Source organism: Vicia villosa, linkage group LG3, assembly GCF_029867415.1.
Source record: "Vicia villosa cultivar HV-30 ecotype Madison, WI linkage group LG3, Vvil1.0, whole genome shotgun sequence".
In the NCBI taxonomy this organism is placed as follows: domain Eukaryota; kingdom Viridiplantae; phylum Streptophyta; class Magnoliopsida; order Fabales; family Fabaceae; genus Vicia; species Vicia villosa.
Window position 1 is genome coordinate 18,822,552 of NC_081182.1, and position 72,089 is coordinate 18,894,640.

Consider the following 72,089-nt stretch of genomic DNA (forward strand, 5'->3'; position numbering starts at 1 on the left):
TTGTCTTTAAATGAGACATTTGAAATGAAACTGAACAATAACAATGAGTATGGGTGTTCTTGTCTTCTTCCCGACGATGTCAATGGCGTTGGTGTTAGAGTTTGCTTCTTTTTTCAGTAGAAAATGGATACTTAGTGTTTAACATATATAAAGAAGCGTCAGTGTGTAACAACGAGTTTATAAAGGAGCCGTAGTGATATACCTATTATTTTTTAAGTAAATATAAATAAAATTGAATAGGCGCGCATTAACGTAAAATGTATTAACTATTTGAGGAACTTGAGAATCAAACCCGAGAAAGTTGGGTTATATCACCACGGTTAGGTAATCAACCGTAATTATAACCTTAAAATTTTTAATAACTAAAATTAAAAAAACAATTGTTAGCGCATGAGTTTAGAAGTGTCACCACAGTTTTGGGGAGGACCGTGGTGACTTTGGCGTTGTTGTTTACGCGTTTTTTAGTAGTGAAATCTCCACTTAAATATGAATTAATCTCCATCCAGCTTTCAAATAGATCACCTAATCATATTGTTAAATCAATAACAATAAAATATTAAACAAATCTTCTCCAAAACATTCTTCAAAATGGAGCATTATGGCCTGTTGAGCAAAGGCCTAGATGTCGTATCACATTATGAGATATTGTGTCCAGCATTTGTCCCTTCTGCAGTTCCATACAGCTTAAGCAAGCTACATCAATCTTGAAAACTTTCAACACTTGTCCATGTTGTTGTTTTGTAAAATACAATCAATCTAAAGGACCAATTCACAAAGAACTTCGAACAAGAATGCACCCAGAAAATAACGATAAAGGAAACATAAATACTCTCTTTTTGCAGGTCAACAACAACAAGAAAGGTAAAATGACGCTCCGAAAGTCCTTTATACCCTACTCGATCGTTGAGAATCATACGATCACCACGCACTATCAACAACTAAGATCTCAAAAATGGTTCAGAAGACACTTGAGTATTCTAAGGAAAGAAAAACATCATTAGAGTCTAGCATAGGTATCATGTCAGTCAATCCCAACGAAACATTACCCCATACAAGAAAGACATTAAATGCATTTAATTCCAAGAGTGGCAGTGTAACACCCCAATTCTACCCAACGAATATTTGGTAATTATAATGAAAATTAGAGTTATAAAAAACTTTCTTCATACTGAGATGTCACATTTCGTCATTTAAATAATTTATGGCATACAAGCCTTCACATAGATACATAGCACATAAAACCAAAATGGAAAACTATAATAATTAATTCAGTTCTTAAGAATCACTTCATCAAATAATATTTAATCTTGCAGCAGAATTCACAAATTTCCAAAAATTCAGGTTAGCATCATATCATCTTCGCAACACAACTTAAAATTACAACTGAATTGTAAAACGTCATAAAATTCAGCAAAGCAAACATAAACTAAAAACGCACTTTTGTCCCCCTGAGTGCTATGTATCAGAGCGACACTAACTCGACTCACAACGTCTAAATCTTCATCACTGCAATCACCTGCACGTTACCAGTATAAAGGTAACGGCGAAACAAATGAAAGAGTGAGATATCAAACCATATAAACAGAGTTATGATCAACAGTATATATCCAGGTTCAAGTTATAATAATCATCACTTTGTGGTATAATCGTTTCCGTCTAATTCACTTCGTTATTTCAACCAAAGCGACACACGTCACAATATCACACATAAACTCATATTCAGATCCCAACAATTCACGTAAGTTCACACATCAAATCACATAAACTCATAATCATATAAAACAAAATGTGACTCTAACAAATGCACATGCATGTGGTACCCAGGGCTTCATCCCCCATCACCAATTTCTTGTTATTAGAGGCATCAAAACAAGCATGAGCCTTCGTCACTGTTTGCCAATCCAGACCATCACAAAATGCAATTCACGCGACTCAATGAATGCATCATCACAAACAAATCGCTACAACATCGTCACGAGGCATACGCCTATATCATAAATAATTATCAATAATTAGAGGTAATTTCATTGTCACTTTAAATCTTGCACTTTGCAATAATCACAAAATAATAGCATCGCATTGTCACTAGACATATGCTTACAACTTAATATCACCACATCACAACAGCAAGTCAACAGCAATGCATACACAACAAGCCAACAACTATAATAAATAACAACAAAAAATCGTCACGAATAATACAACGACAATTCACATATTTTCAACCATACACCACGTCACAACATCCTAAACATCACAAGACTACGATTATCGAATCATTCTCGGACACTCCTATTCTACTCTGCTAAATATTTCTGTTTGCTATTTATTTTACTCTATCACTGTTATAACATTGAAGTGCGGTTCTGCTAATTACTTGTTCCTGTCAAAATTACTGATACTACTAGTTTACACTATCTTTATTCATTTGATTCACTGTTACAAAAATATTTCCTGCTACTAACCAAACTGCTACTGAATCCACTTTTATTAAATTAGTGAAATTAACATTGATATACTTATATTTTCATTACTACTCATATTTAATAGTTATGTCAAATAATACTACTATTTGTTATTTCTACTGTGCATCCATTTATTTATCTTCTAATTCAACCCAGTTTCATTACATTGATCCATGGCTAAGAGTATAATCCTACAAGTTACCTATTTATCTCTACTGGTTTATAGTTTAGGAGTACTAAAATTGTACTAAAAGAATATACAGAGTGCAAGTGCTACATAAAAAAATATGAACTAAGGCCCCCCATCCCTAAGCTCGTCACCCGTCCGGACAACCAAAAGCCCATGAAGGGCGCCCTCCCCTCCTTGTAGGGTTACCCGTCCCACTTCCTCTAAGTTAGGGACGTCCGTCCCTTTTACAAGGCCCCCGTCCCCACTTGTTTTCTCTATCTTCCAGACTTATATTTTTTTCGTTCTCCTAATTAAATTCACCCAGAAACATTCTAAATTTTTCCAATAATTTTCAATCCAGCATCACAGTTATCTCAACACAAACAATTCACCATTACAGTCCATTGATTCATATATCAGAATCATGTCATTCACTCAATTTCACAACAATACAGTTAAATCAATAATCCAAATAACATCACTTCCACAAGAAAATTTCAACACAGTAAACAGTAAAATTATACCAAAAGACAAAGATAACCTTATCACCCTAAACCCCACATACGGTCCATCATATCTCCATTTATAGAGCAAGAACCCCACCCTTACCTTGCATTAGGAGTCCGCTCTACAACTTCCGGTCGAGATTCCCAACTGCCGGCTTCAAATAATTCTTCAATTTCCTGCTTCTGAAAAAACTCACGTATCACCACCAATACCTTGTGCCTCCATGCTTTCTTCTGTATTTCCTCTTTTCTTTCTTCTTTTCTGTCACAACATCCTAAAAACCTAACTTTTTTCATATTTCTTATTTTTCCTCATGATACATTATAATTTCACTTATCAATTGTATTAGTCACATTGGAATTACTCTTGGCACACCTCCAAATTTACTAATTCCTACACACAACCAAACCAATTTAATTAAATAACTATTCCAATTAATAATAATATTTCTAAATATTATTTCTCCAATTAAACCGATTAATTAATCCGACTTTATACTTAACAACTCCAATCGATATATTAATCCAATTGCGCCTCTTAAAATCATACCGATAAATCTCAACTTCAACAATATCCAATAATTAAATCTTTAATTAATTTAATTGACCAATTAATTAAATTCGGGGTGTTACAGGCAACGTCCCGTCATATGACCTTCACGTCCAGAGATCATGCGACTGAGTAAAGATACGTGTTGTAAACCCTCACTCTACAAAGAGGAAACAAGGGCTTATGGGGCAACTGTTTCAGACCGCTCACAAGGCCCAATAATGACATGAGGCAACATTTCGTAATCACTCATGCAAAGGGATCCTCCAACCGTCTAGATCAATATGACGGTTGACTGCATCCCACGCTTAGCCACACACGTTCAGTTACCAACCACTTCTCTTATTTAAAGAGGAATGTGCGTCATTCCTCAGTTATACAAATAATTTCTTAGTCAAACTTCATTTTTTACTCCCTTATTGACTTGAGTATTGGAGTGCTAAACTTGCACGCCAGTCCCATTTCTTCCCATCAAAAGCTCCGAATCACCACAATAAACTCTAAATTCTTATTTCCCGATCAACTCTAGTTCTCGCGCAAAATATAATTTATTTATTATAATCAATTAATAAAAACATTAAATTCTAATATTAAATAAATAAGATAAGAATAATTCATCAATATATTAATGTTGCATACAAGAGTACAAAGTTATGTCTTAAGATTAAGAACACATCCTTAATAATTGAGTATTCAGTTACTCATAATCCACTTAAACATGAAATAAGATTCGATGAAATATTCCATGAATCATATAACAAACAAATGTCTTCATTGGTGAATTGAGATTCATTTGACTCCTTGACAACTTTGAAAATACTCCTCTCTAATCAAAATTACAACCTCTAATTATTTTCGCATAAGTTTAACATATCTATACTAGGTTTTTCATCGCACAATTGCATTGCGATAGTGCTCAGTTACATTGTGATCAATCATTAAAAAATTGATCTAATCATAACACTATTTTTAATCGATTTAATGAACATTTTTGTTATTAATAAAAGAAAAGAAAAACGAAGGTTTTATACTCTTTTTAGTTTTTAATATTAATTTTGAAATTTATTTTGGTTTTTTTCTTTAAAACGTATCATTGACAAAAAATCATATGAATCAGTTATTAAATTCGTCGCTAATAGACGAAAAAGACTAATACTATATTTAATGAAAAAATATTTGTGTTGTTTGTGTCATATTTTGTGGATCTAAAGTGTCACATTATATCTAAAAAATTATAAACAATTTTTTTCAATTTTAATTATAAATAAACAATCTAAATTTGACTGACTAATTTATATTTATTTATTTATATTAAAATGAAAATAATTTTTTATAAAAAATACTTCATTTTTTCATAAAAAATAATATTTTATGATAAATACTATATTCTTGTGATTGTTTATTTGAATTATTTCTCATTTTCAAATAATTTTGAATGTCAATTAAACAAACTTTATTAACAAATTAAAATAAAAAACTTAGTTTATGATTGAGTAATCAATAAGATGTTAACATAGGGGTGACAAAAAGTCTATCTGTCTGCTTCGCCTTAAACCCACAAAAAGAAAAAAAAATGAACAAATCTGTCAATGAATATAAAAATTAAACTCGCCTTGTTAATATGGCGGACAACATGTCGGTTTTTTTTAATAGATTTATTTTAAATTAAAATTTTCATTTAGAACAATTTTTTACAAAACATTTTTAAAATAAATTTTACTTAAAAAATATTACATATATGCAAGAATAAATGTATAAAATTACATCATCAAGAATTGAAATTACTACAATTAATTAAAACAGAAGAGTTTAAGGCGGGACGGACTGAACAAATAGGCGGGACGAGTTTTGTCAAACAATAGATTTATCAGAGGCAGAATTTAGTGGACGAAATTTCAACTTAATCCATTATTTTTGGAGGATGCACGGACTGGTCTTAGGCCCGTTTTGTCAATCCTTGCTCAGGTAGCATAATATATTTTGAAAAGTTAAAGGTATAATCTTTTTAAAAATAAAGAATTAAAATAAACTCTAAAAAGCCATTAAACCAAAACTAAATTGAAATCTGATTTTAATAAATAAAAATTTGTTATTAACAAAAGAAAAGAAAAATGAAATGAAATCTAACTTCACAAAAAGTAAATGTAGTAAACAAGGAAACACAAAGTTGATCTATCATAAAGGAAACATGCATAAGGATAACTGGATAAGAATGAGATGAGAGTAAGACACCCCATGATGATGAACAATGTAAACAGATTTTATCTGGTCTACCTTCTTGCCACGTCATTCCAAACGTGTCAAACCACCCTTCTGTCTCTCTCCCTCATCTACCCTCACCTCATCGTTCCTATTTTCCCATTATTAATTTTTTTTTTTTTTTAGTATTTATCCCTATCATATTTTTTTATTCATAAATAATTTTATATAATCATTCTTCTTTCACTCACAACACAAACACACTTCATTTCTTTCTTTCTTTCTTTCTTAATGGTAATGGTTTCAGAAGAATTTAATAGTTCATTGATTGTGTTGAGTTAGTTACATATTGTTAGTGTTTTTTATTCTTCTTGAATTTTGATGACAAATAACCCTTTTACTCATAAGCCCAAAACAAAGAAAAGAAGAACCGGCCAAGGGTAATCCAATTCTTATTCTCAGTTTCTTTTTAAAAAAATAGTTTTCTTTTTTGGGTTAAAATGGAGATTTTAGTGGGTCCCACTTTCACCATCGACGTTCCTTCATCTCCGCCGCCTTCCGATCAAACCGAAGAACGCCGCCGCCTCTTCATGAATGAAGTTGAAGCTCCGACGTCGTTCCGGATCTCGGGATCGTCGAAGTTCTTCGGCGGCGGTTCGCCGGAGAGTTCGTCGTCGATTGGGACTCCCGATGAGAGTGACAACGATGAGGAAGTGCAGAGTCAGATGAAGACAAGAAGTGGATTGGGTTCGTTGGATTCTTTGGAAGACTCTCTCCCTATCAAGTTTGTTACTTTCTCTCTCTATTTTCTCTCTCTATACTCTTGATTAATTTTCTAACTTTTGATTAATCTTGGATTAGGAGGGGATTATCAAGTCATTTTGAAGGAAAATCAAAGTCATTTACGGATCTATCACAAGTAAGCGATTTAACTGAATTGCGAAAGCAAGAGAGTCCTTTTAACAAGAGAAGAAGGGTTTTAATTGCTTCTAAATTTTCGAGAAAATCGTCTTTCTATTCATGGTCAAACCCTAAATCCATGCCTCTTTTGCCTGTGAATGAGGATCATGATGATGATTATGGTGATGGTTATTATGATTATGAAGAAGAGGAAAAGACTAGAAAAGTTTCATCTTCTTCGTCTTCATCTTCTTTGGGAGAGGAGAAGAAACAAGAGGATCAAGTTCAGGTTGGGGATGGTAGAATGCATGAATCTCATGCTGCTGGAATGAGGCTTAGACTTAGAAGCTTTAAGTCAAGGAGTTTTTCTCTTGCAGATCTACAAGAACATGACGATGAGGAAGATGATGAAGATGATTAATTAATTAATTAACTTTAACATAAAGTTTTTTCTTTTATTCTTTTGTTGTTAAGTAAACTTCTACTAAGTTAATGAATTGAATAACTTTATCTATCTCTTTTATATTTTGGCGACCATTATAAACTCACACACAACCTCGTTCGAGTACTAGTAGTACTCGAATCTAGTACTCACAATTGACTTTGGTGTTGACGTTCTATCTAACAAAATTTTAGGCAGGGGTACTCACAATCGTTTGTACTAATACTAACAACAATATTTTAGGCAGGGGGTACTCATAACAAAATTTTAGGCAGGGGTACTCACAATCGTTTGTACTAATACTAACAACAATATTTTAGGCAGGGGGTACTCACAATCGTTTGTACTAATACTAACAGTCGTATCGACTCTGATGTTGACGTGACATTTTATCTAACAATATTTTAGTGAGGGGGTTTGAGTACTAGTACTCACAATCGACTCTGGTGCTGGTGTTTGACGTGACATTTTATCTAACAATATTTTAGTGAGGGGGTTTGAGTCACGAGTACTAGTACTCACAATCGACCCTGGTGCTGGTGTTGACGTTCTATCTAACAATATTTTAGTCAGGGTGTTAAGTCCTATCTAACAATATTTTGCAAGGATTTATCGACTAAAATATGAATTTTGTTAAAGGATATTCTTTGCATATCCAATTGTGGGTCTACCAAAGTAATGAAAGCTTCATAATCATCAACAATTTTTTGTTTCTTCTTTTGATGATGTTTTGTTTCTTTGTATTCCACAAAATGGATATGGATATAATTATTGGAATTACATTAATGCTATAGAAAAATATAAACAACAAAAGTTTGGATAGATGAGTGGTGATTATGAAAGTATGGTTACTTGTGATTAGTATGGTTGGAACGTATCTTGAACAAATCTTATCTTATCCTTTGTTTAGAGTATTGATAAGGATGCTAGAAAAAGAAGGGCTTTAATTTTACGTCTTTATTAAGGTTCTATTATGATAGGGCAAGTTGTGGTCCCTTTGTCTGTACTTGAAATTAAACTTGAATTAGAATAAGATTTCAAGTGTATTAGTATAATGTTAAACTAGTTTGGTTGGAAATTGCTATTTGGGTTGTTTATCTATAATATAAGAAAATTAATGGTTGTGGAAAAGTCAAAAATACCCTTATTTGATTATTTGACACCACATTAAAATTGTGGTTTTTTGGTCTTTGCGCCAAAAAGTTCTTAATTTTATTATTAAAATAATACAACTCTTATATTTTATCAAACTTATCAAATCTCTCTCAATTTTTTTTTCTATTTCATCACTTTCTCACTTATTTCTTCCACAAAAAAATATTATTATTGATATATATTTTTTATATACGAAAAATGATATTTTGACCGAAATTTTTATTAATAAAAAATGATATACAGTGAATATTTATTCAAAAAAATCTATTATTGATATAAATATTTTTATATACAAAAATTTAATATTGATCCAAATATTTTTGTAAAGGATACAAAATAAAAATAATATTTGTATACGAAAAAAATCTATTATTAACGAAAAATGGTATTTATGATTCAAATATTTTTTATTCAAAAATGATATAAGGAAAAAAATCTACTATTGATCTAATATTTTTATATACAAAATTTACTACTGATCCAAATATTTTTGAAAATGATACCTAAACAAAAATGAAGTTTGTATACAAGAAAAAAATCTATTATTGATCTAAATATTTTTATATACGAAAAATGTTATTTATGATCCAAATACTTTTTATTCAAAAGTGGAATAGGCCAAAAAATCTATTATTGTTCTAAATATTTTTATATACAAAAATTTGATATTTATCCAAATATTTTTGTAAATGACACCTAAAAAAATAATATTTGTATATGGAAAAAATCTATTCTTTACGAAAAATTGTATTTATGATCCAAATATTTTTATTCCAAAATGATATACGGGAAAATAATCTACTATTGATCTAAATATTTTTATATACGAAATTTATTATTAATCCAAATATTTTTGTAAATGATACCTAAACAAAAATGAGGTACGAAAAAAAATTTTATCATTGATCTAAATATTTTTATATACGAGAAATGATATTTATGATCAAATATTTTTTATCCAAAAATGATATACGGAAAAAAATCTATTATTGATCTAAATATTTTTTTATACGAAAATTTAATATTGATCCAAATATTTTTGTAAATAATACCTAATTAAAAATAATATTTGTATTATTATTTACGAAAAATGTTATGTATCATCCAAATATTTTTTATTAAAAAATGGTATACAGGAAAAAAACTACTATTGATGTAAATATTTTTATATACAAAATTTACTATTGATCCAAATAATTTGGTAAATGATACCTAAACAAAAATGTAGTCTGTATATGGGGAAAATCTATTATTAATCTAAATATTTTAATATACGAGAAATGGTATTTATGATCAAATATTTTTGATCCAAAAATGGTATACAGGAAAAAAAATATATTATTGATCTAAATATTTTAATATACGAAAATTTAATGTTGATCCAAATAATTTTGTAAATGATATCTAAACAAAAATAATATTTGTATACGGAAAAAAAATCTATTGTTTACGAAAAAAATGGTATTTATGACCCAAATATTTTTTATTAAAAAATGGTATACGGGAGAAAATTTATTATTGATCTAAATATTTTTATGTACGAAATTTACTATTGATCCAAACATTTGTAAATCATACCTAAACAAAAATGAAGTCTATAAATGGTATTTATGATTAAATATTTTTAATCCAAAAATGGTATACGAGAAAAAATCTATTATTGATATAAACATTTTTATACACGAAATAATCAATTATTTATCTAAATGAAGTTACTGATCCCAAAGTTGAATATTAACGGGAACCAAAAGTTACTGATTAAAATATTGAATATTAACGGAAACATGAAGTTACTAATCAAAATATTTTGAAATTAACGGGAACGAAGTTACTGAGCAAAATATTAAATATTAACGGGAACATGAAATTACTGATCAAAATATTGATTATTAACGGGAACGGGAAATTACAAAAGGTTATTTAGACACAATTTAATTTTGGTGATTTCAATTTTGTTCCTAATTTTCTTCAGACACAATTTAATGTTAATTGTTCTTTTTTTCCCACAAAATATTAATTACTTTTAATATAATTTTTTTCTATTAAAAAATATACATTTTAAACAAATGCGCGTCCCGTACCAGAACCCGTGCGAACGCACGGGTTTGTTACTAGTTTGTAGTTGGTATTAAGCTATAATATCTTGACTAATTGCCTTTACGGATAACATGGGTCATGCTGACTTTTCAACGTATCCTGTAGATTTTTAACAAGATTCATTTCTATTCCTACAATAGTTTTGGTCCTCTATTTCATTTTGAGATTAATTTTTTTTGATGCATTAGTATTTAGACTAATAAATTTAATAATTATTTTTCAAATAAATAAAGAAATTTAATATTTATATTATATTATATTTTATGGATAATACGTTTCTATATCATTTTAAAATAGGGTGAGAGTTCAAATTATTGAGAAATTAAATTTGGAGTTTTTGTTTTGCTCTTGAAGTGTATGAAAATTGGAGTAGTTGAATTCTCTGTGAGTTATTGTGGTTCAAAGTTATTGTGGTTCAAAGTTTTTGATTCGATAGAAATGGACTAATATGCAAGGTTTTGTGGTGCTTTTGACTCGATAGAAAGGGGCTGATATATAAGGTTAGAATTTTAACACTTAAAGTCAATAAGAAAAGTAAGAAACAAAATTTGAACGAGTGAATGATATTTAGAGAAATCCGCATTTTCTCTTTTAAATAAGGTAGATGGGGTAATTGCATATGCGTGGGATGCATCTGATTCGTAGACTGATCTTTGAAGATTGTAAGGGATATTTTGAAATGTGGAGGGAAAATGAGGTTATGTACCCTTATGATCTATTTCGCTATTGAGTTTTGTTTATTAGGCTTTGTGGTCAATCTAGAATAGTTGTCTTCCAAGCTCTTGTCTCTACTTAGCATGGCGGTGATTTAAGGCATGCTTTACTATCTGGCTGATGAGCTCGCAGATACAAGCGTCTTGAATTATCTGTTGATCGCCCCCTCATGGTTGCACTCCATATGTCATGCATTCATCAAAATCTTTCAATATTGGTGCGAGTATAAAGGAGGTAAGTCTATTGTGACATTATTCTTTCATTTTTTAAGATTTAAAATAGTTTCAATTATGTAAATGGTTATGGTTCGTTCTTCCTGAGACAATTCTCATGATACTCTAGGGCTTGTTTTGAAAGCTTAGAAGATGTTGACGATTGTTTTCATTTGGTCACCCTCTAATTAAGGACGAGCACACAAGAATTTTTTGTTTAAGGCCCAATTTTCTCTATGATTGCTTAGATATTTTTCATAAGTATTGGACTTAGAGTCATTGTCTAAAGGGATCTGATTCATATACTTAAAAGGAAGACTTGTCTCTAGAGAAATTGTATGTGAAAAGTTAGTTGGTGGCTTTTTGCAAAGAATCAAACTATTCTGAACGACGCTTCTATACATCGTTGGAAGAAGTGCATACTATCAATGTAATCAGACTCTTTATAGGGCACAATGTTTTCTCTTCATTCCCATATTTTCAAAGAGAAATTAGTATATAATATTGCAAAAATTTCAACCATTGATTAGTATCCTGGATACGTTAAAGTTAGAGATCGCAAGTGTGATTAATAGAGGGAAGATTTTGTCGAAGACTTCTCTAACTTCTCATTCTAAGAACTTTGGGATAAGTCTCTTAGTGCTTTTGGTGGAGGTATTCCTTTTTTTTTTCTAACGACCATTATCTCCACAATATTTATTTTCATTATACTCTTAAACTAATTGCTTGATTTGGGGTGCCTCCCGTTATGCGAGCAATGTACTAACACTTCCCCTAGTGTCTGTCCTTTTCTCCACTGTTTGCTTCCTTTCCTTTTCTCTTAGACACGACTTCAACAAATTTCTTATAAGGTTGTTTCCTTTTGTGGGACTCCTCCCGACCCTTTTTTTCGTCCTTGGTGTACTCTGACAGTTGTCCCTTTTGATCAATTCTTCGATTTTATCTGTCAGTTGGATGCAATAATTGGTGTTCTGACTCTGTCTCTTATGGAAACAATAATGTATTAATTTATTTGAATGCAATAATTGGTGTTGTGACTGTGTCTCTTATGAAAACAATAATGTTTTAATTTATTTGACTGTGAGGATTACCTGATAAGATATTGTCACTACACAAAAAATACCCAACGTCTAACTCAAAATAGATACAGAGTTGCCATCGAATTTTATTTATTCATAAGGAAAGGGAAAATAACGATAAAACCCTAAGAAAGAAGGATAAGATGATCATCGCAATAAAATATGGCCTCGTGAATTGGTTATGCGAGAGAAATGTATTAGCACCCCACACATCTATTATACTCAACAGGAACCGTTCAATTAACTAGGTTTGAATGTGTGCCTACAATATGAATAACTCAATATATTTAAAGCATTTAATTTAAATAATATTGTATACAATTCAATAAGATAAATAAATTCCATTCAAGAATTCAAATAACATAGCTATAATATGTGTCTATTAGGCTCTGATATCAATTGTTTGATTTAATTAAATTGGATATATACAAACTATAGAATATTATTATATTAAAGAATAGTTAACAATGATAATAAATGTGTACCTTGTAAGATTGATGAGATTATCGTCGAAGATAGTAAGTATGAGAGAATTACTACCTTCATTGTCGCTTAGGACTTTTACTGTATATTAATCGTTATGGAACAACGCTTAAATAAATAAATGGTTGAGAGTAAGAATCTCTCATTGGAATTAACTGAATGGTCCAACCCTTCACAGTCCTTTTAGAGACAAAAATCCAATAAAATCTTAATAACAATGGACCATAATTTATATTAATAATAGTTTTTAATAATTAATTATTATTAATCATAATTAATTAACAAATACTCGCTCCGTTCCTTTTTAAGTGTCGTTTTAGAAGAATCTTTTTGTTCCTATTTAAGTGTCGTTTTATAATTTAATGTTATAATTTGTCATTTATACCCTTATTTTTTCAATAACTCCACCTTAAATTTTTCAATTAGTCATTGGAAAAAGAGAGTGTATGATTGAATTTATTTGGAAAGAGCAAAATAAATAAGAGTATAATAGAAAAATTAACTCTAATAATCCACTATCTTGGTTGAAGAGCTTTTTGCTAAAACGACACTTAAAAAGGAACGGAGGGAGTACTTTATAAAAAAAATATTGATATGAGATATTAAACCATGAATAAACAATTTATACCATCTAAAATTAAAATATGTGTAATAAGTATGGGGTCAACGAGCATTTTACATTTGGGACATACTTTGTGAGAGACACATCACTTGTTTACTTAAAATTTTAAGGTAATAGGTGTGTGGATTCTCTCACTTATAAAGTGTTCATGGACTCCCACTTCTTCCTCACACTTGATTCTCAACACTTCCCCTCAAGTGTGAGTCTATACACTATGCTCCCCCTCATGTGAAAGCTCCCTCTTCCACATACACTTGTATCCGTTGAATTTCTTAAACTACAAGTAAGTCGGTCCATTTTTCGAACCAAAGGTTCTGATACCACAGTTGGAGGCAACACGGGAGTTAACGAGGGAACATTTTACACTTTGGACACACTTTGTGAGAGATACACCACTTGTCCAACTAAAATCTTAATGTGATACGTGTGTGGGTTCTCTCACAGATAAAGTGTTCATGGACTCCCACTTGAATCTCCATAATTTCAATGTTTTAAAAATTGAATTGGGGATCGAACCGGTGAAACATCCGGTTTAAAATTTAATTAGTTCAATCGGTTAAACATACGGTCTAACAGTTTATTAAATAAACTAATAATATGAAATTAAATTTTATAGATATATCACACAATCATATATTCACAACTTCATAAAATAAATATTTCAAAAATTCATTGCAAACTTAATATAACAATATCGATAGTACATGTAACAATACAACATTTGTTTAAATAACATTAGATATATAGAAAAAGAGAAAGATTACAAAAGTAAGGGAAACTAAACCAATACCCTTTCAATGAGAAAAGAACCTAAAGAAAGGCAAATCGAACTTATTCTTTACAAAATATGCCATAAAAAATAGATATCGAGTCAAAGTAAATTGAATCTATAATCATAAGGCCTAAGTTAGCAAGAGAATCAGCACAACTATTTACTTTTCTAAAAATGTGAGAAACAACAAAAGACATATTCGATGTTATATTCACATAGTTGATTCATCTAGTGCGAATTTACCAAGACACCAAAAATGGAGGCTTGAACGCTTGAATCACAACATAGTTAAACACTTAATTTCAGCCTTCATTCAAAAATAATTTGAACAAATTAAAAAATTACAATAAAATAAGTTAAATTAAGTCAAACCAAAATTAAAATAATAGAACATAATAACTAAAATAAAATTTAAATCATTAAAAATACTTAAATTAAATAAGATAGAATTACCAAAAATAAACAATACAACATACTTAACTGAACAACAAATAGCAAATTCGAGTTTAATTACTACAAACAAGTCATAATTGACAATGACAAATAATATTGACATGAACGGCAATCAATATTGAGTTGGACGACATGACTATGTTTGAAAGAGACGACGTGATGATGATGGAGTGTGGTTGAAAGAAAAACTATAACCGAGTAATAGAACTTATAAATTTGTAGGGATGTAGAAAAAATAAGAACTTTTTTTTGTGATTGATGACGAGAATCTCACTTCTAAAAACAAATAAGTAATATGATGTTGATTCAAATTCGTACTCTACAATTAAACGTCTCTGCAATTAAATGTCTCTACAACAAATAATTTAGTTGACTTAAAAGATTATTAGTTTTACTAACCAATAATAATATTTAAACTACAATACCAAAATTATAAATTTGGTATCTAGCTGTCTTAATGATTAAATCTAAAAATAGAAGTGTGTTTTCAAATTTTTTTATTTAATCTTTTTTATTTGTCAAAAGTATATTGTTACAAATAATATTATAGTTTTATTTAATCTTTTTTCTAGCTGTCAAAATTTTTTTATTCAAATTTGGTATCAAGAGCCTAACAGATGATCCAATAATAAATATAAGTTTAATTGTTACAAATAATATTATAGTTTTATTTAATCACAATTTTTTTTTGAAAAGGTATTTAATCACAATTTAATCATGGTAAATTTTGATTGTTTGCTCCATTTCACATTGAACATCTTTAATTTACTATACATTATTGTTTTGGATATTTATAAATCAACGTTGCACATCTTTAAAGACAACCATTAAACACAACCATTGATATACTCTAGACAATTGTACAAATTTTTTTAGTTTTTTATCAAGAAAAGTTTTTTTTTTTTGTTATTTTTTCATCATCAGTAATTTTAGTTTTTATATTTAGTGTTTTGAGTAATTACAAATGAACAATACCCAAACTCTCTTAAATTTATTAAATATTTTATTATTTATTAATTTTCTTTTTCTACTGTATCACCCCCTCTATATTTTTTTTCTTTTAAGGTGTAAATTGAACACAAATATTTATAAGACTTTTTTTTTTCTGAACTCGTCCGTTTCTTTACAAAAAAAATTAGAAACATGAGTAAAAACTCCTTATTAAAAATAAGTCAAACTTAAATATTCTAGTACTTGATTTTATAAAGGTGAAAAAGTATTGAATGCAAAAGTCGAAAAGACAAATAAAAACATGGAACCAAGTTTCTGTTTCCATATTCCCATCCCATACTCATATTATTGATTGAAAGAATGGATAAGATCATAAGAAATTGACATGATTTTGGTGGAGGGGGGCTGCATCTTGTTTTTCAGCCTAGTGGTTGCTGCTGCTACCATGGATTTTGATTTGTCTCTCCCATCAAATAATTGTTTGTCGTACAACAATAAGTTCTATAGCGCAAGGTTTCAAAATTTTAAAAGATTCCATTTTTAAGGTTAGATCAAATGACATCTAAGTATCAAACTTAATAATATGACACATCCGAAAACTCTTTGTCGCCAGGGCCGGTCCTTCGAATTTTGGTGCCTTGGGCGAATCAAAAAAGTAGTGCCCCTATAATTTTTTAAAACAATAAATACATAAAGATAAAAGAAATAATTACATAAAAAACACATTTTCATTTGACATTGTCCAAAAAGAATAGAAATATGGATCTTTGACTCAATATTTATACTACATCAAAATATAAACCACAATAAAGAGACATATTCTTCTTCTTCTTCTTGATCCGGTCTTTTTTTCCTATAAAAAAATTGACCAAGCCTTTAAAATTATTTAAATATCATCCTCTTAGCATTTTTTGTTGCAAAATCGTTAATAATTTGTTCATAATCAAAGTTCTTCAAAATATTATTTTCAATTGAAATTAACACATAACTATTTAATCTATCTTGTGACATAGTAGATCTCAAATAATATTTTAATAATTTTAATTTAGAAAAACTTCTTTCAGCAGATGCAACACTGACAGGAGTAGTCAATATTCCTCTATAATATATGCATGCATTAGGAAAGCAATTAAAAGTCTTCAAAGAACTCAATATTATATAGCTTAATTTTGATTCAACTGTTAACACTTCTCAAATAAGTTTCGGTTCTTCAAACAAAATTGTTAATGATCTAAGCCTTTCAATACTAATCAAAAATCCAAAAATTTTTTTTCACATGTGCTATACTGCTTAAATCTTCTATCAAGTGAGCATATTGTTTGATCTACAATATATAAGAAATCATGATTTCGTAAAGACTCTTCAGCAGACTCAAGATTCAGCTACCAAATAATCACAGCTACTAAAAATTCAAAGTTTCTAATTCCATGAGTTGCTAAAGATTCGGCTTCACTCTTAATTTTGAGATCATTATCTTGTTCAACTAGTTGAAGTAGTGCTTCACTCTTAATTTGGGGATCAATAATATAAAGTATTTTTTATATCATTATTTTAATTTTAGTGCCTCAATCAAACTTTGTAGTTGCTAAAATTATAGATAAATTAATTGATATTATTTTAGAAGAATTAATTGATTTTATTCTTCTTTATATTTTATTTATGAGACATTACATTCTTTTATTAATGTTAACTTTGTAGTGCCCCTATAATTTTGTTAATCAGTACTTTTTTTTAAAAAAAAATATCTAGCAAAGTATTTTTATAATAGAAAATTCTCTTTAATATATATAGGGGTAAGAAAAAAATTTGGTGCCCCTAAAATTATGGGGCCCTGGGCTCCCGCCCCACGAGCCCATGCTCAGGGCCACCCCTGTTTGCCGCATATTCATATAACAATATAACAAAATTCACTGTTGAATTGAAAATTATTATCATATAGATCATGTCTATAAAATTTAACATAAATTAGAAATCATTTGACATGTCAATGATATGCATACAAACTAACGTCTTATGAAATTTCATCAAAACAGTTAATTTTGATCAATTTCTTTAACATATCAAATGATTTTTGAATGATGTTAAATTTTATAGATATGATATATATGATTATACATTTAAGTTCATCGGTGAATTTTATTATACAGATATAGAATAAAGAGTTATCAGATGTGTCATAATAATATTAAATTTGACACCTTAGTGTCACTTGATCCACAATGGCAACTAACTTAAGCTCTACTCGGATCAGTCCACCAATCCCCCCTCTTATGAGAAGAAGAATGACGCCTGAGATTCACCAGGAACATTTCAGAGTTTGATACTTGATTTTACCCATTATATTCCAATTAATCAACAAACCATTTTAAAAAGGAGTGTTATTTCCACAACCCTACAATGTCTAACATGTTATAGACCAAAAGAAACTGCATGGTTTTTCCTTGAATTTTCTTGCAATGCTGTCACAAAATTGAGCAAATGGTCCTATATACTCTAACTTTTGACCATTTCAATGTCTAGCAAATAAATCACCCTTGACTAAACATCTTTGTTGACCGGACAATCAAAGAAAAGGTGGAACTCATCTTCTTCTGCAGAGAAACTCAATGGACAAACATAATTGTGTGGTCCTGATAAAATTCCTTTCGAAACCGATTTCTACCTGGTTAAAAATTGTTGCAGCATGAGTCTCCAACGAAAGGTCTGGATTTTACTCGGAAGCTTGGAATTCCATATTTGATTTAAGCCTTTAAGAATTGAACTAGATGACATTGAGAAGTTCCTTTCCTAAACAGAGACTATAGAATAATTGTTTTTGTTGTAAAAATTTGGCCACCACTATAACTCGATCACATCTTCTCACCATCACAAATGTTAATCCTGCAAAATATAATACGTTAATTAAACCTGAGGCGTGTGTGAACACTGTCCTTAAGGATTTATCCGCCTCATAAACGCAAATCCCCCAGGATTCAACAGGTTCTTCCCAGATTCTCATTATCAATCTGAGGTATCAGAAACAACAAGAAATACTCTTTTAGATGACTGGAAGATGTAACCAGAAAATTAAAAGAAAAGGAAGTATAAAGAGATTTTTCCAATTAACACGTTAAGTGTTTTTATTTTTTCTACTATATCCAAAAGTAAAAGAGTAGGTATATATAAGAGAGGGAGAAAAATAGTGTTTAATGACTTGGACTAAATCAAATCATCAATATAATAAATTCATTATTGACCACATTAATTTTAATAAAAATAATATTAAAATTTTCTTTGAAAATATATTTTCATATTTGTCACTTAAAATTTGAGATAAAATTTATTTAAAACTTTTGAAATATTATCAAAATATACAACAATCCCCCACATATTTCAAAAGTTTAAAAGAAGTGTAAAAAAAATTTCTGGTAACATCATGAATGTGATGCATCAAACTAGTGTAGCAAGCTATATGAACTAGTCCTAGAATGATAATACTTAACATACAGTGAAATTGGTGTAGCAAGCTATATGAACCAAGATCACTTAGCGTATGTTAGAGGTCTATCACTCACATCACACCCCCACAATTCTTGTTGTTGACGCTGTGGTGCGCTAATAGGCCGTGCGTGTGCCTGGTTATTTCATGAGTGCTCTAGAGATTTTGCCAAGATCTCATACAAGCGGCCCCACTCGACACTTATATAGGTGATTTCATCAAGTGTATGCTGCAAATCATACACCTCCAATAAGGATATGAAATTCATTAAAAGCTACTTAAGCTTATCCTCTCAGTAATGCAGTGTCTAGCACTTTCTCATCTACACCATAGGAAAAGGACGCAAGCAAAAATTAATCAAATAATTTTTGGTGCTAGCAGAACTAACAAGTGACTTGTTCTTACCCATATGAACCTTTTTCATAGGATCTCCAATCACAAAGGTTGGGTTCCCATCACTTGTTAATTTCAATTGGCTAAGTCCAATTCCCCTCGATGTGTCACAAATAAATTTCTTCCTAGGGATTTTGTCAGAGGATTAACTGGAATCATTTTGATTTAACTTCACATAAATTGACGATATTATCTCATCGTTTAGTAGCTACTTTTATACACAAATGAGGAAGTCACTATTTTCCTTCCTAAAAACTATTGACTAAGACGTCTCTAAGTCAATGAATCTCAAATATTGCTCAAGTTTTAATATTAAACTTGGTCTCCATGATTAAATTTATACATGTCTGCCTATATGATTTATAAGCGACATCATTATTTCTCAATAAAAATAAATATAAATATATTTAAGATTTTAGTATAAAGGTGTGTTTGAATGCTTTTCAAAAAACAACACCCCCACAATGAGAAATAGCTTCACATTTAGTTTTATCTTTATTTGAATCATATATTAACATCAATGTATTATTGTAACACATTGGATCATCCACTATAAAAGAGTATCACAATTTAAATCATTACTCAAAATATATCATGTGATTAAACTCATCATATTTTTCAATTACTCAATAAATAATAAATAATTTTTCAATAATTCGTAAATTTTTTTCTCACATTGAAAATAATATCATCTCAAATTTCTCTACTTATTATATCTTGTAGACTTCCCAAATTCATTTTCTCATTCATATCATATATTCAAAAATGATATAATATATCAATAAAATAATTAAATAATATTTGATAATGAAACAAAATATCTCAAATAAAAGTCTCATAATATTATATACCCCAAAATAAAATATATTTTAGACAAAATCAAAAGTACACATATTTTATACTCATAAATGCTCGAGTCATAACAAAGTATATCTCAATTCTACACTTTTAACTCAATTAATTATTGAGATTAAATAATATTAATTTATATTTAACTAATATCAATTAGAATTAAAAAATAAATTCAAAATCACTAAAATGCATTAAGTGAATAAGTATATCATCATTAGCATCTAAATTATTTTTAATATCACAAATAATTCTTTATAAAATAAACCTAGTAAAAAAACTCCACATAAATAGATAGTTCATATCCACTCAATCACAATAGAAAAACATGCTTAAAAAATTTATGAGATGTACCACTTTTGACATATAATCAACACATGAGCATTATAATATAATTATAAAAATCATAGAGTCACTGACTATCACGGCTCTATGCAGTTTAATTTTAATTTAGATATGTAATTCTAAACAATAATAATTCTTATAAATAATATAAAGAAGAAACTAAATCTACATTTCATAATCTTCATTTATTTATTAATAATTGTCTTTCTATTATCACAAAATAAATCTATTAAATATTAATCATAACACATTTATTTTTCTTTTAACACTTCATTCACAATCAATACGTAATTAATGTGAGAAATAATTATAATAATATCTTACAATATATTTTTAACGGTCTGATTCTAACATTAATGATACGTTAGTCAAAGAGAACCTATTTATTTGATTTTATTATATAAAAAAAATATTTTTATTTATAATAGTATACTATTAATACAATAATGAATATAATAATAATCTACATTAATATCTAACAAATAATATCCAAAATTTTAGATAAGAAATACTTCTCAACAACTACAATAAAATAAAATCTTAATAATACATTAATATTTCTTTCTTTCTCAATAAAGATAACATTGTATAACAATGAATATAAAAGTAAAATAAACAATTATATATAATTTATTTCAATGATATTAATATGACAAAGATTAAGGAAAAAATATTAATCTAAACTAAAAAAGTTTTCTTCTTCTATTTAAAGAAAATTTCTTTAATCAGAATTTTAATATTTTTTATAATTTGTCTAGCAAAATATGAAAGAATACAAATAGTAGCATAATTTCACGTAAAACAAAAATGTCAAATAATAGCTTAAAGAGTATTATTCAACCTAAAATGCATTATATACTATTTTCACATACTATATTACTAGTGAAAAATAATATTAAAATCTTTAGAATCACAATTACAAGCATGAGATAGAAATCATTGGAAAAAATCTTAACAATATAATATGAGTTTAAAAATATATAACCTGGAATGATTTATCAACAAGAACCATGACAAAGAATAGATCCTTAAGATTGTTGTAAAAATTTGGCCACCACTATAACTAGATCACATCTTCTCACCATCACAAATGTTAATCCTGCAAAATATAATACGTTAATTAAACCTGAGGCGTATATGAACACTGTCCTTAAGGATTTATCCGCCTCATAAACGCAAATCCCCCAGGATTCAACAGGTTTTTCCAGATTCTCATTATCAATCTAAGGTATCAGAAACAACAAGAAATACTCTTTTAGATGACTGGAAGATGTAACCAGAAAATTAAAAGAAAAGGAAGTATAAAGAGATTTTTCCAATTAACACGTTAAGTGTTTTTATTTTTTCTACTATATCCAAAAGTAAGAGAGTAGGTATATATAAGAGAGGGAGAAAAATAGTGTTTAATGACTTGGACTAAATCAAATCATCATTATAATAAATTCATTATTGACCACATTAATTTTAATAAAAATAATATTAATAATTTTCTTTGAAAATATATTTTCATATTTGTCACTTAAAATTTGAGATAAAATTTATTTAAAACTTTTGAAATATTATCAAAATATACAACATTTTTCACATTGCAGCCTTCATTACCTTTCCACCGCTTAAAATGATCCTCAACTCCTATTGTCGGGCGTATTTGAACCAATGATGCATGGCCTCCACCCGTGCTTGATCATGATTTAGACTCTCCATGTTTGACTTTAAGTTCCGGACCCACTCATCTCCTTGTTACCTTCCCATATCACATACACTTGCTTCTTGCCTATTAGATATTTCGAACACAAGTAGAAATTGGGACAAGAGAGTGACGTGCCCTAGCCACTTTGATTTCTAAAAACTGATTAAATTGATTTGAATTTGCAAGAAAGAAGTAATTAGGTTATTTTTCAGGCGATTGGTGTGAAGAAGATGTTAATCATCACTCATAACTTGGTTTTGATGAAGACAAAAGGCTAGAAGAAAGATCAAAGAAGAAAAAAATTGGAATCAAAGTTTCAAGTTTGCATAAATTTTTGGATTTCATTAGAATTGGATCATAGACCAAGGTACAATGTACAATTTATGGTTATAAACTTTAAGTGCTCACGAACTTTCATCTAAACTCTTCTAAGTTTTCCAAAACATTGTTGCATGAATATTCAATTTTTTTTTAACATTTTCAAAATTTCATGTTTTTGCTTAGGTAAATTGATTTACCTATAGAGGTAAGTCTATTTACCTTATCTCTGCCAAAACAAATTTTCTGAAAAGGAACAAGCTAAATTTGTTTCCCTATTTGGTAAACCTATTTACCTGGTGTAAATCTTCAATTTTTTTGAATGTTGGGGAGAGGTAAACTTGTTTATCTCCTAGGTAAACCTGTTTATCTTTGTAGCTTTTGGGAAATTTTGAAACTTTGTGACACCTTTTCATTGCTTCTTTTCATAGCATCCATTCATAAATCATTACAAAGTATTTCTAATTATTTTTAAGCATTGAAAGTCTTAAAACGGGTGTTTTGTGATTTATAAATAGAATACTTTTTCATCATTCAAAACACCTTCTTCATGAATAATTGTTATCTGTTTTCAAATGTCGTTAATATTTAACATATAAAATTTTTTCTGCATAATTTTCATTCATTTTAAAAAAAATTTAGTGAAACACTTGAGCACATAAATATTTATATAATATTAATTTGTTCATTGAAGGAGAAGATTGAATTTTCAATATATCAAAAAAGCAGCAGAACTCTCAAGTATTATCAAGTCTGCTGCAAAATTTATTTGTACTCTTTTTTATCAATTTGCTATACTATTCACCAAGTGTGTAGTGATTTTATCTATAAGGAAAGTGGTTCTACTTTCTACAGGTATTTGAAAATAGGAAGGGTTGTCGTTCTATTTGTTTGAAAAGGCCTTTTGAATCAGGGTGATTCAAAGTCCACCATAGTTGTTGGTGTTTTTGTGAAACTAAGAAAGTGATGTGCTTCTTTGTTGTTGTTAGAAGATTGTAGGAGAATTTTTGGTGTGCAGCTTGTATAAAGATCTAACAATAGTGAAAATATCTAAAGGAGTGTGAGGGGGCTATATGTACCCTTGGTTGATAAGGGGAACTAGAATACATCTTTGTGTTCTTTATTTTTTTGCATTTAAGTTCTACACCTTACTTCATAAGTTCATCAACATATTTCTGGAAAAATAAGAACTTAAAAACATCTATAAAATAGCCGAAAAAGTATTGAAATCTAATTCGCCCTTCTTATATTTCACTTTCATACTTACAAGTTGGGTGCCATAGCTTATAGTATTGGCATAATATGGAGATGCATGATGAGAATTCCCATAGACCTTTATTCTCCGGGATCTATGTTCAAAGAAGAGTGGAAGAATATAGAGAAGTTTTGAAGAGTAATGTTGTTGTTGCTCGTGGAGATAAATTTATGGTTATGGTTAGATGGAAGCCACTAGAAGAAAATTAGGTTAAGTTATACAAATGAAGCTTGTTTTGAAGGAAGAACTTCAAGTTGTAGAGGTATTATCCGAGATATGCATGGTGATGGTAATGGCGGTTTCTTAAAACATAATGTGGAATGCAATTCTCTTAGGGCGGGATTATGAGGAATATATGAAGGGCTATCCCTCACGAAGAACTTAGGATTTCAAAAAGTACATCTAAATATTTACTATTCAACCATTAGAATGCTTGAAATGGGAAAAGCAATAATTATGGATGGAGCCTTGATGTTCAATCGGATTTTACTCCTCATGGAAAGGCATTATGAAGTGAAGGTGACTCATTCCTATAAGGAAGCGAACAAGTGTGCAAACGCGCTTATAAAAGTTGGTGTTGAGAGTGGAGAAGATCTAGAATTTAGAGATCAAATTTCAAATTTTATTAAGTATTTCATTGCGTCTGATGTAACATAATTCTTCATCCCGAGATTGGTTTTGTTACAATTTCTTATTCTCTTTGAGCTTTGACCCTCTTTAATACAAAAAAAGAATGTAAATGGAATAAAATGAACAGGGGTTAAGCCTTAAAAAACTACACATAGATATCAGAAACCATTACGTTTACCGTCTACGTGTCAGAATATCAATGGCTTACACCCTTCCATCTCTTCGTCTCTTCAACCCCTCCGATTTGCACCTCGCCTTCTAAAGCACAAAATTTTGCGTCATTTTACATGCGTCCTATTTCTAGAACTAGACGTATCGACTTACCTCTAACTCAATGAGTCAACCCGCCACCACAAATTCTAGCACTCTATTGACACTTGAAGTTGCTCCGTCACTGCCATATAATGCTGATGTTGTGGTCATGTACGTGGTGCTCCAGTGAGACCTAATTGATACTTGGCCATTAGGAAGTGTGGTCACTAAAGGGTGCCACACTTCTGTTTCTGCTGTTTGGTCAAACAAAGATGATCTTATCACAATCGGCTACTGTAGCCCCGATAAATTTGATTCTTTGCACAAAGTAAGGTTTTTATTTTCCCTTTTTTTCTTTTCTTAATCAATATGGGCTTCTAGGTCATGAGTTATGTTTAACTTAAGGGTTTCTAGTTTAACACATTAAGAATAATTGATATAGTTCATTTGTGATCATAGTAATGATACTTGGTGCAAAAGCTTTATGTTAGATCGTTAGAAATAAGGTTAATTTGTGATGGTAGTGAATGTCTCCAATTTTGTTTCAACATCTTTTTGCTTGATTTTGTATGCACAGTTTATGTCATGGAAAAACAAAATGGATTCATCATTGTTTGAATATGTGATTTGTAGTTAGATTTGCAATGGTCCATTTTGCATGGGGTTGCTATAGTCTATTCAAAGGTAAATGTTGTAGAGCATTTGAAGAAAGGTAATATCTAATGGCAAGTCTGAGCTCTTCATCTATCTGAAGGAACAAAATTCCCAACTTCGTTACATAACAATCTTTACTCAGTTCTACTGAAGTTTGTGGTAGAGAAAAATTCTTTCTTTTTAATCCTGGTGGATTGTCAATTATTAGCAATTGCACACAATACAAACATGGAAATGCAACACAAGAACATCCCATACATTAAGAGTGAATGAACCTTTTCTATGATAGATATCACACTTCCTAAGAATTAAGACAACCAATTCTTGATAATATTGCTAGAGGTTAAAGATGAATTCATATGCAATCGAACATTGTGAATAGGTATATTTGGAAAGCTAACAAAATTATGTTTTGAAAAATTCTCAAAGTTATGTTGTTCTGATCATATCATCTGATGGAAAAATGATACAAATGATTTATATATGTCTTTGAGATAGAACACTAAAAATGAGTAAAATACCCATTTGATTTGAGTCAAGTACAATGGGTATGATTCAATTGAAAGGAGAAAATGATTTTAATCAAGAACTTAAAATCCGCAATTTTCCCATTTGATTCGAATAAGTGATTCGAGTTAGTGATTTGATTCAAAGAATCTTGTGAATCGAATCATGATGACAAAACCAAAATCCAAGATTTGAAATGAATTTTTGATTCGGATTAGCCTTATGTTTGATTCGAATCTAGCTTTCTTCTAATTTAAGTTAGAGAAGCTTATGATTTAAATCACACTAGGAATGGAAAAATATGAATTTCACATTCATTTATTGATTCAAATCATGCATCATATCTTTGCTTCAAATCACACTTCAAAATAAGGTTAGAATGATAGTCTTTGATTGAATATAAGGTTAGAATGATAGGAATCGTGAATTCCTGCATTTCTTGAGTCAAATAATCGATTAATTTGAATTGAAATATTTTGAAAATATTTTTCATCTCATGATTCAATTTAATGCAAAAACATGATTTAAATGCATTGCACTAAATTCTAATATATGTGTAAAACCTGACTTAGAGGAGACTCTGTAATAAAAAACAATAAAAGTAGTAAACAAGACAAACAACAAAATCAAAACCTTATAGGGAAGAACAACTTCAGTGAGCCTAAGCCGAATGAGCATCATTGTCAAACCGCAAGGCGGCGTCTGCTAGTAGGTGGTAGGACATTTATGTGCATATTAGATGCATGGAGATAAATCAACGACCCATGATGACTACGCCTTCCCTAGACAAATTTCATCATACATGGGCATTAATTGTTACATGTGCTTCCCCAAACAACATTTGAGGGACATTCCCCCAAGCAACACTTATTGGATTCGCCGCAAAAAACGCTTGAGGGATTTGCTCCAAGCTCCATTTGTTGGACTTGCCCTAAGCCGCGCTTAAGGAATTCGCAGTCTCGGCTACACTTGAGGAACTCGCCCTCTATGTAATGCTTGAGGGACTCACCCTTTAAGCTACTATTGAGCCAAACACTCTCTAAGATACGCTTGAGGGACTCTCCCCTTAAGCTTCATCTAATAGATGCGCTTCTCTAGAAAGAGATCAATGTCTCACAGACTTAAATTATTCTGCTCTTCTCAGGTCTCGTGCTCGAGGGACTGTAGGATGGGATAAATTTGATTAGGTCCTAGAAGATTATGGCCCATAAATCAGTTGTCCCAAAAAGCATCACAAAGGGACAACATGCTTATGGCGGGCTTGACTTAACGGTTTATGGGTCGTCCGTTTCGACTAGGGGTGTTCGCGATGCGGTTTGGACGGTTTTGACGAAAAAATCATCTGAACCGCAAGAGAAAAAAATTTGCGGTTTGGTTTGGTTCGGTTGGCTTTTAAAAAAAATCCGAACCAAACCAAATCAAACTAATGCAGTTTGGTTTGGTTCGGTTGATTCGATTTTTTTACAAATATTTTATTGAGTCATACATACACATATAGAAGACAACATACCTTTGTATTTAGACATTCATACAATATTAAATAACAACAAAACTCGTCACATTTTGACAACAACTTTTCATTTAATATGTAAAAATAAATTAGACAAAAGTGGAATAATAAACATAAAATAATAGCATAAAATAATATAACAATTATTATAATGAAACCAAAAAAATAGAAGAGACGAGCGATTAGTAAAGGTGAAAAAGAAAAAACAAAAGAATTGAGAGATTAGAGAAGAAGATGTGCGATAATACGAAACTGAAATAGAGAACATTTGCATAAAAATGAGAAGGTGAAAAAGAAAGAATATAAGAGAGTAGAGATTATAAAAGAAGAAGAAGGAAGATGTATATGACAAAGAAGACACGATAATGCTATTAGAGATTTGAGAAATTCGGGACTGAAATCACATGTATAAGGATGGGAAAATTATTCGTAATCATAAGACTAAGGTATAATATGTTTAATTTTGGGTTGAATGTGGGTTAAGTAAAATTTATGTTGTAACATAATGCGGTTTGATTCGGTTTGCTTCGGTTTACAAAATACAAACCGCAAACAGAACCGAACCGTGCGGTTTTGTTAAAAGATGACCCAAACTAATCCGAACCAAATGCGATTTTTTGCAGTTTCGGTTTGGTTTGGTTTGGTTTGCGGTTTTCTATTGGGTTGGTTTGGTTTTGAACACCCCTAGTTTCGACCCATTGCACCCATGAAGCAGACCACCCACTCATTTACATATCTATTCAAAGATAACTGGATGTTTACATGCCAATCTTCTAATGAAAAGACTACCCACTCATTTACATATCTATTCAAAGATAACTGGATGTTTACATGCCAATCTTCTAATGAAAAACCCGCTTCTCGTTGTTAACGTGGAAAACGAGTTTTTGATTCCTATCAATGGAGAGAACCGATCTCCATATTCCTATGCTTTAGTAAAGAAATTGGGAGAGAATTAGTTCCTCGCCCATTAGTTTGATCTATTAGCCAGACCTATAAATATCTCAACCTAAATATTAGGATATTCATTCACCTTTCACATATTCAACACATTTAAATCCTTTTGTGATCATCTTAGTATGCAAAACCCTCTTATTGGAATTTTGGAAGAGAATTTTGTAATGCAACTAGTAACAAACCCGTGCATACGCACGGGTTCTAGTTTGGTACGCGCATTTGTTTACATAATATATTTAATTTAAATAAAATGTTAAAAGAGAAAAAAAAACTATTTAAATTAATAATATATTTTTTCGTATATAAATATTTAAATAAATAATAATTTTTTTCTGTATATCATTTTTTGGATCATAAATATCATCTTTCGTATACAAAAATATTTAAATTAATAATAATTTTTTTCCCGTATACAAATATTATTTATGCTTATGTATCATTTAGAAAAATATCGGGATTAATAGTAAATTTTCTTATGTAAAAATATTTAAATCAATAAATAAATTTTTTTCCATATACCATTTTTTAATCAAAACTTTTTGGATCACAAACCATTTTTCATATATAAAAATATTTCGATTATTCATAGATTATTTTCCTTATACAAATATTATTTATGTTTATGTATCGTTTACAAATATATCTGAATCAATTGTAAATTTTCGTATAAAAAATATTTAAATTAATAATAGATTTTTTTCCGTATACAAATATTTTTTATGTTTAGGTATTATTTAGAAAAATATCTGGATCAATAGTAAATTTTCGTATAGAAAAATATTTAAATCAATAATAATTTTTTTTCCCATATATCATTTTTGAATCAAATTTATTTGGATCGCAAATACCATTTTTCATATATAAAAATATTTAGATCATTAATAGATTTTTCCCATATATAAATATTACTTATGTTTAGGTATCATTGACAAAAATGTTTGAATCAATTGTAAATTTTCGTATATAAATTTTTTTAGATCAATAATATTTTTTTTCCCGTATACCTTTTTTGAATAAAATATTTTTAAATCACAAATACCATTTTTCTTATATAAAAATATTTAAATCATTAATAAATTTTTTTATCGTATACCTACCTATCCAAAGAATTTAACTCTCTTTCAAATGACAAAATAGCCTCACCTTTACGGGACATTTTATTTAGCTACAATTGTTTTCTTAAATACAGGTTTAATGAAACACTACCATCATTGACTTATAAACATGAATCATCACATGTCATTTGTTATTGACCACAATTTACATGATTCTTTTAAATGATTGGCTTGCCTTCACTCAATTTATTTAGATTAGAGGCAAAGTGGTTTAAATTTAAGAATCATGTATATAACATTACAATCTAATTCTCTTACCACTTGTCTAATTCGAGTTACTCAAATTTCTCTCCACTCTTCACCATTAAAAAATAGAATATAACATTCATTCTCAATACATTTAATAAATAAACTAAATCATTTTTTCAGGTTATTATTTTATTTATTACTCTTATTTCCTTTTCTTTTTGAAAATGGTCAAGGATGCTTTTTGATATTGCTTCATGATTTGCAATCCTGCTCATATTATGCCTCTTTTGGAGATTATTCGGACAAATATGGATGCTTTTTGATAACACTTGATTATTACCCTTCAAACAAAAAACATTACATTAAAAAATTTGTGAAGATTCACTTTTTCAAAAGTAACATCAATATCACACTTCTAGTTATAATACTATGATAAGGATTAAAAATAAACAATTAACTTAAACATTGGTTTCTATCAGTACATAGGTATTCATCAATTAAACATTGCAGAATTTTATCAAACCATTTTTCATCAACATTAAGTCCTGCATCAAAAGCAATGACCAACCTCTGCCAAAAATGCTAATCAGCATAAATACAAAATCAGTCAACTGCTAGCCACCTTCATGCCTTCAAAAACAATCCCAATCTTACATAATGAGAAGTTGCAGCATTAATATATTTGAGAAGTTGCAGCATTAATATATTTGAGAAGTTGCAGCCTTAATACTTCAACCCGCATAGATATTTTAATGTATTATGAAACTGTCAACCATAAAGCCATTATCATCTCGTCATTCTAAGCATTCTATTTCATCAATTTAACTCAATTATACGCAGTTTCATAACCACCGTAGCAGTTACGATGAAATTACAACAGAGAAGTCTTGTTTGCAGCCAATGGCATTTACCATGAAATCATCATGTTTCACCCAACATGCTAAAATTAATCATTTTCACCCGTAATCGAAGACTTAGCGAAACTCTATAATAATTTTTAAAACCGAACAAATTAACAAAATCAAAAATGAAATTCAGTGTTTAGAAGATTTTAGTAACGTTACGACAAACTCTAAGAACCCCTTCACAAAACCAGTAAGATGAAACAATGGAACTATAAGTATAAGGAGTTTGCAATCTAAACATGATTTTCGGCCAATGTGCTGTTATTCTTAGATGAAAAGATAAAAAAATACTAAAAAAATTTAACACCTAATTGTAATAGAAAGAACTGCATAACCTCACCTCTGGTCTTCTATTTTCTTTTAGGGTATGTGACACAACAGAAAGTCTTCAGTTGTTGCTCTTTCCTTGGCAATGATGGCTTCAGTGTCACTTGCAAAATAATGGATCTAATAGTAAGGTTTTGAAGATATCAAGCAGAAGTGACAGTATCGTAATGGATCTAATTGTAAGGTTTTGATGGCAATGATGCGGTATGTTGAAGCACCTTTATAGCATATCATAAATCATTCTCCGACTCTCGAAGCTCGGAATACTTTTTCTTCATCTGCTCAAAAAATCAAAACAGAACATGCATTTTGTATATATGAGAACGAAAAATCAAAAGTGCAACCAAAACAGAATATAAATTTTGTATATAAGCAGTCACAACTATTTATATCAACTACAACCATGATGATCAGTAAAATGACCATCTAGAATTGACGGGAAACACAACTGCACAAAAGTTGCTAATGTATGTTAAACATTAACCATTACCTTTTTCTTGAGCATGTCTTTGCATTGTACCTGGTGAATCTTGTGACGAAGTGCATGAAGCTTTTCCTCAAGCAAACCTACGTTTCCTCACCATTTAGGTTTTTCTAAAATACGTTTCATTAAGCATCATCGATTTGTGCGAGGCTTCAGTTGTGCTTTATTTGAAGTAGCACCCACCCATAAAAGAGACCTTTCTCACCACCTTAAGAAGCTGCTATCTGTTAACATCAGTTGCATCAACTTTAAATTGAATATTAATGATTGATTGATTCTAGAGAAAGCCTAAATTATTACATAATTCACCATATTCAGATGGTATGAAAAGTAGTAGACACAACCAGAATACAATATCCAAGGCAGGATGCACCATAACATTTCATAAATGCACATTCATCATATATTACAAATTATTGGTACAGAGAGAAACGACGAGTAGTAACAGTGGGTTAGCAAAGTAATAACATTGGATTAATTATGAACATAAAAATCATTTAGTTCAAAATGGATCTGAATAGAAATAAATTTGTTACTCATGAATATCTAAAAATCAATCAATTTACTTCATGTGACTCTTGAATAGTTCCAAAGTAAATTACATGTTTAGAATGAAAATTTCAGTGAGAAAATTTCACCTTTGAAACCAAGTTACTTGATGGATTTCTCACCTTGACTATATTCTAACAACAGTGGTTTTCCCCGGCAACCGTGGCTGGCCAACACTCACTTTGGAGCTACTTCCCATGTCGATGCTTCATTTTCTCACATTGAAATCCTAAAATCTGAATATATGTATCGAGAAGAAACCCTAAAATATGAACATATAAAATACCAAAAATATATACACAAATATATGCAGAAAGTTTAGAGCTTTACAACAGATCTACCATCGCGAAATCGCACACATAAGTGAAATCACCGAAAACTTCAAATATGCCGCCATCAACTATTCGCTTGAAACAAAACCACAACCCACAAACAGATCTCTATCTTCTTTGCTTGAAATCGAATTGACAATCCAAAAGCAAATCTGCATATTTTTTGTTTGAAATCGAAACAACATCAACAGGGTATGTGTAGTTTCTTATCGGTGACATTTTTTATCACTCTTGATCAAAGATTAGAAAGATGAAGAAATGCTTACACTTGGGTTGCTCAGTGTTTCTCTTGCTGCAGTTTAATCAACAGATCTAAAAGCAGGTGTGTCTGAATAAGTAATTCGTTGCATCGAAATTATATGCAAAAAGAAAAAATTGAAGAAGAAGAAGAAGCTTACCTAGTTTATGCGGTTGAAACGGTGATGGTCGAATGAGTTTTGAAACGGTGATGGCCGAATGAGTTTTGAAACGGTGATGGCATGTAGGGTTTGAAACGGTGGTTGTTGTACAGAAAACAAAGAGGAGGTAGATGTATATGGAAGAAAGAGAAAGAGAAAACAAAAGGACATCAAAAAGTGAAGCTTTGTGGAATCGTGACATTGTTCACTTAAACAGTGGTTTTGAATTAAAAAAAAAAAACCTTTTCAGTTACCATTTAATTGTAGTTGCACTATTAAGACAAAATGAGTTTGCAAATTGTACACAAATGAAAGTATGCATGTTTGAGTTAGAACCAAAAGTACAATTTGGTTGCAAAAAGTAATTTTTGGACACAAAATACCCCAAAATGATAAGGTGGAGGGTAAAGAAAAAAGGTTAAAATTGTGTTTTCCAGAGCCATTAATTTTCTTATATTATAGATAGGGGTGTGCATGGTTGGTTATTTTCAAAAACCAAACTGGTTTGGATTTATAACCATAACCACATTTTAATCAAAACTGGTTATAAAACCGGTTATAAATTTGGTTATGATTATATAACCGGTTTTTTTAAAAAATCCAGTTTTGAAAATTATTTTTTTCGAAAATATTTTTTTTCAAAAAAAAATTAATATTTTGAGAATTAAAATATTTGGATTTGGATAATAACCGGATTATAACCGAATCCAAAATAATTTAACCGGTTAATAACCATTTAATTATATCCGGATTATATAAATGGATAACCAAATCATTAATAACTAAACCGGTTAATAACCATTCAATTATATCCAGATATTTAAAAGTAGTTTAGGTTTGGTTATAGATTTGGACATCAAAACCGGAAATTTTGCACTTCCCTAATTATTGATTAGTGCATCAAAACTTAATGTATGTATGAATAGACATTGGATGATTGATCATACAAATAATTTAAAGTCAAAATTAAACAAAAATATTTCACATATTTTCACACGTTTGAATAATTAGGTGGTTAATTAAAAAAGCTATACAATACAGTACATAGATGCATTACGTCTACCGTCTACGTGTCAGTTTATCAATGGCTTACACCCTTCCATCTCTTCGTCTCTTCAACCCCTCCGGTTCCGCCTTCTCGAGCACAAAATTTAGTGGCACTTTACACGCGGCCTCTTTCTCGAACCAGACGAGTCGACTCACCTCTCACTCAATGAGTCAACCCGCCGTCACGGATTCCAGCACTCTGTCGACACCTGAAGTTGCTCCGTCACCGCCAGACAACGCCGATGTTGTGGTCCAGTACGTGGTGCTCCGGCGAGACCTGATCGATACTTGGCCATTAGGCAGTGTGGTCACTCAAGGTTGCCACGCTTCTGTTTCCGCCGTTTGGTCCAACAAAGACGATCCTGTCACAATCGATTATTGCAGCCCTGATAAAATCGATTCTATGCATAAAGTAAGGTTTTTGTTTTCCCTCTTTTTCTTCTTTTCTTTATCAATGTGTGTTTTCTAGGTTGTGAAATCTGTTTAATTTTAGGGTTTCTAGTTCAACACACTCACACTGAAATAGTTGATATAGTTCATTTGTGATAGTAATGAGGTTTGGTGCATATATGCTTTAAGTTAGATTGTTAGAAATATGGTTAATTTGTGATGGTAGTGAATGTCTCCAATTTGATTTCAGCACCTTTTAGTTTGATTTTTTATGCACAGTTTTTGCCATGGAAAAACAAAATGGACTCATCATATGTGAATATGTGATTTGTAGTCAGATTTTCAATGGAGCATTTTGCATGGGGTTGCTATTAGTCTATTGAATGTTTAGAAGTATATAAGATGGAGATTTAGCGAGTTGTGATATTCTCATTCTTTCTGTCTAACTAGTCATTGTTACATGCATAGCATTTGAAAAAACGGAAGATCTAATGTGTATTATCTAATCGGTTGGTTAAAGAACCGGACCGGAGTAGCTGATTGTCACATAAACTATCTCATGGTTTAGGTTTATCCTACTTGAGAACCTGCTAATCAGTATATCAGTGGTGGATAAGTGGAGAACATAGTGTTCTGATAAATAAAGATCTAACATTAAGTTAAAAAGGGTCATGTATTCTTTTTTATTATATATGTTTTATAACTTTCATGACATGAGTATGAATATATAATAAAATGTCTAGAGAGATTTTTGTGGAAACCCTAAAGAAGAAAGTGGTTAGTGGTTAGGATTGTTTCTCTAGGATTTTGTAAAAAGGTAAGGGTTTAGTGTTTAGTCTTGGTAGAGAGATAGACGATTTTCTCCTTACAATAGGATTGCACCAAGGTTCAACACTAAACCGTTACCTTTTCACTTTAATTTTGGATCTATTCATGAAATACATTCAAGAGCTAGCACCGAGATGTATGTTTTTTGCAGATGATATACTCCTATTTGGATAGTCAAAAGAGGGTTTAAATGAGAGGTTGAAGACAAGCTTTAGAAATTTATGGCTTTCACCTAAGCATATGTAAGACAAAGTATATGAAATGTAAGTTTAACAAAAAGAAAAGCGTTTTTAACTTAGAGGTGAAGTTGAATACTATATCATATCACAAGTCACACAGTTTAAATATCAAGGTTCCGTAATACAAAACGATTAAGGAATAAAAGGGGATGTAAACCATCGAATTCAAGTTATAGATGGTTGAAATGTTGGAGGGTCTCGGGGGTTTTATATAACACAAAAATACCATTAAAGCCAAAGGAAATTTTTTAATCGGACATAGGATTAGGTGGTTTGGGCATGTAGAGAGAAGATGTGTGGATTTCGTTGTAAAGAGAGTAGATCAAACTGAGAGGAAGCAAACAATTAGATGTAGAGGAAGATCTAAAAAAACTATAAGAGAGAACATTATGACGTAATTTGATCCATGTAGCTAACCCTATTTAGTGGGATAATACTTTGTTGTTGTTGTACTTACTTTTGGGCTATGCCTAACCTTTAAGTTTGCTTTTCTTATGGCGGATACCTCAATATCCTTTTCGTCTGCCATTCTGAGAATTTGGAAATTTTGAGCATGACATGTAAAAATATAGAATCCATTAATAGATGTATGTGATGAAATTTTCAAGTTGAAAGCAGAAATATGAAGTTCATATTTCAGAATTTCATATTTCCGAAATGCGATACTTGGCAAATGTTTATTAGGATTTCATGTTTCTTGCTCCAACATTTTTATCTTAAGTAGGCTGTTAAGGTATCATGCAATGTATGTCTGTGCACAAATGCAGTATGTGATTTCTATGCAAGGACTCTAATTCATTTTTGTTACAGCATAGCATCTGGTTTATGAGCCAACTAGTTACTATACTTAAACTTTAGGTCACACTTGAAGTGAAAGGAGAACCCCAGATCAAAAACTTGTCCGAGAAGCTGAAATCTGGTGGTATCATACACAAACTGTGGATTGAGCAACCTGAAAACATCCCTACTTGCCTTGCCACAAAACCTTACCCTAAATCAATTGTATCTTCATATTTTAAGAAGTTGAAACTCTGCAAGTGATCTCATATTTGATATTATCTTTTTTTCTTCCTGAACAGTGATTGTTTCAGATTTCTCATTCTTTGCCTTTTCTCTTAAAAAGCATCAAAGCTTCAAATCGAGCCTGTCATCGGCAAGGACATTAACACTCTAAACCTGATTTTTCTACTATTAATCCTCTACCTTTTCTGTTATATTTTGTTAAACTTTTTAGGAAATTTCGGATTACTTAACTCCGTATTAGGCTGATTATGTTGTTTGAAGATATCTTAACTTCTATGATGTAATTGGACAAGTCAATTGTTGTTTTACAGGTTTGCAATTAGTTATTCGATTTCCTAGAAGAAAAAGCAGTCCTGTTTAGTTTTAGAATCCTCCATATTTTCCAAATTAACATAATTATGTAAACTGCTAATGTAAAATTGTTACAAGTGGTTATTGATGGACAAAATCATATGTCTGGCTTCTGCAATCTGTATTTTGTAAAGCAATTACAGGTATATACAAGGTTAACAGTAGATGAAAACTGTAAAAAAAAGTGCGACTAATAGCTTTTCTTCCTTGGCTGATGATGGATGATGACAAGAGCTACTTGACCAAGAGTTTTCTGGAACACATGGTGCAATAGTGCCTGCGTTTGATCTTGTGATACAAGGGTAGGAAACAGAAATTCCAGTGGCTATCCACGTCCACAGCTTGGATCATCCCTCCACAATAAGGACACGACCCAGGTGCTGGCTGTCTTGACACCACTTGTTCATCCTTTCCACACACAAACACTAAACACATCTTCCTGGCAACCCTTTGGTAATAGAACCTTGTTATGTCTTGCTTGATTAACTGTCGTGAATACTCTTTATCAGAGGTTGGAACCTTGATATACTTGTATGATCAGAGCTATATATAGCGTCTAAGAAAAGAAAGGAAAGAAAAGGTACTAGTAGTTCTAGAAAAGGCGAGAATAACCTATTCTCATACTCGTCATACACAAACAAAAGCTAACGCGTATATAGAAAACTCCACTATACTTTTCTTGTTATTCATTTTTCTCTCCGCCTTATCCTCGTACTTTCCTTGCACGACCATGCCCCACATATGTTGGACTAAATAAATGATTGTATTTATAGATTTTAAAATTTAATTGGTATGTATAAAATGTACATTTATTTATAGCTTAGTCGAAATAAGTTAAACTATTAAACAGACATTATTAATTTTAAGTTTTTTAAAATAGAAATCAGTCATAAAAAAATAAAATTCTACTTAGTAGAGAACCAGTCACGTTGAGTGTATCGATTCTTTTTTGTTTAAGAAAATTTAGGAGGAGATTAGTTTTTATTTTATTTTTAGAGAGCACTCATGAAAGAGTTAACATATACTACATCACATGCCATAAAATTCAGCTAAAAAATTAAAGCTAAAAAAGTCTAAACTATAAAAAAATCAAAGCTTAAAATATTGGTGGTGCTCATGACATCTCATATATAGTGTTCACACATCTATGGAAACTTAAAGATACTTCTTTGCAGTATTTGGAGATTGGAATACGGAATCACCTATTGTACAAGATTGAAATACATGTGAACCTATTTTACAACAAAATCACTTTATCATAGAGAGATCCCATTTTGCCAAAAACAATTCGGATTTTAATTTTCGGATATGCCCTAATATAAAATCCCAATTTCAACCTCTAGATAAACCTCACACATTGACTTTGGTATGTGTTTCATCACTAGATGGTTAAAAATGGGGTGAACTTTAAAGAAAATTTTCATTATTAATAAATCATATATTATAAGTCATTTTTAAATCATACCCACAATAGACCATACACATTAGTCATTGATTAATAAGAACATATTGTCAAACAAAATGTTAGTAAACCATACATCACTGTATATAAAATATAACAAACAATACATATTTTCAAAATGTAATATAAAAAATCAAAGTTAAAATATCACTACATGGTAATATCTAACGTTCTTATTCCTCATGTGTCTTTTATACTGCAAAACATGTTCTGCCTTTGATCGGAAAAATAGCAAGTATATTATTTTCATCGATGTAGTAATAATGAGTTTTAACCCAAATATCGATGTCGAGGACTACGTAGAAATACTGCTTCTTAATTTTAATTCAATTGAACAAAAACTAATATTTTGTGAATTGGGGGAACATGTCCTTGCACATAAATAAAGACATAATTCTAAAGTTGATTCTTTTAATGTAAAAGACATGCTAGGGTGAGTGGTTGATTTGACTTGCAACAACTCTGAATTCAAATCTCTTCAACAAGTTCATGGTATTCCATTACCAAATCTTTAGGATGTTTTTCCTAAGCCCTTAGTGGGAAAACCTTTGGTGTTTCAACCTAATACCTAAGTCCTTAGAGACATAAGATGAAACCAATCCTTTATTTTATCAAGATTTAATTGGTGATTATAGGGTATCACTAGTCCTAGGTGATATCTAGTATAATCAAATTATGCATAAACCCTAACAACTACAGTCCTGTACCTGTTAGCCATGGATCAATCCCTATTTGACCGATAAGGCAATCATAAAGCATCGTGCATAATTTAACTTAATAACACAAACCAATGTATTGATGAAATCAAGAATTCATAGTCATTACATAAACCAAGTCAGGACCATCCCATATCATTGAGGAGTTTAGCCTCTCATAATATTCAAGAAAAACATAATAAAGAATTTAGACATTACACAAAGATATTTGTGACTTTGATCTTCAATGGTGGAAACCCTTGAATCCCTCAATCTCCAAAACTCTTTATGAAGTTATCTTCTCTCCCTTGGAAATTCTAACGTATACTTGTTTACACAGAAAAATGGTAAACAAGCGCTAGTTTCCTTTTTAAAGGTTACTTTTGCGGAATCAACTAGAATATTCCAGGACTAATTGCTTTAATTTGTTTATTACGTGTATCTGGTTTGTATTAAATGCAGCAATAACTTTAAAGTAAAAGTAAACACTGAAATTAAAGGCTTTAAAGTAAATAAAAGCAATAAAAGAGCAGTAAATGTGCACTGAAAATGAGATTTAACGTAAAATGATTGCATAAATCAAACTGGTACGCATACGTACATTCCAAAGTTGCACTCGTCACTCATTATTGCACAGAGATTTGAGTTTACTTGTGTTTTGTAAAAAATGCGGACCTTAAACTATTCCTATGGAACTTGCTTAAATAGTAAAAATAAAATAACTACTACTAACGGTCGACTGATTATCAGTCAACACGTGTCTTCGACATGCAAGATCTTCAACTGTGAGACCTCCACGCGTCCTGTGAAAACTGCCAGAAAACTGCTTGAAACTGCCTCTTAACTTCTGATGTCTTCCGACTTCAGGGCTATACTTAAACAAAACGTCTAAGTTTTTTCTGTTTGTTCTAGTCGAACATGCATATTGACTATTTCTAGTCGAACCTTGGCCATGATGATTTATAGATAGTCGAACGTCAGTTTTGACTAAACAAGACCTTTTAGTCAGACTTTTATCTTTAGATTCTTTAATAATCTCACCTGTTTCAGGGATTATTTACCATTATTTAATGAGTCGAAATCCTAGGGTAACAAATTGCCCCCCAAGCGACTTCTTTCGACTGACTTCAGGAAAGAGAAAAAATGGCGTTTCAGTTCTTTCTTAGGTTTCGACTTTTGTTCCCTTTTGACACCATGATTACTTTGCGCATCCCTAGGTACTAATTATTACCTAAATCTTAGGTAGTGGGCTATAACTGCTCCCCACTTTCTAAAAACCAGTTTCCAAAGCGTTTCTTTGACATGACCTTTGATTTCTACAACTTCTTTTTGCACTTTTTCTGCTGACGTCACTACCAGCTTATATATATGTGCAGGTTCCTTCTCCTTTTTCTTTCTTTCTTCTCGTTTCCTTCTCTTCTCAAACGTTTCAGAAAGAAATACCCCTCTTTTCTAACCTTTCACCATTTTCTTCTTCTCCTTCCATACACAACAATGGCTGCTGCAACCACCAACACAACCGTTTACGCTACAGGTACTAACCCTTTAGGGTTTATTATGTCTCGTGAAGAAGAAGAACAAGGGTTGGATTTTGTTCCTCAACCCAACCTCACAGAGGCCAAAGCCATTATTTGGCAACACCAGATGTTAATCCCTTTTCAGATTACTGATAGATTAATGGCCTTCTCAGGGCCATTACCAGATCACCGTTATCTTCCAGAACAAACCACTGGTTTCTTTCCTTGCTTCCAAACCACTATGCCTGTAGCTTTCGACAAACCACGTCCCCTCGACTTGAAGTTTATGGACCCTTCACTTAGGGTGTTTCGTTCGACTCCAGCTCCTGGCAACAAAGAGTATTTGGCTTGGCTTAACAAAGTTCAAGCGAAAAAGCAACAAAGATGGGAGGAATTGGGCATCTTCGACGCCATACAACTATCCAGAACTGGTCATAGGGTTTGTCCTCCAATGTTACTTGCTTCGATATTTTTTTGGGAAGGTTCGACTAACACCTTCCACTTTCCTTGTGGAATGATGACTCCCACTCTCTTCGACGTGGCTGCCATCACAGGGCTTTCGCCATTGGGTGAGATCTTCGACCCAACTCTTCCCACAGAAATTAATTTCAACTTCACCAACGCTACCATCACCAAGTATATGCAAGATCATTATGACAAGTCGACAGAAGAAGTCTCTGACGAAGAACATGTTGCCTTCCTCACCTACTGGCTCTCATACTATCTGTTTTGTCCAGGATCAGTTCAGATTGCCAAAGCTTACATACCTTTGGCTATTCAGATTCATGAAGGTCGAAAGGTCTCTTTAGGTAAGCTTCTCCTTGCTTATCTTTACCATACTTTAGGCATAGCATCTTTAAGGATCAAACGTCTGCACGAAACTCCAAAACAACTCTCTCTGTCGGGACCTTATTGGCTCTTGCAACACTGGTTGAATGCCACCTTCGAGTCACATATAGGTTACACTGTTTCCAGGTCCATTCTAGAGGTCATGTATGACAGGAGGGTCGAAGACATCAAACTTGCCTTTCAAACTCCTCAAGATGAGTCTAACAGGCCCAACCTTCTCAAATATGTGAGATTGTTTTCTGAATGTAAAACATTCATAGCTTCTATGGCCCCTTTTTCCAATCGATGCTTTGGGCCGACTTGGTTCAAAGTTGTTTTCCCTGGAAACACTCCAACCCTTCGAGCTCAACTGAATGCTATTTGGGCTGCTTTTTTGACCCCAACACTTCTCTCTCATCGTATTGAGTCGCCAGGCAAGTGCTATGGGTTTGTGAGTTATCAACCAAATTTGGTCTCTCGACAATTTGGTTTGAGCCAGATGCTGCCCAAAAGCCTATATTCTCATGACAATGACATTTGTTACTCCGGTCGACCGTTTACATCTCGTCAACACCTTGACTGTTTAAAGTTTCATAACAAACAATCTCTGGAACACCCAACTTTCACCTTTCAAAACTCCTATTTTACAACTAAAGAGTTTAGTGAGTGGTGGTCTGAATACTACCAACTATTTGATCGAGATTCTTTTATCAAGAAACTGAATACTGCGTTCGACAAGTTGGAGGATCAACTTACCATAAGTAAGTATTTTATATCTGCTTTCGTTTTCTTTTATTGCCAACAACAATATTCTAATATCAATTTTAGATCTTTCAGGGCCTGATCTCACCAATCAAATCGAAGCTCCTGCTCCTAAGCCAGGTCGAAAGCGCCCCAGTACGTCGAACAACACCACCACCAAGAAAAACAAAACTGTTAGAAATGTACTTAGCTTGATCTTTAATCTTGTCAAATCTACCTTATCCTTCGTTAATTGTTACTTTTTCTTTTTTAGTTGGTAGTTCCTACTGAATCAGGCGAAACTACGTCTCCACCGAATCAAGAAAGTGAGATTTTTTCACGACCCCCGCTTCCGACTCCACCAAAGAGGCGAAAAATTGTAAAGAACATTCCCAAAGTGGTTGTCAAGCCTCACACAGCTCCAAAAATCTCTTCGTCTCAAATTCTTCCTGAGGTAACTTAACACTCTCTTCCAATATATCTCTTTCAATATCTCTGTTTTCTAACACTTTTCCTGAATAGAATGCACCGACTGTCGACCACACTCAGGAGAAAGTTGTCGAGGTTGCTGAAAAAATTGCTGAAGCTACTCCTGACTCCAACCTTTTAAGCCCTCAAAGGACTGACGCTTTTGGAAGCAACACTGATTCGGCTAACACTCCAGGTCGAAGTCGAACAGATCCCCAGGACAAACCCACCGTCGAACAAACACCTGTCACAAAAATTGTTGAAGCTGGTGATATCCCTCGACCAGAACACAATGCAGTTTCTCGGTCCAGACAACATCCTATTGCTGATGATACTAACTCCAACAGTTCTCTTAGTCAGGAGGAAATTCTGGACTTGAAGAAGACTAATCCTTTAGAAGCTCTTTTTCGACTTCAGAAGCTGCGACCAAGTTCTTTTGAGATTCCTGCTCAATCGACCAATCCTGATGCTGAGATTGATGCTTCTCTTGTCGAAGCTATATGCCAGCTAAAAACCCACCTGAAAGAACCTGAGTTTCTCGCTGTTCTTGAGAGTTCTGAACATCTTGGTGGAGAAATTCGTAAGATCCTAGACTTGCTAATCAAAGCTTCTCTTCCAGCAGTTGTTGTTCAATTCTTCTTTGATTTTGAGGCGTACTTCGACCAACTCTGGAGGGACCTTATGACAAAGAAGAACATCACTCGTCAAGCAAAGAACAAAGAGCATGAAATGGAGAGGGAATGGGATGCCAGTGCAGCTTCGTCCAAAAAGGTTGAAGAATTTCAGGAGAAAACTTTAAAGTTTTCTGATAAGAAGGGAGAGATCGACAACAAGATTGCTGACTACAAAGCTCAAATTGATGCTCTCAACAAGAAGATTCAAGGTCTTGAACAAGAGAAAATCAATTTAGCCCAAACTGAAGAAATCCCTTCGCCTGAAATTATTAACCAAGAAGTCTTGAAAGGACTTGGTCATGGTGAAAATGCCCTTAAGTTGGAAAGCAACATTCGACAGCTTAAGCAAAACTTGTCTCGACTTGATTCTAAGATTGACTTTGAGTCAGCCAAGCTAGCTTATTTTAGGAACAACTTTCCAACTTTGCAATTTTGTTTTCGACTAACTGGCTATATTTTGTAATGTCTGCCAATGCTCTTTATAAGGAACTTTTTGTAATGATTGGCCAAATTTTTAGCCATTTTAATATAATCTTTTGGTTTTATTCTATTATGCGAATTTCTTGAAGTATAGGTTTATATTTCTTCAAATATTTACCGTTTATCCTCAAGATTCGACCATCTGAATTTAGTTCTTCAATTTCATATGCATTGTTTGAAAATACTTGCAAAATTTTGAACGGTCCTTCCCAACTTGGGGACCATTTGCCCAATAACTTATTCCTTTGATCCATGGGTAAAATAACTTTCCATACATAATCACCTATCATGAATGTTTTTTCTTTGACTTTCTTGTTGTAAGCTTTCGCCACTTTTTTCTTTTGTTTTATCAACCTATCCAACGCTATTAGTCGTTCTTCGTCTAATTCTACTAATTCGTCTAACATCATACTCCAGTATTCATCAGACGAAAGACTGTTTTGTCGTTGAGTTCTAGGTGACTGTAAATGAATTTCTGCAGGCAACACAGCATCATGCCCAAAAGTCAAACGAAATGGGGTAGTATTTATTGCTTCCTTTGGTGATGTTCGACAAGCCCAAAGGATTTGGTCGAGCGTTTGATGCCAATTTTTTGGCTTTCTCCCCACATGTTTTTTTATCAAATTTATAATAACTTTGTTAGCAGCTTCGACCTGACCATTAGCCTGAGCGTAATATGGAGTGGATGTTAGCAATTTAAATCCTGTCTCTGCTGCAAAAGCTTGCATCTTTTGACCAACAAACACTGATCCTTGATCAGTAGTAATAGTTTCTGGAATCCCATATCTGTAAATAATGTGTTTTTGTATGAAACTAATCACTGCTTCTTGATCAGCATTGACTAGTGGAATTGCTTCTATCCATTTAGTAAAATAATCTATTCCCACTAAAATGAATCTTTGTTGCTTAGAAGATGCAGGTTTGATTTCTCCTATTAAATCCAAAGCCCATCCTCTAAAAGGCCAAGGTTTGACAATGGCATGCAATTCACTGGCTGGAACATGTTGAATGCCTGAAAATTTCTGGCACTCTTGGCACCCTCTTGCATATTCAATACAATCTTTTAACATTGTCGGCCAATATAAACCTTGTCTAAACAACAACCACTTCATCTTATGGCCTGATTGATGAGCTCCACAAACACCACTATGAACTTCTGACACAGCCAAATATGCTTCAGCTTCACTTAAGCATCTCAACAATACACCTTCAGCCGTTTTCTTGTATAAATCATTTCCCAATATCACATAGTTTAGAGCTCTGTATTTAATCTTTCGATCGGTTCCTCCGACTGGATTATTTAGGTATTGGACCAATGGGTTTCTCCAATGAGAATCTGTCATATTGTCGATGGAAAAAATTTCTAAGGCATACAAATCTTTACTTTCAACTTTGTCATCTACCCCCCCAAGTTTTGACGTCGACAATTGACCTAACTTGTCTGTTATTTCATGAGTTTCTTTCTCTTTGATATCGACCATATCGTCTAACTTGTTTTTAGAAACTCTATAGCCAGAAGCAATCTGTGCCAATTCATTTGCAATGTAATTATTAGATCTTGGTACATGCAAGATCTCAACATGTTCGAATTTTTTTAACAAGCGTATCACAATTGCATAATACATTATTAGATTTTCTTTGATGCATTTATACTCTTTCTTGATTTGTCGAATTACCAGCTCAGAATCACCTCGAATTTCAACTCGTGTTGCCCCCAAGTCTATTAGGGCTTTCAAACCAGTTATCAAAGCTTCGTATTCGACTTCGTTATTAGAACATACATCCTTCATTCTATAGTGGAACTTGGTTGGAAGTCCTTCAGGAGAAATAATCAGGACTCCAATGCCTGATCCATTTTTATGACTAGAACCATCAAAAAACAACTTCCAGTTAGATTGATCGACCAGATTTGCTGATAGTTCAACTAACCCATGTTCGACTATAAAATCGGCCACGATTTGTCCTTTCGTAGCTTTTAAAGGAACATATGTTAAGGAGAATTCAGTTAGCGCTAAGGCCCATTTACCAATTCGACTATGCAAAATTGGTTTAGACAACATATGTTTAATAACATCAAAATGAGAGGACACATACACATCAACAGGCTTTATATATTGCTTAAGTTTGTTACATGAGAAATACAAACATAAACATAACTTTTCAATATCATTATACCTAGTTTCAGCATCCACTAAGGTTCGACTTAGATAATATATAGCTATTTCGACACCATTATCATCCTCTTGGGCTAACATACTCCCAATTGTCGAACCTGATGCAACTATGTACAATTTCATACTCTTAGTCCTATTGGGGGGTAACAAAATAGGAGGCTTAGTTAAATAAGCTTTTATTTGGTCGAACGCCTGTTGATGTTCTGGCTCCCATTTGAATTGATCTTGATTCTTGAGCTTCACAAGTGGTGAAAAAATCTTCATTTTGCCACTTAGATTTGAAATAAATCTCCTCAAGAAATTAATTTTCCCCAACAATGACTGGAGTTGTTTCTTTGTTTCTGGCGCCTTTAGCTCCAAGATTGCTTTCGTCTTGTTCTGGTTTATCTCAATACCTTTCTTGTGAACAACGAAGCCCAGGAAATCCCCTGCATGGACACCAAAAGCACATTTTAAAGGATTCATTTTGAGTCCATATTTTCTCATTCGTTCAAAAGACTGTCGAAGATGGTCTAAGTGACCATTTTCAGAGTTAGATTTTATTACAATATCATCGATATAGACCTGCATAAACTTGTCAATAAAATCATGAAATATGGAATTCATAGCTCGTTGGTACGTAGCCCCAGCGTTTTTTAAACCAAAGGGCATTACAACCCATTCATAAGTTCCTAAAGCACCTGGGCATCGAAACGCCGTCTTAGGTACATCTTCGTCAGTGTCATACCCCAAAATTTGCCCGGTCAATTCATGTCTTTTAATTCATCAAGGATCAAAATTAAGAATCATGGGGTTTGACATTCCTATTGTCAAACCTGCGTTCTTATAGAATATCTTGAGTTAAAATGAGGGTTAAGATTAGAAGGTGTTTGAACTCAGCCATCTATCCCGTTTTTTGAGGTTTTTTAGTCTATTTCACAATTGGTCATATGCCTTAAGATTTTTGGTCTGATTATTAATTTTTGGTTTGATCATTTTTCATTATTTTTAACTATTATTGTTTGATTATTAATTTTAATATTTGATTTAATCATTTTTTTAATTGTTAACTATGATTGTTATTAATTATTATTATTAGTTACTATTAGTATTATGAGTCATTATTATTAGTTTAAATGTTTTGATATTTATCATTATTATAATTATTTGATTTGTTTCACTTATTTAAAATAATAAGTAAAATACAAAAATTATTACTATGAAATAAATAAAAAATAAAAAATAAAAAAATAAAAGAAAGGAGAAAGAAGATTTGTTGTCCAAGGGGCCAAAAGAAAGAAACGTAAGAATGGTTTAAGGAACAAAAATGGCAAGTTTGGAATCCATATAAAATCAAATCTTGAATATCCAATTGAAAAAGGTCATGATTGAATTTTCTTTGACCTAATTCAATCATATATATAAACTGAGAAACAACTGCACCAGGGGATTTTTTTTTGGACAAGGTTTTGCTGCCATAAGAACCATGTGCAAACTGGAAAAAATCGTGGAATAGAATGAGGTAGCAGCCAAAGATTTTGATCGATTCGAGCCAAACCAAACGCATAAAACAATTCCTTGAAGCACTCTGAGTGATCCCAACAATTCGCAGCCTCTCGAAACTATCAGAATCGTAACATCACCATTGTTGGTTGCAAGCTTTTTTTGTTTTTTTTCGATTTACACATAGATGCATGTATCGTCGAATTTGATTGCATATAAGTGTTTATAATCTTGTTTTCATGCTTTCTGGTTGATTCAATCGAAGTTTGAGCGCAGGTGGAGAGCTTTGCCATAGTTAGGGTTTTCGGACCTTCAAATTGGGGCAAACGGATAGCAGCGATTTCACGTCCAATTAAGGGGTTCATTATACTCGTGGGGCCGTGTATAATCGATCTATATCATTTGTTTGTGTTTATTGGTGTTAATTTGCAGGGTTTAGAGAGAAAGACCTACGGCCACGGTGAAGAATTGTTGCCAAAAGTTTGCATTTGTTTTTTCCAGAATTTCACGAGGAGGACGAAGGGCGCGAGGGAATTTTCTTTTTGTTTTAATTCGAACTTATTTTCTTATATTATTACATGGGCGCGAAACTTAAACAGAAAAACAAGCGTAGCTCAGTGGAGAAAGGCCATGCGTAAAGACTTTGGTGGTCTCAGAAGCGGGTTCGATCCATGGTTGGGGGCCTTTTTATTTGTATTTTTACCCAGTTCTAGTTTCCACAGGATCTGATGTGCGCGCCCCAGTCTGGTCCACCATACATCCTCAATTACAACCACATGATCTCAACGCAAGCCTGATCTAACGCGCCAGAAATTGGAGGCATACCATGGAACTTCAAGGCTTCAGCACACAGGATTATAACCAGGTTTCTCTTTATATTTTTTTCAATATATTGTTTATATTTTTATTTTTATTTGTATAAGTGTTTAATCATCTTAATATATTTTTTTAGTATATGTATATTAATATAATTAGGATTAGGCTATAATTAAGTAGAAATATTTTCTCCGATTATTCGACCTAATTAATTTAATTAATTTTAATTATAAAAACCATAAAAATCTAAATATATTAAGATATTAGGGTTCACCCAATCCCATTTGGCCAAAGTAATATTAGGATTTAAATTATTATTCGTTTCGACTAAATTTATTGGTCGCGATGATTAATAATCGATTAATTTAATTAATCAAATCCTATAAATTAAAATAATTTATTCTGCTAAATGGTTTTAACCAAAGCTATTGGTTACGATGATTAGCATTTTCCCTTCATCCAAATTTGTTATTATTTGTAATCGAATCTATCGATTATGAGGGGTAACGATAATTAAAATACGCACATTTGCTATTCGCGATAATCAATCTATCGATTATAGTGGTTAGCAATCCTCCCTTTAATCCGTTAGCCATGGTAATCAAATCTATTGATTATTGCAGCTAATGGTAACAAATTAAAAAAAATCAGGGTTGTACGCCCAAATCCTAAAACACTCAAAATACACTAAACCACGTAACTACGGATTTACATCCTTTCAAACACCGCGATGTTCATAACTACGATAAGGTAACTCAAAATACCTTCGAACATTCGCATTTCAAAACAACTTCAAACTATTCAAACTTTAATTCTAAGGCGTACAACCCTGTCCCCGAACTACGTTGACTCTGATCCTCCATAAGGAGGTACGTAGGCACTTGGCAACAAGGCGAGTCTTCCTCCCTAAAATCTCATTTTTTTCCCCTATTCAATGCCTTAGCTATAAACCTTGCCATAAACCTTTATCTTTGAAATGTTAGCCTTTAGGAAAGGGTTGAGGGTGCCTAACACCTTCCCTCGACCTGAATATAGTATCTTACCCCGATCTCTATACTGCGTAGGGTTTCCTATTCGCCCTTCAGAATAGGTGGCGACTCTCTAAGTTATAAATTTTTAGGGCAGGTTGCTACAGCTGGCGACTCTGCTGGGGACAACTTAAATGGTGAATACTATGCTCCTATAGGTTTTAGGTTTTGGCAGGGTTTAGGTTTGACAACTTTTTAGGGTTTGGCTAATTCGCTTTTTTTAGGGTTTGTAATTATTTTTTAAAAAAAATTTGTTTATTTGTTTTTTATCTAAAAAATATTTAATTGTTTATAATATGTTTATATTTAATTATTTATGTTAATATATTTATATTTAATTGCCTAATTGTCATATTTTTATATGCACTGCTGACATATTATGTAATGTTAAAACCCTAAGTGTGGGAGTTAACTTTGAGATCAATAGGGGACATGAATCGCCTACGAGTCTCATTGATAACTCCACTCGGAGTGGGTTGAGTATTCAGAAATGTCCAAAACGAGGCTTGACTTTGTTGAGGGCAGGACTGGATACTTGGCTGATCTCTCCGAGAACCTACCCCAAAAATTCGAACCTCATGGATAAAATGAGTTGTTCTAAAATCCGAAGAGACAAAAAGTCTCGGAGGCTACGAACGACCCCATGAGACCTTCTAGAACCCCCTATAAAAAGGTTGGCTCCCAAGAGCCGCTACGTCGAACCTATGAACTTATGTGATTATGTGATTATGTGATATATGTATATATATGTGTTGATTGTTATTTTTTATTATTTCTTTTTCCATTCATCATACATCATGGGCATTCTTGCATCGTATTTTATTCAAAAAAAAAAAAGAAGAAAAAAAGATATCATACATATCATGCATGGCATACACATCATTTTCATGACATTAAGAGAAGATTCCTCTTCTATCTCCAGAACAAGGGACCATTGGGAAGGATAACCTAATATCCCGACCATATTATCCAACAAGATTTCAGCAGAAGAGATCAATGGATCAACAAAAGCAACAGGGTGGCCAACGCACCTGGAGGTCCAAGCCGAAACGATCATTCACTCCGTTGTACATGCCATTGTCTCAAGCTTTGCAACGTCTGCTCAGCCAGAACCTGGTAACTCTGGTGCCTCCATACTCAGCTCCAGCTAACCCCGCTCCTGGGTACAAGCATCATGCTAGGTGCGCTTATCATTCAGATAGTCCTGGCCATGATACAGAGGATTGTGGGCCATTGAGGCACAAGATCCAAGATTTGATTGAAGAAGGGCTCATTGAGTTCGAAGATCCTCGCAAGTCTAATACCATAGGTGGCTAGAAGAAGGATTTCTTAGATCATTAGTTTTGTTTTCATTCGCAAGTTCTTTCCGTTTGTTTAAACAATAGTCTTACGACATATGATGTGTACTTTACAATAATCATTAATGCATTGCTTACGTTTGTCTTGATTTACTCCTAGTGTTCCCACTGTATTTAAAACTGCGTTTTTACTCGGTCTTCTTATTTGTGATATTCAACTCTAGTTAAAAGTTTTTACACCTTTAGAGGGAGAATGACGAAAACGATACCACAATTTCATACATTATGCTTTCGAACAGACCGTGTTGACGATGTACATGCATTGTTTCGATTCCCAAATAATGGAGATATAAGGATGTTAATCCCTTGTCAACCCTTTTGAGCCTAAAGAAGTAGGAGTTTTCCTTCATATAAAATAAAACCCTTAATACATAACCGGGGATAGGGTAGCTGCTCAGTTAACTTAATTATTCCAAGCTGTTCCTTTGAACATAACCACCGATGGTTCTCCGTCATCATTAAGTCCGGCAGTCAATGTCCGCAAAGAAAAAGAAAGCAATGCAAGGACTTGCTAAGTCAAAACCTATTAAGGAGACTTAGGCAAAATTGGGGTATCCCGCTGACTGTAGTTTTAAAATGAACAGTTCAGGCAAAAGTTAGGGATAACAAAGTCGAAAAGAGGTCACCACATACCCTCGACAAAAGAAAGATATTACAAAAAAGGAGAATGACTGCCTTTGCAGATAAACCTTTGGTTTTTGAACCATCAAAAATATCAATATCCCCAAAGTCTTTTTGGAGCTTAAACACATAGCTAACTGAGCATAGGACCGGAGGACATCACGAAGAGGGGGATGGGTACAAATAAACTTTGAGCCACTATCCTTGTTTCTTATAACCGTGAACCAGGCCACGTTACAACCCTTAAAAGTCCTAACTGAAGCATGGTTAGTTCGAAAGTATGCCGTTACCAAGGGTATTCCGACTCCTTAAGGTCTACTATAACTTTTGAGTTGATATCACTTTCTTACAAAAAAAAACTTCGTTTTACTCAAAAATGTTTTTAAACTTTCAAGACAGACATATGCATTCGCATCTTATGAATTTCATTACAAAGTACACTTGTCTATGTGGATTCAGATGTTTAAACATCAGGGAGAAGTTGCATGGGGCATGGCTAATGGCTAAAAATCCTACTGACTGACGAAGTAGCTTTAAAAACTCGTCAAAAAAAAGAAACATCTCTTACGCATGATTGGGATGGCTAATGTGTACACATGGCATAACTCGTCATCATCCCATTTACATGGGGCAATCTAATCAAGATCCATGGAATCTCTCAAGAACGCTGAATAGCCCATGGGGCAAGTCCATTACCTGGGGGCACGTTGCAAAGATCACTCAGTATCAGATGGGGTCAATACCACTCTCACATCCTTTCCAGGAACCTTTTTAGGATATTTCTCAATTTGTCCATATAGTCTTCTCTAAGACATGTTCAAATACTTTTTACCCTTTCTAGGAGCCTTTTTCAGGTAGTCTTCCTAAAGACCCATCTCCTTACCCTTTCTATTTTCAAACCCTTGCAGACAGTCTTCTCTAAGACATATTCCTTTCCAAGAACCTTTTCTAGGTGGTCTTCTGTAAGACATCTCTTAACTTTTTTTAGTTAGTCTTTTAAGACATATTCAAACTTCTCTTATGCTTTCAAGAACCTTGTCAAACTTTGTTTAAAGTACAGAGTCTGAAGGATAGAAAAACACTTAGAAAGGGGGGGTTTGAATAAGTGTAGCTTTAAAAACTTGACCGATAAAAATAAATTGCACAGTTATTTTTATCCTGGTTCGTTGTTAACTAAACTACTCCAGTCCACCCCCGCAGAGATGATTTACCTCAACTGAGGATTTAATCCACTTATCGCACGGATTACAATGGTTCTCCACTTAGTCAGCAACTAAGTCTTCCAGAGTCTTCTGATCACACACTGATCACTCCAGGAACAACTGCTTAGATACCCTCTAAGACTTTCTAGAGTATTCTGATCCACACGATCACTCTAGTTACAACCTGCTTAGATAACCTCTAAGACTTCCTAGAGTATTCTGATCCACACGATCACTCTAGTTCCTTACAACTTAATGTAATCAATTCTAAGAGTATTACAATTGCTTCTTAAAAGCTATAATCACAAACTGTGATATTTCTCTTAACGTTTAAGCTTAATCTCACTAATATATTACAACAGCAATGTAGTGAGCTTTGATGAAGATGAAGATTCTGAGCTTTGAATAGAACAGAGTTTCAGCAAGTTAATATGAGTTGTTTTTTTCAGAATCGTTAACCTTGCTTCTCATCAGAACTTCATATATATAGGCGTTGGAGAAGATGACCGTTGAGTGCATTTAATGCTTTGCGTGTTCCGTACAGCATCGCATTTAATGTTATACGCTTTTGTCAACTACCTCGAGCCTTGTTCACGCTGTGTCTACTGACGTTGCCTTTAATAGCTTCTAACGTTCCTTTTGTCAGTCAGCGTAGCCTGCCACTTGTACTTCCTTCTGATCTGATGTTTGTGAATACAACGTTTGAATATCATCAGAGTCAAACAGCTTGGTGCAAAGCATCTTCTGATCTTCTGACCTTGAAGTGCTTCTGAGCGTGATACCATCAGAACTTCAGTGCTTCTGATCTCATGTTCTTCTGATGCTTCCATAGACCCATGTTCTGATTCTGCTTCGACCATCTTCTGATGTCTTGCCAGACCATGTTCTGATGTTGCATGCTGAACCCTTTGAGACAAAGCTTCTGAGCGCTGAATTATGCATACTCTTTATATATTTCCTGAAAAGGAAATTGCATTGGATTAGAGTACCATATTATCTTAAGCAAAATTCATATTATTGTTATCATCAAAACTAAGATAATTGATCAGAACAAATCTTGTTCTAACAATCTCCCCCTTTTTGATGATGACAAAAACATATATAAATGATATGAATTTGCGATCAGAAAGAGCAGACGGCAAAAGACAAATTACACAGCTATAGCATAAGCATGTGAATATGTCTCCCCCTGAGATTAACAATCTCCCCCTGAGATAAATAATCTCCCCCTGAAATAAATACTCGAAGAACTTTAATAAAAGACTTCCCTGATTATTTCGGTAGAGACGATCACATAAGCTTCTGTCTTCAGAGAATTCATAGCTTCTGACTTCTGCTTCCATTGGACAGCTTCAGAACTTGAATTTCTTTAGATCCCTAGAACACTCATAGCTTCTGATTCCTGCTTCCATTTAGGACAGCTTCAGAACTTGAATTTCTTTGATCTTCAGAACATTCACAGCTTCTGATTTCTGCTTCCATTTAGGACAGCTTCAGAACTTGAATTTCTTTGATCTTCAGAATATTCACAGCTTCTGATTTTTGCTTCCATTTAGGACAGCTTCAGATCTTGAGTTTTCTGGATCTTTAGAACATTCACAGCTTCTGATTTCTGCTTCCCTCGGATAGCTTCAGAGCTTTGATGTTCTACCAACATCACTTCATGCTAGATTTGTATCAGAACATTGTTGAATGTACCAGAGCATCATCAGAGCATCTCTACATCCTGAAATGTTACAGAACAAAAACTAAACGACAAAAGTCAGCATGAACGAGTCAGAACATAAAATGTATATTAGAACACATGATATGTATCAGAGCCATATAGGCTAAAATAATGTATCAGAGCAAATAGAATTTTGTCAGAGCAAATAGACAAATTTTGGATCAAATTCTATTATCAGAAATTCTGATCATTCTTCTTTCTTGCTTCTGATGTCTGAAGCTTGACAGCACTCAGCTTGCTTCAGTTTCCATAAGCTTTCTATTATCAGAAATTCTGATCATTCTTCTTTCTTGCTTCTGATTTCTGAAGTTTGACAGCACTCAGCTTGCTTCAGTTTCCATAAGCTTATTCTTTTTACAGAATAACGCTTCTTATGGTTTTGCTTCTTGTGTGCTTTGAAGATTCTCTTCACTTCTTTATACCTGCAAAACACTTAAACCATATAGAACTTGCAGTTCTTGTTAGTAAATGTGTGGGAGCTTTACCCAGCAACTGATAGATTAATCAAATCATTTATCATTTATCTTCTCCCCCTTTTTGTCATAACATCAAAAAGAATATTTCAAAAGATTCAGATGTATAAAACGACAAATGAGGTGACTAGCACAGTTACCTATGGTCGGCGTCCCTTCAACTGCACGCGCGCTTATCCATGAACAGTAAAGACAGGTTTACCATCCGAGATAAAACGTTACAGCTGTTTTGCTTTAAAAGAGGTTCTGAATCAACTTAGACAATGAAACGTTAGTAATAACCGAATCATAATTTCTAAAAGATTTTAATCAGAACTTCTGATTAAAAAATAATCCACTTTCATTTCAGAAGATACTCATACATAAGAACTTCTCATCTTCTCATTCTGGGCATAAATCCATACTGATGTTCTTCAGAATGAACTTAAACCTATCTTCAGCCAGGGGTTTTGTAAAGATATCAGCCCATTGATGGTCTGTATCCACAAAGTTTAAAGATAGAACACCCTTCTGAACATAGTCCCTCATGAAATGATGTTTAATCTCAATATGTTTAGCTTTTGAATGAAGAATAGGATTCTTAGATAAACATATAGCAGAAGTATTATCACAGAATATAGGAATGTTACTCTCATATATCTGATAATCTTCTAGCTGACTCTTCATCCAGAGCATCTGTGTACTGCAACCAGCAGCAGCGACATATTCTGCTTCTGTTGTTGATAGAGCAATAGTTGCTTGCTTCTTGCTATACCAGGAGATCAAATGACTTCCAAGAAATTGGCAACTTCCTGAAGTACTCTTTCTTTCAATTCTGTCTCCAGCATAGTCAGCATCGCAGAATCCTACTAAGTTGTATTCTTTAGATTTTCTGTAAACTAAGCCAACATTAGTAGTATCTTTCAGATACCTTAGAATTCTCTTAACAGCAGTTAAATGAGATTCTCTAGGGTCTGATTGGAATCTAGCACACAAACAAACACTGAACAGAATGTCAGGTCTAGAAGCAGTCAAATATAGAAGAGATCCAATCATACCTCTGTATAACTTCTGATCTACCTTCTTACTTACCTCATCCTTACCTAGGATGCATGTTGGATGCATAGGAGTTTTGGCTTCTTTGCAGTCTAGAAGATTAAACTTCTTCAGAAGTTCCTTCACATACTTGGTTTGGTGAACATACGTTCCTTCTGATGTTTGATTTATTTGTATTCCAAGGAAATACTTGAGTTCTCCCATCATGCTCATTTCAAACTCAGCCTGCATAGACTCAGCAAACTCCTTTCCAAGTGTAGCATTAGATGTTCCAAAAATAATATCATCTACATATATTTGACAAATTAAAATATCCCTTTTAAAGGTTTTACAAAAGAGAGTAGTGTCCACTTTTCCTCTAGTGAAACCATTATCCAGAAGGAAAGAACTTAAGCGTTCATACCAAGCTCTGGGAGCTTGTTTCAATCCATACAACGATTTCTTTAGTTTAAAAACATGATTAGGAGACATAGAGTCTTCAAAACCAGGAGGTTGATGGACATAAACTTCTTCATCTATATAACCATTTAAGAAGGCACTCTTAACATCCATCTGATAGAGAGTGATGTTATGTTGAGTGGCAAATGAAATTAATAGACGAATAGATTCTAACCTGGCCACTGGTGCAAAGGTTTCTGTATAGTCAATCCCTTCTTGCTGACTGTAACCCTGAGCCACCAGTCTGGCTTTGTTCCTTACCACTTCACCTTTCTCACTGAGCTTGTTTCTGAAGACCCATTTTGTACCGATTATATTGAATCCATCTGGTCTAGGAACAAGATCCCAAACATCATTCCTTGTAAACTGATTCAGTTCTTCTTGCATAGCAGTTATCCAGTCTGGATCTTCTAGAGCATGATCAACAGAAGTTGGCTCGATCAAAGATACAAGACCTAATTGACAGTCTGCATTGTTCTTAAGGAATGCTCTTGTTCTGATTGGATCATCCTTCTTTCCAAGAATGACATCTTCTGAATGACTAGAGATGAGTCTGGATGATCTTCTGACAGATGGTTCTTCAGAAATGCTTAGATTCTCCAGAGAAGCTGATACTTGATCTTCAGATTCTTTGCTTCTGAGAAGCTCTGCTTCTGATGCGTTGCTTCTTGGCTCAACAACTTCTGATACATCAATATCACAATCTGCAAAATTATCAAACTGCTTTGGTTTTTCAGAACCAAGCTTATCATCAAACCTGATATTGATTGATTCTTCTACAATCAATGTTTCAGTATTGTATACTCTGTAGCCTTTTGAGCGTTCAGAATATCCAAGAAGGAAACATTTTTGTGCTTTGGAATCAAACTTACCAAGATGATCTTTAGTGTTCAGAATAAAGCATACACATCCAAAAGGATGGAAATATGAAATGTTGGGCTTTATATTCTTCCACAATTCATAAGGAGTCTTATTTAGAATAGGTCTGATAGAGATTCTATTCTGAATATAGCATGCAGTGTTTATTGCTTCTGCCCAGAAATGCTTAGCCATATTGGTTTCATTGATCATGGTTCTGGCCATTTCTTGCAGAGTCCTATTCTTTCGTTCTACAACTCCATTTTGCTGTGGAGTTCTAGGACAAGAGAAATCATGGGCAATACCATTTTCTTTGAAGAATTCTTCAAAGAATCTGTTCTCAAATTCACCACCATGATCACTTCTAACCTTTATGATTTTACACTCTTTTTCAGATTGAATCTGAATGCAGAAATCAAAGAACACTGAAGTGCGACTAACTCTATAATCTCACGCAGTCCTTGAGATCGATATTCGGGGAATTTTCCCTTTATTACTACAGAGGCAAAATAGTACACTTGCTATTTTACCGATCAATAACCATTTAAGAAGGCACTCTTAACATCCATCTGATAGAGAGTGATGTTATGTTGAGTGGCAAATGAAATTAATAGACGAATAGATTCTAACCTGGCCACTGGTGCAAAGGTTTCTGTATAGTCAATCCCTTCTTGCTGACTGTAACCCTGAGCCACCAGTCTGGCTTTGTTCCTTACCACTTCACCTTTCTCACTGAGCTTGTTTCTGAAGACCCATTTTGTACCGATTATATTGAATCCATCTGGTCTAGGAACAAGATCCCAAACATCATTCCTTGTAAACTGATTCAGTTCTTCTTGCATAGCAGTTATCCAGTCTGGATCTTCTAGAGCATGATCAACAGAAGTTGGCTCGATCAAAGATACAAGACCTAATTGACAGTCTGCATTGTTCTTAAGGAATGCTCTTGTTCTGATTGGATCATCCTTCTTTCCAAGAATGACATCTTCTGAATGACCAGAGATGAGTCTGGATGAACAGATGGTTCTTCAGAAATGCTTAGATTCTCCAGAGAAGCTGATACTTGATCTTCAGATTCTTTGCTTCTGAGAAGCTCTGCTTCTGATGCGTTGCTTCTTGGCTCAACAACTTCTGATACATCAATATCACAATCTGCAAAATTATCAAACTGCTTTGGTTTTTCAGAACCAAGCTTATCATCAAACCTGATATTGATTGATTCTTCTACAATCAATGTTTCAGTATTGTATACTCTGTAGCCTTTTGAGCGTTCAGAATATCCAAGAAGGAAACATTTTTGTGCTTTGGAATCAAACTTACCAAGATGATCTTTAGTGTTCAGAATAAAGCATACACATCCAAAAGGATGGAAATATGAAATGTTGGGCTTTATATTCTTCCACAATTCATAAGGAGTCTTATTTAGAATAGGTCTGATAGAGATTCTATTCTGAATATAGCATGCAGTGTTTATTGCTTCTGCCCAGAAATGCTTAGCCATATTGGTTTCATTGATCATGGTTCTGGCCATTTCTTGCAGAGTCCTATTCTTTCGTTCTACAACTCCATTTTGCTGTGGAGTTCTAGGACAAGAGAAATCATGGGCAATACCATTTTCTTTGAAGAATTCTTCAAAGAATCTGTTCTCAAATTCACCACCATGATCACTTCTAACCTTTATGATTTTACACTCTTTTTCAGATTGAATCTGAATGCAGAAATCAAAGAACACTGAATGAGACTCATCCTTGTGTTTCAAGAATTTTACCCATGTCCAGCGGCTATAATCATCTACGATGACTAATCCATATTTCTTCCCTCTGACAGATGCTGTTTTGACTGGGCCAAATATATCAATGTGTAAGAGTTCTAATGGCCTTGAGGTAGAAACAACATTCTTGGACTTGAATGCAGGTTTGGAGAACTTGCCCTTCTCACATGCTTCACAAAGAGCATCTGATTTGAATTTCAGATTAGGGAGTCCTCTGACAAGATCCAGTTTGTTAATCTGAGAAATCTTTCTCAAACTAGCATGACCTAATCTTCTGTGCCAGACCCACTGCTCTTCAGAAACAGACATAAGACATGTCACCTTCTGACTCATAAGATCTTGCAGATCTGTCTTATAAATGTTGTTCTTCCTCTTGCCGGTAAATAGGATTGAGACATCCTTCTGATTTACAGCCTTGCAAGACTTTTGATTAAAGATTATATCATAACCAATGTCACTCAATTGACTGATAGATAAGAGGTTATGTGTTAATTCTTCTACAAGAAGTACATTTGAAATGGAAGGAGAGTTACCAGACTTTATAGTTCCAGAGCCAATTATCTTGCCCTTCTGATCTCCTCCAAACTTGACTTCTCCACCAGACTTAAGCACCAGGTCTTGGAACATAGACCTTCTTCCTGTCATGTGTCGTGAGCATCCAGAGTCCAGGTACCACGACATGTTGTGCTTTGTCCTTTTTGCAGCCAAGGATATCTGCAATAGGAATAATCTTATCCTTAGGTACCCACATTTTCTTGGGTCCTTTCTTGTTAGATTTTCTCAAGTTCTGATTGAACTTGGGTTTAACATTGTAAGCAATAGGAGGAACAACATGATAATTCTTAATGTGAGTTTCATGATATTTCCTAGGTTGTGTCACATGCTTCTTAGTGTGTGTAATGTGAAAACTTTGAGCATGTGAAGTGTGCCTAATATCATGTGAGTGGCCATACTTGAACTGATCATACAATGGCTTGTATGTGATTTTCATCTTATCAACAGGTTCAAGTTTGTATGGGGTTTCACCCTCAAAACCAATGCCGACTCTTTTGTTTCCAGACACAGCATATATCATAGAAGCTAGCTGACTTCTGCCAATACTTCTAGATAAGAACTTCCTGAAACTTAAATCATATTCTTTCAGAATATGGTTTAGACTAGGAGTGGATTTTTCTGAATTAGAAGGAGATCCAACATTATTGGATAATTTTAAAAGTTTTTCTTTTAATTCAGAATTCTCCAACTCAAGCTTCTTTGTTTCAAATTCAAATAGCTTTTTCAGCTTTTTGTATTTGAGACTAATCTGAGACTTGAATTCCAGAAGTTCTGTTAGACTGGAAACTAACTCATCTCTAGTAAGTTCAGAAAATACCTCTTCAGAATCTGATTCTGATGTAGATTCTGATCCGTCATCTTCTGTCGCCATCAGCGCACAGTTAGCCTGCTCATCTTCAGAGTCTGAATCATCTTCTGACTCATCCCAGGTTGCCATAAGACCTTTCTTCTTATGAAACTTCTTCTTGGGATTTTCTTTCAGAAGTTTTGGACATTCATTCTTGAAGTGTCCAGGCTCATTGCATTCATAGCACATGACCTTCTTCTTGTCAAATCTTCTGTCATCAGAAGATTCTCCACGTTCAAATTTCTTTGAACTTCTGACGCCTCTGAACTTCCTTTGCTTGTTCTTCCAGAGTTGATTTAGCCTTCTGGAGATCAAGGACAGTTCATCTTCTTCTTCGGATTCTGATTCTTCAGAATCTTCTTCTCTAGCATGAAAAGCGTTAGTGCATTTCTTGATATTGGATTTTAATGCAATAGACTTACCTTTCTTTTGAGGCTCGTTTGCATCCAGTTCAATTTCATGACTCCTCAGGGCACTGATCAGCTCTTCCAAAGAGACTTCATTTAGATTCTTTCCCCCCCCCCCCCCCTCTCCCCCTCCCCCCCTCCCCCCCCCCCCCCCCCCCCCCTCCCCCCCCCCCCCCCCCCCCCCCCCCTCCCCGCCCCCCCCCCCCCCCCCCTCCCCCCTCCTTCCCCCCCCCCCCCCCCCCCCCCCCCCTCCCCCCCCCTCCCCCCCCCCCACCCCCCCCCCTCCCCCCCCCCTCCCCCTTCATACTTCTGGATTAAAGCGAGAGCTTTAGTCTCCTTGACTTGAGCATTTCCTTCATGAGTCATTTTCAAGGACTCATATATGTCATAGGCCGTTTCCCTGTTAGATATCTTCTCATACTCAGCATGAGAGATAGCATTCAGCAAAACAGTTCTGCATTTATGATGATTCCTGAAAAGCTTATTCTGATCATCACTCATTTCTTGCCTTGTCAGCTTTACGCCACTGGCATTTACCGGATGTTTGTAACCATCCATCAGAAGATCCCATAGATCACCATCTAGACCAAGAAAGTAACTTTCCAGTTTATCTTTCCAGTATTCAAAGTTTTCACCATCAAATACCGGCGGTCTAGTATAACCATTGTTACCGTTGTGTTGCTCAGCAGAGCCAGATGTAGATGTAGACTTTGCAGTTTCATCAGCCATCTTTTACTGAAGCGTTTTTATCTTCCTGAATCTTTTCTAAACACGGTTAAGTGCTTGCACCTTAGAACCGGCGCTCTGATGCCAATTGAAGGATAGAAAAACACTTAGAAAGGGGGGGTTTGAATAAGTGTAGCTTTAAAAACTTGACCGATAAAAATAAATTGCACAGTTATTTTTATCCTGGTTCGTTGTTAACTAAACTACTCCAGTCCACCCCCGCAGAGATGATTTACCTCAACTGAGGATTTAATCCACTAATCGCACGGATTACAATGGTTCTCCACTTAGTCAGCAACTAAGTCTTCCAGAGTCTTCTGATCACACACTGATCACTCCAGGAACAACTGCTTAGATACCCTCTAAGACTTTCTAGAGTATTCTGATCCACACGATCACTCTAGTTACAACCTGCTTAGATAACCTCTAAGACTTCCTAGAGTATTCTGATCCACACGATCACTCTAGTTCCTTACAACTTAATGTAATCAATTCTAAGAGTATTACAATTGCTTCTTAAAAGCTATAATCACAAACTGTGATATTTCTCTTAACGTTTAAGCTTAATCTCACTAATATATTACAACAGCAATGTAGTGAGCTTTGATGAAGATGAAGATTCTGAGCTTTGAATAGAACAGAGTTTCAGCAAGTTAATATGAGTTGTTTTTTTCAGAATCGTTAACCTTGCTTCTCATCAGAACTTCATATATATAGGCGTTGGAGAAGATGACCGTTGAGTGCATTTAATGCTTTGCGTGTTCCGTACAGCATCGCATTTAATGTTATACGCTTTTGTCAACTACCTAGAGCCTTGTTCACGCTGTGTCTACTGACGTTGCCTTTAATAGCTTCTAACGTTCCTTTTGTCAGTCAGCGTAGCCTGCCACTTGTACTTCCTTCTGATCTGATGTTTGTGAATACAACGTTTGAATATCATCAGAGTCAAACAGCTTGGTGCAAAGCATCTTCTGATCTTCTGACCTTGAAGTGCTTCTGAGCGTGATACCATCAGAACTTCAGTGCTTCTGATCTCATGTTCTTCTGATGCTTCCATAGACCCATGTTCTGATTCTGCTTCGACCATCTTCTGATGTCTTGCCAGACCATGTTCTGATGTTGCATGCTGAACCCTTTGAGACAAAGCTTCTGAGCGCTGAATTATGCATACTCTTTATATATTTCCTGAAAAGGAAATTGCATTGGATTAGAGTACCATATTATCTTAAGCAAAATTCATATTATTGTTATCATCAAAACTAAGATAATTGATCAGAACAAATCTTGTTCTAACAGAGTCTTCTCTAAGACAGTTCACCATCCTTTCTAGGGTGATTTTCTTCAAGATGTCTTTTCCTAAGTTTTGTTTAAAACCCCACATTCCTTAAAGCAGTCTCTATCCTCTCTAGGAATCTTTTTGACCCTCTGCACAAACACATCCCTTTGAGCTTCGTTTGAAGCGCAATCTTGTTTAAGACAATTTCCCATTCTTTCCAAGGACCTCTTCAGGTAGTCTTATAGAAGACATCATCTCATTCTGAGTACTCAGCAAATCACTGTCCGTCAGGATGCGACCAAAATGCATGACTCATTTTGAAAAGCATCTGCTTCACATTCAGATCAACACTTAGCATCAAGGAGACCTTGAAATTGGTCTAATCAAAGACAATCATTCCTGATAAAGACCCTTGAATGGGGAAACCACGTTCAGAGGGTTTTCCTAAAACGGGGGTGTAATACGGTGAACTGACTTTTTATTAATCGGAATGTCGCGGTAAGCAAGAGTCGCCACCGACTTTTATTTTATCCAAACAAATTCGGAAAGGCAAAAAGAAACAGAAAAAAACCTTTTAAAAGAAATCTAAGTTCGGGGGGTAATTTATGCAAAGGGAAGGTGTAAGGCACCCTTTGCATCCATGGTTTTCCATGGGCTCTTAATTGCTTTGCTTGCTCGTTTGTTTTTAGAAAAAGTAGATGAAAGAGATAGGGACTTTAGCTTGTGAATAAGCGTTGCCCTTTTTGAAAAATTATGAGAAAGAATATAATAAAAGGTTTGAGCATTGCAAGGCAATTAGGGGCAATTACCTTAAACTCAGATGATAGGTCTCTTTTTGCCTTTCAGAATGAAAGGGTCTATCCTTGCCATAAGAGGGCAGGAAGCCTTTCGTTTGGAGGTTGAAGGGTCATCGAAGCATCCTTTGCCATAAGACCGTCCCATGCCATAGAAGGGCAGGTAGTCTAAGGTAAGGATCAGAATAAGCCTTTTCGTAGGCAGCCAGAAGATACCTCAGCCTTTTCGTAGGCAACATCCGAGGGTCTAGGTCATTTGTGTATCGAAGGCAGCATCATTAGGGTCGTGACCTTTTTATCGAGGCAACATGGCTGAGGTATCCTCGAATTCGAGGGACGTGGCTTATTCTGCAAAACACAAAGGCAACAGGCAACAAGGCAACAGGCAACAAGGCAACAGAGAGGGTTACCCAAAAGCGTGCGTGTGTGCACCAATCACGTGATTATGTTCAGTTATGTTATCTTATAAAATTACGTGATGCTAATTCAATTAATAAGTTGCACTCCCTATAATTACTAACCACACAATAATATAACAATAATAATGGGGAAGGGAAATTGTAACCAGCGGAGGAGAGGGGAATTGAAACCAGCGGGATATAAAAATAAAAGGCAAAAGGTTTAACACAAGTAATAATTTTTGAATAGGGTTTAGGGTTACCAATACTCGTAGCTTTGGCAGTTGACAGACCCTGAAAATTGGAAAAGAAAGAATAAACAGAGGGGTGAGTGCATTATCAGTTCGGAGGCAAATGAGGTTAACCTTAATAAAATAAAAGATAAATAAATTAATAATGAATGATAAATAATACTTAGCTTTGATTTGGATCTGATCTGATATGGTTGGTTAGAGTCGGAGGAAACTTCGGGGGTAACCCTGAAAAGACAAGGCAGAAAGAGAGGGAGTGAATGTATGCACAGTTCAGAAATATAAGGACAAACCCTAAAATTAAAAAGGAAACGGAATAGACATCGAATAAATAAAACACTTAGCTTTTGTATTTTGATCGGGCGTGTTATCAGAGTGAACCATGTTGATAACCCTGAAAAGGCACAAAAGAAATATTCAGTGTAGTGGGATGTTCGTCGTAAACCCTGATTAGGGTACGAATTTAAATAAGAAAATATAAATGATTTAATTAATTATTGGTCTCGCGACCTAATTAATTAAATCAGGATAAGAAAATAAAATCGAGGGTAAAAATAATTTTTAAGAAATTTTTTAGCATCAAAATAATATATTTATGAATTTTTTAAAGATTTAAATAAATAATTAAGGGAAAATACACTGCATTAATATTTACATTAAAACATGTATATAATAAAAAATAATAAAATTATTATTATTAAAAAAAAAAAAAATTTAGAATAACACCACAAAATAAAAATAAATGGTTATTTTTATTTAAGAAAAAGAAAATATTTAGATTAATATATATATATATATATATATAAATAAGTAAAAAACATAGGTTATGTAATTAAAAATAAAAAAAATTTGAAAAATTCTTAGCTGTTATTGTGTGTGGCGCGCGCGTGAGGGTTTTTGATGCACCTGCGGCTTTGCGTGCGTCAGATCTGATGAGAGGACGATCAGGTGGCTGAGAGCGTGAGGGACCACAGCAACGCGTGTTTCTTAACGCATCTGATCCATGAGCTTTGCGCGCCCTTTGTCCGTTTGAACCCACCAACCACACGATGACACGTAGTCATCTTCTTCAAAACAAAACCTGCAAACATCTTTTACACCCTTCGTGGAGAATGCGCTGTGAAAGGGTCCACATACCACACCTGCAAAATCGCGAATACAAGCAAACGGCCACAAAAATTTGGCGCACCACCACCACTGAATTCGTTTGTGGCTTGCGAACCTGGCTATGGTGTTTATTAAACGTAATTTCACCTGTGTAAGAAAACCCCAAATCGGAGCAAGAACCCTAACCATGGCATATTGCTCGAAACGACACAATGACGTACCAATTTATCCAGAAACAGCAAATACACTAAGATAAACAATAATATGCCATTGAATATGAATATGGATGCGTAAAACAATGCAATCGAAAGAAAGTATAATTCGGACAAAAGAGGACTCACAGTGCTTATTCTTGATATCTCAGCGCTCGAAAACGATTGGGATTCACTCAGTGATGATCCAGGAATGATTTGAGATTGATTAGAGGCCTTGAATTGACTTAAATCTCAGAATTGAACTTTGGAATTTTGGAGTTTTCTTTGACTCGGATTAGGGCTTCCAACTGCAAAAAACTCCACCCCTTACCATCTGAATTTGTTTTGTATTTATAGGAGATGGACTAGGGTTAATATAAACAGAATAAATCTTGTCAAATCTTTGAATTGGTAGTTGGAGAAATTTGATTGAAATTATATACAATCTTTCTAATTATGGACAAGTTTTTGATCCAATTTTTCCATAAATTTCCACATAGAATATGCACGAAATTTGATTGGTTTTTTGAGTTAAATGTAAATTGGATTTGATTGGAATTGGATTTTTGGTTGAATATTTGATCTTTACTTAATTTTTATGAATTAAAATCACTTTTAAATGATTAAAATGCATATAAAATTAAATAAATATTTCAAAATTCGTGGCATTCAGATTTAAGGCCATGGATATCTTGGAGATCAAGTTTGGGCCATGGGAAGTTGGGCTTCTTTGCAAAAAATCTCAATTTGAAGCCTTTTGTTTCACATTTCCTCTCACAAATTTGTCCAACTTTGATAAGGCGTATCTCCCTCAATTTTTGAGGTATGGAAGTGTTATAAGACTTTTTAGAAACCTTAGAGAGTCCTCTAACCAATGCCTTTGGTCCTATATCAAAATCTTTTTCCATTCTTATTTTATGACCTTTTGAAAAACATGTCTTTTTGTTGACCTTTGGAAAGGACCTATAATGTATGAAGCCATATCTCTTAAACCATTGACCTATGAGCTCTGATTCTTGGGCCATTGGATAGAGGAATGAATTCCCTTCAAAATGAGCTTTGGTGGGAATTTTTCTGATGAAGTATGAATATTTGGTGAATTTTCAAAGTTTGGTTGACTTTTTTAGTTCATGCCCAAAATAGTAACTCTTGACTTTTGACTTCTCTGATCTTTCCTTGCATCATCATGATCAACCCTTGATCAAATGATGATTTTAGGGTTATGAGAATGTTGTTGACCAAATACCTTGAGTTTTGACTGTATAATGACTGTTTTGCCCTTGGGAGTCGACTGTTGACCTAATCAGGATTTGAGGGACTAAATTTGCTCTGTTTGACTTGAAACTTTATATGGAGATACTTTGGGATGTTAGTGACCCTATGGAACCACCTTGAGCCATTGATTCAATGATTTTCCTCTGAATTATTCAAACCCTAGTTTAGAACTTCTGTGTGGGAGACTGTGTTTTGGAGCTTTGTCTTTTGATTTGGTTTTATGTATGAAAAATAGCATGGGCAAATTTTGGGGTATGACAGCTGCCCCTGTTCAATTATCTTAAACCTGAAGATGTAGAGTGGTCTGCGCGCCAGTCGGTATCTGAAGGTGGAAGATGATTGAACATAAGAATACCAAGAAATTTGCCCTATTTGAAGTAGGGACTTTTGTCGGAGATGGGCTTGTGGATGCCATCTGGTAGTTGAATTTTGAGAAGATGTTGTTTGCGCGTTGATCGTGTCATTACCGTTCGTGGTAAATGAATTAGATCCTTGGGAATTGATCGTGTCAGTATCGTTCGTGATACTTGAATTAGATCTTGGAAAGATGATCGTGTCTACACCATTTGTGATGATTAGAATTAGATTCTCTTGTCGTGTCAGCACCGTTCGTAATAACTGAATTAGACTTAGGAAATAGTTGATCGTGTCCACCTCGTTCGTGATAATGGAATTAGATCTCTAGTCGTGTCAGCACCGTTCGTAGTAACTGAATTAGACTAGAAAGGTCAGTGACCGTGTCTACACCGTTCGTGATGATAGAATTAGATCTCTGAGAGTTGACCGTGTCAGTACCTTTCGTAGTAACCGAATTAGATCTTAGAAACAGTTAATCGTGTCCACACCGTTCGTGATGATGGAATTAGATCTCTGCATTTTGATCGTGTCAGTACCGTTCGTAGTAACTGAATTAGATCTTCTGTCGTGTCAGTACCGTTCGTAGTAGCTGAATTAGACTGAGAAGGTCAGTGATCGTGTCTACACCGTTCGTGATGGTAGAATTAGATCTCTGAGAGTTGATCGTGTCAGTACCATTCGTAGTAGCTGAATTAGATCTTGGAAATGATCGTGTCAGTACCGTTCGTGGTGACCGAATTAGATCTTGGAAATGATCGTGTCAGTACCGTTCGTGGTGACCGAATTAGATCTTGGAAAGTTGGAGTTTTCGTTCGTTTGTTTGTACCTGTATTCTGAAAAAGGGTAAGTTTAATCTTTATGCAATGTCATGATGCATGTAATGCGTTTATGTGACGGGATTCTCAAAATAAATGAGAAACTTTGTATGTTTATGGATGAATTTATTGCGAGGTAATGTAATGTATGAATGTGTTTATGTCATATGATATGTGAGTATGATTCACGTTGTCTTGATTGAGAAAATAAGTCTCTGTGTCCTTGTGATTTTGATGTCTGATCTTGTTTTGAAGATGCTCAGCTGGGGGTTTATGATTTCTACTTGGGGATGATCAGTAACTTGATATACCCTGACTGGGGAGAAAGATATTAGTAAGCCATGTTGGAAAAGAACCAAGTGTCGGAGAACATGCAGCGTTGAAGGTGTAAACTCTGTTGGGGAGCCATGTCTCTGTAGGGACCGGAGTATTTGAAGATATCTTCTTGGTGATTACTCTGTGGGGATATGATCTTGCACAATCAGCTTTGTAGGGAGACATGGGTGTCTTGAGAGTTGCCCCCAGTATTATAGCACTTGTCATTCCTGGATCTGTGTTGATTAGAACGTGCCAATGAGTGTTGATCGAAGATGTCAAACTGGACTTGCATAGATTTGCCCCAGTTAGCAGGAACTTTGGTAAGATTCGCCTCGCGAGGACTTTATGAGATATGAACCATGGGCGACATGCCCCTTTAGTAACCATTGGTCCAGGACAATGCCCCATATTGATTGGAAATAGCTTAAGATTTATTTGGATGCATGCCCCTGATTGTTTTTGGCATCTTTGAGAGATTCTCGGAATCTTGACTTGATTTCCCCAGATTGACCGGGAAATAGTTTGACTTCCACTTGGGATGAATGCCTTTGACTTTTGGCATTTTGAGAGATTCTTCGAATCTTGACTTGATTGCCCCAGATTGATTGGGCAAAACATGTCATGCCCCTTGTATACGTAGGGGACATTGCTTTTTGGAGTAATATTGTCTGTCGGGATAACTTTCAGTCATTAGTTGTACCCTGTGCAAGTTCTTTCTGATGCTAACATTTGAAATTATGTAGCAGAATACGTTTAATAATGAATTCATGAGATGCAATGCATACGTTTGTCTTGAATTTTTGAAAAACCTTTAAAACATGAGATGCAAAAACACGACACTTGTAAAAAAATGATATTTGCAATAATGTTTGTAAGAATGAAATACCGACTCCTCGTTTTTGGTAAACCTTAAGGAGTCAGGATACCTCTTTTTTTTTTTGGTGACAGTATGCTTTCGAACTAACCATGCTTCAATTAGGACTTTCAAGGGTTGTAACGTGGCTTGGTTCACGGTTTAAGAAACAAAGGATAAAGGCTCAAAGTTTATTTATCCCCACCCCTCTTCGTGATGATCTTCAGTCCTAAACTCAGTAAATTCGGCTTATGCATTCAGGTTCCAAGAGACTTTTGGGTTTGCACCTTTGATAATGATGGTGATTCGCAAGCAAAGAGAATTTTTGAGATGGCAGTCACTTCTTCCTTTCGGTGGTCACAACATTGTGTCGTTCAGGAATTTATTGACTTCTCTTTTTTTTTTTCATCTTTTTGATATCCCTAACTTTTGCCTGAACTGTCTATTTTGAGCTTACAGTCAGCGGGATGCCTTGATTTTTTTTTGAAAGATATTGACTGCGTTGCTTAATGATTGATGAACCATCATTGTCTTTTGATTGACATCTCCAACACTTCTTTGATGTGTATGGTTGAACGTTTATGATTGAAACCTTTGTTGAATGGTGTACTGAATGATTCTCTTAAAATAGAATGCACAGCCAAATTAACTGAGAACTACCCTGCCCCAGGTTATGATCAAGGGTTTTAATTAGTACGAGAAAGAGACTTCTACTTCTTAGGCTCAAAGGGGTTGACGAGGGATTAACATCCTTATATCTCCACTGTTTAGGAATTGAAACAATGCCTGTACATCATCAGCATAGTCCGCTCAAAAGCATATTGTATGGGGTTGCGGTATCATTTTCGTCATCCTCCCTCAAGAGGCATACAGCTTTAGCAGGAGTTGAGTATCATAAAGCATATGCAAAGTAAAGATGCAGTTTAGATGAGTGATAGCGAAATAATTTATTCAAGACAAACATATGCAATGCACTGATGATGATTATTAAAACATATAATGTCTATCATGAGTTGAATGTTTAAACAAACAGAAAGTAAACTTGCAAATGAAAGTAGATCTAATGATCCAAAAGTTCGTCCGTCTAGACGTCAACCAGTCTTGTCATGACTAGGCATGGGAGCGGCGATCACCACAGGAGTTTCAGGAGAGTTGAACTCAACTTCACCAGCATTGATCATGTCTTGGATCTTATTCTTCAGTGTCCAACAATTGTTTGTGTAATGTCCAGGACTGTTGGAATGGTACGCGCACCTCGCATTGGGTTTATAGTAAGTGTTAGAATTCGTTGGCTCGATTGCCCTGAGCGTCTGGATCATATGAGTGAATTGATTGTTGTGATTCAGTTGTCGTGATTCCATTATCGTGACTCAGTTGTCGTGACTTTGTTGTCTTGATTCCATTATCGTGACTCAGTTGTCATGATTCCATTATCGTGACTCAGTTGTCATGATTCCATTATCGTGACTCAGTTGTCGTGATTCCATTATCGTGACTCAGTTGTCATGATTCCATTATCGTGACTCAGTTGTCATGATTCCATTATCGTGACTCAGTTGTCGTGATTCCATTATCGTGACTCAGTTGTCATGATTCCATTATCGTGACTCAGTTGTCATGATTCCATAATCGTGACTCAGTTGTCGTGATTCCATTATCGTGACTTTGTTGTCGTGATTCCATTATCGTGACTTTGTTGTCGTGACTCAGTTGTCGTGACTTTATTGTCGTGGTCTTTTCTGATTTGAGTGTCATGATTAAATCTTTAATGGCACGCTTCAACGGTCTACCATCCTTTACACCATAACCAGGATTGTTCGAATAATAAGCGCATCTCGCATTGTAATTGTACTCCAAGAATAGGAGTGCTTTTAATTCTTCTTGCCCCTTGGCTGAGTTCAGAATCAAAGTTTGAGATCAGATGTTGTGAGCCTGAAGGTGTTCACCTGATTGCTCGAAATCCATTTGGGCTGAAGTAAACAGCAAGAGAGGATGAGATACCTATTGTGAGAAACCTGTTATGCGATGTTATGAAGGCAAATGCAATGTTTTCAAAGATCTAGAGGAAATTTAGTTTGCGACGTTAGAGAATGATTGGTTGCATCTTTGTATGAAGAACTCTGACTTTTGTCTTTGAACGTCTTTCTTTGAGAATCAAGCTCACCATATCCAGTGGGTCATCGCCTCTGATTCGGGATACTTCTAAATTTGAAAGTATATGGCTAAGGGAAAATAAATCCTCTTGCCCCTTGATTAGGCATTGTGTCTTTGAATTGGAAGGTATGAGGCCAGAGAAAAATAAATCCTCTTGCCCCTTGATTAGGAGATCAACCTTTGATAAGGGCACCTGAAATTGTGCGCCCTAAATCCCTAAGATCCTCGAAAGGGTTAGTTAAATCATGTTATGCTTATGATGTCATGATGTCATGAGTGTTATGCGAATGCAATTCATTAGGCATAGTGTGAGATAGTAAGGGCAAACATGTCCTTTTAACGAAACCTGCGAAGGTTAGTAGTAAACACAAGTAAGTCACACGAGTCACGCAAGTCATACAAGTCACACAATTTTTGGCTTAAGGCTTGCATGGAGTCTGATCAGGTGTCCTTCCCAAGGGTATTTCTATGGATGAGGATGATATCAGCAACGGGTTCTACCGAGTTACCCAGAATTGTCAGCCCTCCTAAAGCACCCTCGAACATGATACATACATACCATGCAATGATACTTTGAGAAAAAACCTATCTGAGTTGTAGTATCGGGTAGCGACTATGCTCTCAACATACATCAAGAGTAGTCCCCCCACTACGTTCCTAAAAGTCAGGATGGGTTAAAGGTTACTAAAGGTCCTTAAGCTCCGACTCACCCACAGGTATCCACACGAACCTCCCTCATACAAGAGAAGCATGTAAACACCCATAGAGGCCTAACTTAAGCGTGAACTCTCATATTGACCAATCCCAAGCATACACAAGGGAGGTCGCCATGACTATGCCACTTCCTATCTTAGATGTACTTGAATCCGGGAATAGGATTCGTCCTTCAGTTAATTCCCAAAACGCCCCTGAAAAATAAAACAAACAAAGCAAACAATAGAAAACATTTAAAATGAATCCTAAACTTTTAAGGTAACCCCTCTTAATCGAAATTTCCCCAGCAGAGTCGCCAGTTCTGTAATACGGTGAACTGACTTTTTATTAATCGGAATGTCGCGGTAAGCAAGAGTCGCCACCGACTTTTATTTTATCCAAACAAATTCGGAAAGGCAAAAAGAAACAGAAAAAAAC

At 33.9% G+C, this 72,089-nt stretch overlaps 3 protein-coding genes and 1 long non-coding RNA gene across 7 annotated transcripts; 2 read left to right on the forward strand and 2 right to left on the reverse strand.

The window, feature by feature from the left end:
- Positions 1–6,123: 6,123 nt before the first annotated feature.
- Positions 6,124–7,303, forward strand: LOC131660519 (protein OXIDATIVE STRESS 3 LIKE 4-like). Its single transcript, XM_058929768.1, has 2 exons — positions 6,124–6,673; positions 6,751–7,303. Exons 1-2 carry the CDS (start codon positions 6,390–6,392, stop codon positions 7,208–7,210), a joined length of 744 nt encoding a protein of 247 aa, XP_058785751.1. The 5' UTR covers positions 6,124–6,389; the 3' UTR covers positions 7,211–7,303.
- Positions 7,304–30,399: 23,096 nt separating this feature from the next.
- Positions 30,400–33,102, reverse strand: LOC131660522 (uncharacterized). 3 transcript variants are annotated; one of them, XR_009300946.1, is made up of 6 exons: positions 32,907–33,102; positions 32,775–32,820; positions 32,507–32,660; positions 32,299–32,412; positions 31,634–31,851; positions 30,400–31,421 (listed from the first exon to the last, which is right to left on the reverse strand). It is a non-coding gene; the product is annotated as an uncharacterized LOC131660522 (long non-coding RNA). The 3 variants fall into 3 exon arrangements; XR_009300945.1 differs by having other exon boundaries at positions 30,400–30,676; positions 31,157–31,421; positions 32,299–32,660; XR_009300944.1 differs by having other exon boundaries at positions 32,299–32,660.
- Positions 33,103–33,956: 854 nt separating this feature from the next.
- On the forward strand, positions 33,957–36,877 carry LOC131660520 (uncharacterized). Of its 2 annotated transcripts, none has more exons than XM_058929770.1 (2): positions 33,957–34,365; positions 36,745–36,877. In XM_058929770.1, the coding sequence occupies exons 1-2, from the start codon at positions 33,991–33,993 to the stop codon at positions 36,754–36,756; spliced, it is 387 nt and encodes a 128-aa protein (XP_058785753.1). In that variant the 5' UTR covers positions 33,957–33,990; the 3' UTR covers positions 36,757–36,877. The 2 variants fall into 2 exon arrangements, with proteins under 2 accessions (XP_058785753.1, XP_058785752.1); XM_058929769.1 differs by lacking the exon at positions 36,745–36,877 and adding an exon at positions 36,269–36,738 and having other exon boundaries at positions 33,960–34,365.
- On the reverse strand, positions 36,866–37,219 carry LOC131660521 (uncharacterized). Its single transcript, XM_058929771.1, has one exon. It carries the CDS (start codon positions 37,217–37,219, stop codon positions 37,019–37,021), a length of 201 nt encoding a protein of 66 aa, XP_058785754.1. The 3' UTR covers positions 36,866–37,018.
- Positions 37,220–72,089: the final 34,870 nt, after the last annotated feature.

Bases quoted from the DNA above. Each gene is read 5' to 3' on its own strand.
- LOC131660521 (XM_058929771.1), bottom strand. From the start codon at position 37,219: ATGTGTTTAGTGTTTGTGTGTGGAAAGGATGAACAAGTGGTGTCAAGA.
- LOC131660519 (XM_058929768.1), top strand. From the start codon at position 6,390: ATGGAGATTTTAGTGGGTCCCACTTTCACCATCGACGTTCCTTCATCT. The intron at 6,674-6,750 runs GTTTGTTACTTT...ATCTTGGATTAG, and splicing joins GAAGACTCTCTCCCTATCAA to GAGGGGATTATCAAGTCATT.
- LOC131660520 (XM_058929769.1), top strand. From the start codon at position 33,991: ATGGCTTACACCCTTCCATCTCTTCGTCTCTTCAACCCCTCCGGTTCC. The intron at 34,366-36,268 runs GTAAGGTTTTTG...CTTAAACTTTAG, and splicing joins AAATCGATTCTATGCATAAA to GTCACACTTGAAGTGAAAGG.